At 41.4% G+C, this 70,334-nt stretch overlaps 3 protein-coding genes across 5 annotated transcripts in view; 2 read left to right on the plus strand and 1 right to left on the minus strand.

The window, feature by feature from the left end:
• Positions 1–1,853, plus strand: part of timeless (timeless circadian clock) — a 33,097-nt gene extending 31,244 nt beyond the window's left edge. For both annotated transcript variants that reach the window (XM_053674125.1, XM_017451097.2), the window contains one exon: positions 1,123–1,853. In XM_053674125.1, coding sequence (XP_053530100.1) covers positions 1,123–1,250 — 128 coding nt within the window. In that variant the 3' untranslated portion in view covers positions 1,251–1,853. The remainder of the gene's footprint in view (positions 1–1,122) is intronic.
• Positions 1,854–8,151: 6,298 nt separating this feature from the next.
• Positions 8,152–41,949, plus strand: LOC108255238 (transmembrane protein 198). 2 transcript variants are annotated; one of them, XM_017451056.3, is made up of 6 exons: positions 8,152–8,422; positions 29,260–29,477; positions 31,528–31,802; positions 35,619–35,922; positions 36,351–36,431; positions 38,656–41,949. In XM_017451056.3, exons 2-6 carry the CDS (start codon positions 29,324–29,326, stop codon positions 38,751–38,753), a joined length of 912 nt encoding a protein of 303 aa, XP_017306545.1. In that variant the 5' UTR covers positions 8,152–8,422; positions 29,260–29,323; the 3' UTR covers positions 38,754–41,949. The 2 variants fall into 2 exon arrangements, with proteins under 2 accessions (XP_017306545.1, XP_017306543.1); XM_017451054.3 differs by having other exon boundaries at positions 8,158–8,422; positions 36,351–36,499.
• A 1,448-nt stretch (positions 41,950–43,397) lies between these two features.
• mmp19 (matrix metallopeptidase 19) lies at positions 43,398–54,790 on the minus strand. The gene is made up of 9 exons (XM_017451052.3): positions 54,569–54,790; positions 54,334–54,425; positions 53,946–54,079; positions 53,368–53,577; positions 50,778–51,023; positions 50,385–50,510; positions 50,128–50,292; positions 46,050–46,177; positions 43,398–45,407 (listed from the first exon to the last, which is right to left on the minus strand). Exons 1-9 carry the CDS (start codon positions 54,662–54,664, stop codon positions 45,171–45,173), a joined length of 1,434 nt encoding a protein of 477 aa, XP_017306541.1. The 5' UTR covers positions 54,665–54,790; the 3' UTR covers positions 43,398–45,170.
• Between the last annotated feature and the right edge of the window lie 15,544 nt (positions 54,791–70,334).

Raw genomic sequence — 70,334 nt, forward strand, 5'->3', positions numbered from 1 at the left:
TGTGACGTTGAGACACTCTTGTAAGAATTACCCAAATGCTCCGCTTTACCTAACTTGATCTTGCCATGAAAATATCCAGTGTTGCTGGCATGGCATTAAAAGATCAATAAATGAATAATAAATTGAGACACTGTTGTTGGCATGAAGGCCTAATTTGCAATAGGATTTCGAATCATCCCGAACATGTTCGCTGGGGTTGAGGTCAGGGTTCTGTGCAGGCCACTGGAGTTCCTCCACACCAGACTCATCAAACCATGTCTTTATGGTCCTTGATTTGTGCACATGGGTATTGTCATGCTGGAACAGGAAAGGGCCTTCCCCAAACTGTTGCCACAAAGTTGGAAGCATACAGTCTAAAATGTCTGTGTATTCTGTAGTATTAACCTTACCCTTCACTGGAACTAAGGGGCCTAGACCAAACCCTGCAAAACAGCCCCAGAGCATTATCCCTCCTCCACAAACCTTTACTGTTGGCACTATGCATTCCGCTAGGTGGAGTTCTCCTGGTATCTGTCAAACCCAGCTAGTGAAGCATGATTCATCACTCCAGAGAACGTTTCCACTGCTACAGAGTCCAGTGGTGGCGGGCTTTACACCACTCCAGCTGAGGCTTGGCATTGCAGATCGTAATCTTAGGCCTGTGTGCAGCTGCTTGTCCATGGAACACGTTTCTTGAAGCTCTCAACATACATTTCTCGTGTTAATGCTGCTTCCAGGGTCAGTTTGTAACTCTGATGCAGCAGAGGAAAATCTATTTTTATGCGCTAGGTGTTTCGGCACTCAGCGGCCCAGCTCTGAGTTCGCGTGGTCTACTGCTTCGTGACTGACCTGTCGTCGTTCCTGCACAATAATAGCACTTCCAGTTGAAGCGCTTACAAGTTTAGTCACTGAACTCTTTTCAGTATGACCCAGTCTACTGCCACTGTTTGTCTATGGAGCTTGCATGTCTGTGCTTGATTTTATGCACCTGTTAGCAATGGGTGTGGCTGAAGCACCTTTACTCAGTAATTAGGAGGGGAGGGCACATACTTTTGGCCATATAGTGTACCAAAAGCAAGAAATCATCCTGAATTGTGAAAGTTGCCCTGGTCATATAACTGCTATTCTTTTGTTGTTTTGCAGGTGAGGCCTCTCCTTCTAGAATGAACGTTGAAACTGAGGGAGGCAATCACTCGGACGAGGAAACTCGCTCTGCTCCTGCCAAGCGAAGGCGCCACAGGGTGCTGAGTGATGATGAGGATGATGACTAGAAGCTGCGAATTTGGACCAACCACTCCCCTAACCTCCATCCCCCAACACACACATGCGCGCGTGCGCACACACCCACACATACTGCTCCTTGAAAGAAAGACGTTGTCTGAAGGAAACATCCTGTAAGGATTTTTTTGCTTGGCTGAGAATATCTGCAAGCTGTTTGGAAGTGCAGGTTTTGTACATTTAAAATTGTTTCTAGAATATAGAATACTATAATAATTTAGGATTCTTGATGGTGTCTTAATTTCAGAATTTTGAAATGTTTGTGGCCCACATTTGAGCTCCACGCTCTAGCCTTAGCACATGCACATGTCCTATCTGGACTTCCATAAGCGTTAAAATTTAATACATTAATGTCATCCGAATAGCACTATTCTACATCCTTGGCTTGATTGCACATCCTCAATAATTATCACTCTGAGTGATAGTTTCATTGATGCAATAAATACCTGTCCCTGGTTTGGTGTTGGCTATAAAAATGGTTATAGTGTTGGAGATCTTATCTTTAGTACTTGTGTTCAGATTGTGTTCAGTCACTGTGGGATAGATTATGCTAAGGTCTGTACCTATTGAATAAAGTTTGATTTAAGTAAATATTACACCACAGCGCTGCAGAATTCTCGATTCCGATTGGCTGACAGACGTTCTGAGGTCCAGTCAGGTCTTGACCGCTTTACAGTTCGCTAAGTTAGCAGAAATAATGAAGAAAAAAAAAGTTATACTACTATCCACCACAGCACACACATTTAACAACAAACAAAATGACAGAGTTTAAGTTTTGCAAGAGGAATTTTCCCCCATTTATCCATTATATATTTCTTCAGCTGCACAACTGTACTGCCTTCATTGCCTTATTTTGCGCTTCATAATGTGCCACACATTCTTAATCAGAGACAGGCCAGGACTGCAGGCAGGTCATGCTAGCACCCACCGTTTTGCGCTCAAGTCTCCATCAGTGAACAGTGGAGAAGTTCAACAAAACAGACTTTATGTAAACTGTAATGAATTTTCCTGGTTGCACAGTTGCAGTATTTGACTATGTAGCATTAGCACGTTTAGAGAAGGGATTTATTTTTAATCACACTATCTGGTGTCACCCAGATGAGGATGTGTAACCTTTTGAGTCTGGTTCCTTTCCAGGTTTCTTCCTCATAGCATCTCACGGAGCCTTTCCTTGCCACCATCACCTCTGGCCTGCTCGTTAGGGATAAATTCATACATTTAAAATCTATATCCTGAATTTGTTTCTGTAAAGCTACTTTGGGACGATATCCGTTGTTAAAAGCGCTATACAAATTAAACTGAATTGAATTGTATTCTGCTTTGCATAGTAAAGCCTTAACTAGCATCTGTGGATGCAGCGGCGAATGGTGTCATCTGACAAAAGGTTTATCAAAGTATTCCCGAGCCCATGTCAGGATCTCCGTTACAGACTCGTGACGGTTTTTAAGACAGTGACGTCTGAGGGATCGGAGATCACACGCATTCAGAAGTGGTTTTCGGCCTCGCCCTTTACGCACCGAGATTTGACCGGATTCCTTGAATCTTATAATTATATTGTGCACAGTAGAAGGTGGAACGCCCAAAATCCTACTGATTTGTCTTTGAGGAAAGTTCTTCTCAAAGTGTTGGCAGATCGGCGAGCCTCGACCCGTCCTTGCTCCTGAAGGACTAGGCCTTTTTGGAGGCTCCTTATATACTAAGATTAGACGATTGCCTCACCAGTTTCACATCACCTTCTTATTTCAACTTCTCACATCGCTATTAGTCCTAAACTGCTCCTGTCCCAACTTTTTTGGAACGTATTGCATGCATCAATTTCAAAATAAACGTTTATCTTCAAAAAACTATGTAGTTGATGAGGTAAAACATCTTTATACGTTTTTCTGTTTAAACACAAGTCAAAATACATTTACAAATCACTCTTTTATTAGCATTTTCCATACGGTCCCAAACTTTTTTCGGAATTGGGGTTGTACACTGTTAACTTCATAACTAGGTATTTCAACTTGTTATTTTGACTTACTAGTTCAAAATATTCTTATTATTTTAATGCATAATTAAAATACCCCGCAATAAGACGGTTCAGGGTGTCCACAAAATTGTACCCATCGGTTCCAGCGAAGGACGCATGGCCTCTCAGACTTCCGAAGGTTAACACGTTTTAAGTAAAGTCAAAGATTTACATCATATTGTTAAAATGATGAAAGTGAGCAGATGCATTTGCCCTTGGCCTGTTCTCAAGTTCACACTACAGCAAAGCATTGTGTAAATGCAGAATAGCAGAGAGAGGGGAAAGGGAGCTCTATTTCTAATCAAAGGCGAAGGTCTCCTGCTGACTCCACAGCTGTGGTGGGCTGAGTCTCCTTCTCCACATCTGGATCCAGTTAAGCACTTCTTAGAAAACGCGCATCCGGTCAGACTTTCATCCCACAGTTGTGCTGTGGAGCATCCACGAGTGGGTGTGTGAAGTGCCAGAGAGTGAAACACATGTCTGAGTGGCACTGTGAGGGAGCCCCAAGTGCTGGGAGTTACTTTCACTGCGTTGTTTAGGCTGTTGCTATGTGCACAGGAAAAAAACTGAGGACGCCGAGGCTTTTCGAAGACATACCACAATCATGACGCATCTAGATCTGAGTAACTTGGCTCTTGTACGCTGCTTTTTTTTTTGTACTACTCTGTACACCAAGTGTGCTCGATGTGTTGTCAGGCTACTGTAAATAACAAGTAATCCAAACTGTTTTTGTTTTTGTAAATACATGCTCAGATTTTCACAATTGCTTTAAATCGTTAAGCTGCATCTCTTTTTGAAGGTCTGATTCTGGCACAAAAGGAAGTATTTCATTTTTGTCGCCTGGCTTTCTGGTGTAACGCTGTGAACATGTCGCTGCATTAACTCTAAACTTGCACTTTGAAAACAATGTACATACAGTGCCATCCAGAACATCCGAACACACAGGGATATTATATCACTTTATTTAAATGATATTCTAAAATAAGAAGTGCTGTACATTTTGTCCCCTACAAAACACTGTTTTCAAAATTCTCAGCCTCCTTGCGATTCACATTTTGTGATGCCTGCTGTGGAAAGCAGTGGCAGCTGGTGGTTTTTTCAAATAGGGAAAGCACATGTGTCTGTTATTAAAGTTTGTATCTGTGTCCGTATGTTCTGTTTCATCTGCTGGTCTGGCATCCTGTTTAACTCGCAGTCTCTCCAGTCAGAGGCTTTTCCAAAATCAGATCGACAAAAAGTGTATTGTTTGCCAACTAAGTCTCTCTATCTATCTATCTATCTATCTATCTATCTATCTATCTATCTATCTCTATATATCTATCCCTCTATCTATTAAAAAATTTAAATTAATACATTGATCTGGCTTTTCTAAAAGTTCAAGTCGTTTTTCAGGTTTATTTTCCGAAATCAACAATCTGTAGACTCCTAAAAAAAAAAAAGCCAGTCACAGAAGTGGATAAGATAAACAGGCTTGGTTATGCTTGATCTTGGAGCTGAAAGTTTTTACAGTATGTAGTGTGTATGGGTTACATCATTCTGACACGTTTACCTTTGAGACACGGGGGAGAGGCAGGGTTTGAGAAAGTTGATGAGATTCAAGAGGGAGGAGAATTCTCTTTGAGCTTAGTCACTGTTGCCTGATTGAGCAAATATCCTCCTCATTGGGCTGTATTTACTTTGCACTGATGAGTTTTGGGTAAGCGTCCTGACTCCCGTCTGCTCACTGGGGTTTTCAACTGGAAGTTTGATGAAGAATAGTTTGTTGCTATAGCATATACATTTAACAGTTTTCATAATATGATTCAGTTATGTGATTCGAGACTTTAGAATATTACTTACTTAGAATATTAATTGCATACAACAACAACAACAATAATAATAATAATAATAATAATAATAATATATGGCCAAAGGTTTGTGGACATCTATATGTGTGCCTTCCCCGAAGCACAGTATTGTATAATCTTTGTATGCTGTAGCATTTAAAATGTCTTCACTGCAACTAAAGGGGCCTGTGCACAAAGTGAGATCTATGAAGAAATGGTTTTCCAAGGCTGGAGTGGAAGAACTCAAGTGGCCCACACAGAGCTCTGAACTCAACCCCACTAGACACCTTTGAGATGAACTGGAGCGCTGACTGTGCACTACGCCTCCTCACCCAACATCAGTGTCCAACCTCACTAATGCTCTTGGGGCTGAATAAGCACTAATCCCCACGGCTGCGCTAAAAAATCTAGTGGAAACCCTTCTCAGAAGCTTGGAGGATATTATCACAGCAAAGGAGGACTAAATCTGGAATGGGATGTTCAAAAAGCACATATGGATGTTATAGTCAGGTGTCCACAAACTTTTGGACATTGAGTGTACCTTTATTCTTTTTGTAAAGTGTTTTTAAATCACTACAACATTTATTTTATTAGCCGTAGCCCAAAAATCTGCAACAGAATCCATTAGAATGCAGTAGATTTGCATTTCATCATTTTGGCCACCAGATGGTACTAGCGTGCACTCTACTGGAAAGCTTCGAATAATAAACCTTTTTACATTTGCTCCTGTGGCTGACGCATTTATCCAAAACGACCTACTAAAACAAGATACAACTGAGGGTTAAGTGTCTTGTGTAAGGACGCACCTGGTAGTTTGGTCCAGGGATTTGAATTTACATCGGTTACCCTCATGTCGTTCCAAACCCATTTCGTTCATCTTCGGAACACAAATACAGACATTTTTAATGTAACCTGGGAGGTTTCTGTCCCTCCGTTTTCAGTCCATGTAACCAAAAGGTTCAAGCTCCAAAAAGTTCATAAAAGTAATCCATGTGACTCCAGTGGTTTAATCCCAATCTTATGAAGCGATACGAATGCTTTGTGTGTGCAAAAAAAAACTCAAATGAGGAATATCTTCACTTCCACATAGATGTCCGACATGCTTTCATGAGAGAACCATGGCACATGTGCGTTGTCTTGTGGATGTTCTTTTGTCGCCCTTGCGTTCTCGCAATACAACCGGACCCGGAAGCGCTGCACTCTTTCATTAAAAATACCTTCATTTGTGTTCCAAAGATGAACGAAAGTCTTATCGGTTTGGAACGGCATGAGGTTGAGTAACTGATGACGGAATTTACATTTTTGGGCGAAATACCCCTTTAACCACTGAGTCACCATGTCTCCTTTTTAAGAGAAATTTAGAAGGAAATCTTCATTGTTTTAGAAAACCTCATTTTTGCCATCACTAGTGTCTAGCTTAAAGCTTTCCAGAAGCATGGTCACATGATGAATCTGTTCACCATGTGCTGCCATACGATTGATCTCTCTCTCTCTCCCTCCCTCCCTCCCTCCCTCCTCGCTGCTCATGTCTGTTTCTCTGATATTTACATAGATTTGGTTATTAAAATGAAAAGCCTTCCCCTTCATGAAAGCTTACCTGGCTAGCTTAACACCATGGCTGCACTCATTTGTGTTCATTTGAACATACCACACCCAAAAACAGACGTCCATCATCCAGCCCACCATACAACTTAGCTAACATTATCATTACTTAGTCACTATTTAGCTATTTGCATTAAATATGGTTATATTGAAATAAATGTGATGTGATTATGGTTAGCATTCCATTTTTGTTCTTCCCATGAGAATTTATGCACTGTGCTGATGTCACAGTGGGACACGGTTGTTCGCACAGTTACGATAGCATTTAGTAAAAGAAAACAATTTAATACATAAGCTATGATTATTTCATGGTTTTCATAATTAATGAAAACGATTTCACGATGATTTTAATATTGGTTAAATTAGAAAGACACGTGGAGGCATTATGGATAATGTGTGTACTTGATCTTATTTTCAACAACCGGAGAATCCTTGATCCTGAATCTTGGGTAAGTATGAAATGTTGAAATCTATTATGTTTACAAACTCTGTGTCTTGGACAAGAAGTGATTAAAAACTGAATGTGCTGACTGGACTCATACACTCCATACTGCTGTATTAACTCTGACACTAAACCTCATTGTCTCTAGGCGCATACCTTTGGGTTGAATGTATATAAACAGTTTATTCTGACTGTGCAATCAGAATGAATTGATTCGGAAGGCATAATAAGCACCGCCAGTGTTAGCACACCTCACATCAGATTGCACCATGGTCAATAAACCGAATGGTGTCTGAAGATGAAACATGATTGGCTCGTCCTTTTGTCCCCCTGCAAAATATGTTTGGACCTTACAGTTTCTGTGACACAGTGAAACCCAAGTTTGGTTCCTGCTGTCCATCATGCTGTCCATCATTTTCACCCTTTCCAATTGACCAAGGATGCCGTAACTCTGTTCTGGACTGTTCCAAGACACTTGAACCCAGGTGTACCTCATTCTGATATGCAAATGATCACGACGAGTCCAATGAATATGCAAATTAGCTGATGAAACATGATTGGCTCTTCTTTTTCCCTGTGAAACATGAGTAACATGAAACATGAGTCAGTTTAAGAGATTTGTATAAACGATGTGAATTACTATTTCTGTGACAATTGACCAGAAGTTTGGTTTCTGCTGTCCATCATGGCACAGGTATGCCAAAGAAAGTGCCGGAACACCATCCTGTATGCTCCCAACTCACTTTAACCCGTGTGTAACATGTTTTGATAAGCAAATAATCAGGCCGTGACGTCATGTGGTGATTTCTAGCGACTTTTTAAGCACGCTAGCTACCTTCCCCTGAAAAGTTATTTTTTTTATTTTTTTTAAAAAATATTTTATTTTTTAGTTTGTGACTTAAATATGCTGAACTAAACGATGCCTTATCCAAATCCATTTTCCGACGATATTTAATATATGATATTTTTGGTAGTGTTTCTGACTTCTGGGTCAAATTGAAAACATTTCTTGTGGCCGTAGGTGTAAAGTCCAATCTGGCAACCCTGTTTGTGATTAGCTTAGCTGAGGCGCTGCATCCTTTCAAACCCGGAGTGGAGACGCCGAGTGCGAGTCTGTCAAACTTTTCCCACAGCAGACGTGGAGAAGAAACTAAAAACTAACTATGTTGCTTTTTAAAGCGCTCCAGTCTCTCCTTGTGCTGTTTTAATGGTGTTTTACGACTTTTAGCACTCCATTTCGGGCTCTTCCTCCTCTGGTTTATCGATTACAGGAGCTCCACGTCGGTAAGTTTACGCTGCAGCCGTTAAAGTCTCTGAAATGAATTCTGGACCTCATACAAACAACTTTACCATGTTTAAATAGATCATTTGAAACTAATTAATGGTTACAAATATTTGCTTTGAAAACTCATGTGTTCGCCTATTGTGTTTTAATTGTTATTCTATGGCGTTACAGCTGTGTGATTTAATCATACAGTAAATATAACCGGTATCTAGATTAGTCATATTTCTGAGCTTCGATATGTTTACATCCATTCATATGAATGTCATTTGGCTATTTTCTATAGTGCCCAGCTTTGGTTTTCAGCCACACACACACACACACACACACACACTCTTTACTCCAAAGTGCAGCTCATGACTTCATACAAGTGGTTTTCATGACGTCATCCAAATGTTGTTGCCAGCAGGACTGTTTTTATTTATTTATTTATTTATTTATTTATTTTTAAAATAACGGTTATTTTCATATTATTTGTCTCTGCAACGCCGAAATGCGAGAATTCACTCCCTAACCAATCTCCCTACACTCCCGGCTGTGTTTTAGATGAATCGTGACATTCACGGGATTCAACACGTGTAAATAATTTTGCCGAAAGTAAGGCCAGTCTTAAACCATGTGGCATCAAGTCTTCACCCATGGTTGTAATATCGTCGCGATGTGGGTGTCTCGGTCATTCATGTTCACCCAAATGTGTGTCAGGATACCCCTGTTTTGGTGCTACAGAGATCATTCAGGGTTTTGTGGTCAAGTCACATTGCATCTCCAATTACACCCCCCCCCCCCCCCCCCCCTTACACACACACACACACACACATACACACATATATATATATGCAGCTTCCAGCAGTTGGCTTGGAGCAGATGGTCCTCACTGGAGGATCATAGGAGAAACGTAGACAGTCCGGCCCTAGCCTGAGAAAGGAGGAGAGGTCAACGAGGACTTGTAGTCGAAAGCAGATGTTGCCGTCGTCCTCTTGGACCTTTTTAGTTTTAGATCGTTTTACTTAGTAACGATCCTTTAAACTTTGATATGAAGGACCCGCTCGTGTATAATTCAAATTTGCACCCATTTTCCGCTTATCTCCGGTCAGCCCGTGCGTATTTCCTGTCCAGATCCTTTCGTTCTACACTGTTGTGTTGCTGAAATTGCGCACACACTCTCCCCAATCAAATGTGAGATTTGATCTGCTAAGTAATATAATGTTACTTTATTGAAACAGCAGTTTTAGGTCTATATATGTATTTATTTATTTATTTAAATATAAGGGTTTTCAGGTGTAAAATGACAGCCCAGTTAAGTTTACAGCTCTGTGGTGTCTTTTTTTTTTTTTTTTTTTTTTTTTATCCATTGTTATAGCGTACATAAGCGTGTATTACAGCGTCGGAAGCCGTATCGGCGGTCTGTTTGAGAACCTGAATAACTTTGAGGTGAACGTGAGTTTGACGTTAGCGTCTTAATCCCAGAGCAGAACTAATACAGCGTTTTACACGGTAGGATTAATGTTTTGGTTTTGCTGTCGTCTTAAAATGGTCGTTCGGTCGTGAGTCGAGATCGGTGGCTTTAAAACCAGGGTGAAAATTGTGTTTGGGGGGGTTGACCCTCTAAATAAGGCTTGATCCCCCTCCTGGAGGACATCAAAACAAGATGTCGGGGGTGTCTTGAGAATTTCACGCACTAAGTTTTAATAGTGAATAATAGTTCACATTGCTTGCTCTGCCTGAAAAGAAAACGTCAGTATAAGTTTGTCCAGCGCTAAAATGGGTCATACTATTGTCCGTGCATGAGTGTGCCCACTAGGCTAAGTGCTGGAAATACCACGCCATCATGCGCTCAGTTGGCCGAATGCAGTGGAGATCGCATGGGAGATACCGTAAGTGTTGGAAAGACACTTTTTTTTTTTCTTCCTTGGAAAAGAAATGTCATCATATAAAAATTGTTGTATTTCAAGCATAAATTTCCCACGCAGTTCATCAAAGTGAAATGTTTATGATGAAATAATTAAGACGACGTATACCTGTTGTCTTGAGTGATTGAAGCAAGCTGATAAAATGCTGTTTTTGAATAGCATGTGATTCTGTGGATTTGAACAAATAATTTACAACCTCCAAAATGTCAGTTAGACTTTACACGTTACAGAGCGTGTATTTCAGCTGGCGCCAACGCTCGTTCATGGAAGTTATGTCCTTCACTATAGTAACAGTAAGCTATGTGTGCGCGTTCATTCAGCGGTTAAGGGTCACTTCAATATAATTTTGACATGCCGACATGGTGTATCATACGAAAACTGTGGTGTTGCCAATACTATACCATTCTGCAAGATGTTGTTAGATCGTGTAAGAATGTTTTCTAAACTTGTTTCACTGAAGCACGCATCTGTATTACACAAACTTGTTAATCCTGTATACATAGACAAACTGTATAATTCGCCACTGCTTAGAACACATACTGTCAAGCGATCACTGCTGGTCAATTGGGTGCCCTTGCGAACAAAGAGTGTAGAAGAATAAATGCTGGCAGTCTGAGGTATTCTTTATTCAAATCTGAACGTGATCGCTGATGTGACGTTTGCTTAAAAGCCACCAACTGGAACATGGTGTAGGATTACGCCAAATTCATGAGACCGCTATAGATACAGTACCGGCAATGGCAAAACCACGACTACAGTGCTGTGAAATAGTATTTGCTAATATTTTCCTTATTTCGTCTGTTTTTTCATACTAAATTGTTTCAGAAATTAAAACAAAATCGAAGATAAAAGTAAAGGCAACCTAAAGAAACACCAAATGCAGTTTTTAAATGATAAAGTTATTTATTGAAGCAAAAAAAAAAAAGTTATCCAATACCCACTGGGCCTGTGTGGAAAGTTACTAATTCCTTAAATCTATGAAACTGCATTGATAACGGGGTTCAGCTGGACTAGACACAACCGGGCCTGATTACTGCAAACCCTGTTCAATCACATCAACACTTAAATAGAACTTTTCAACAGCATGACGTTGGTTAAAAGGTCTTACCCTGTAACACACTATGCCAAAGTTGAAAGAAATTCCGAAATGATGAGGAAGAAGGTGATTGAAATACATCAGTCTGGGAAGGGTTACAAAGCAATTTCAAAGGCTCTCGGACTCCAAAGAACCACAGCGAGAGCCGTTATCTCCAAATGGAAAAACTGTGCACAGAAGTGGCCGACCTTCCAGAATTCCTCCAAGAGCACAGCGACGACTCATCCAAGAAGTCACAAAAGAGACAAAGACAACATCAAAGGACCTACAGGATTCTCTTGCATCATCAAAGGTCACTGTTCATGACTCCACTATCAGAAAGACACTGGGGGGAAAAATGGCATCCATGGAAGAGAGGCGAGGAGAAAACCACTGATAACAAAGAAAAACATTTAAGGCTCGTTTTGCCAAAACACACTTTACTGATTCTCAAACATTTTGGGAGAATGTTCTGTGAGTTGAAAGTGGAACCATTTGGAAGACAGGGGTCTGGTTACATTTGGCATAAACCAAATACAGAATTTCACAAAAAGAACATCATATCTACGGTCAAGCATGGTGGAGGAAGTGAGATGGTGTGGGGATGCTTTGCTGCTTCGGGGCCTGGGCAACTTGTAATAATTGAGGGAAACATTAAGTCTGCTCTCTACGAGAAAATCCTAAAGGAGAATGTCTGGTCTTCAGTCAGTAAGTTGAAACTCAAGCGCAGTGTAAAAGCAGCTTCAGGCTAAATCGGGAAACCAAACCGGTTTTGAACGAATGACTTCATATAAGGTGACTCAGACTCCATATTGGGTCTTCACAAAAGCTGAATTCAGTGGAAATGATACCCATGACGTTTTATGAGCTTGACCTTTTTGTATCTTCCTCATTGGCCAGTATTCGAAGTGTAAGTGAACTTTGCAGCTTTTCATTCAGGAGTAACTTTAAGGTACATGATCACTTAAAGACTTTTATTTCACAAACGTTTCAAGCAGCTTCTAAGAAAAATACAATTCTTTAATTCGAGACTACCGTCAACCGGTTAGTCCGATTCAGTTCTCACACGGGAGACGAAGACGATCTGTAGCGCAGGTTCTTCTCTTTTAAGTGTACGGCTCAAGTAAATATGGTGTTATGCAAGACCATATCCACTTTGCATACGCACGTCGCGTCACTTTTCTTGCGGTTTTGGCTTTTCAGGTCTCGTCTTGGACCGCTTGGCTTGGCTGCTATATCTTTGCCGCCGTCATTCAGAGTTTGTCTTTGGCATATGTGACTTACTCCATGGTGCTAATGAGTTATTGCATTATTATGAGCGGGAGCGAGATAACGGCAGGACCAGACATTCCATCAATGAAGACATTCCTACAAAAGGGGCGCACGGTGGCGTACTGGTTAGCACGTTCTCCTCACACCTCCAGGGTCGGGGCTTCGATTCCCACCGTGGTCCTGTGTGTGTGTGTGGAGTTTGCATGTTCTCCCCGTGCTGCGGGGGTTTCCTCCAGGTACTCCGGTTTCCTCCCCCAGAACAGCTAAGAACCCTAAGAACAGCTGTGCCAAATGAGCTGATGTTCTTAATATCCAATTAAGCGTTCCATATAAATCAATCCACGTTAATTATTTCATTTGGGGAAACTGTCATTTACGCCAGTATATCACCCACCACTAGCAAAAGGTCTGGCCCAAACTGCATACTTGTGTTCTATTCGAGACAATTTTTACTGAACACATTTGTCAGTCACTTTAAACGAACGAATTACTTTAGTGAGCTCGTTAAAATTAGCATAATTGTTGCCGTCTGTAGCTCTCTCTCTTGCTTCATCACTCCCTTGCTGTTGAAGTAAGTGTGTAGTTATTTATACGTCCACACCCGAGAGCACACGGAAAGCTCTAACGGAGAAGTTAAAACCATATGCTGTGTTTTCTTCGAGTTATGTCTCAAGGTCTGAAGGACTTTTCTCTCCGATCCAATGCTTTGCTGCTTTCTAAAACGGAGTCTAATGTTGTTCTCTATGCTATCTTTGTGACCGGATGGACCGAGGCAAATGTAAATAGCTTGCAAGCTAAATCTACATCACACAGCTAACACGACTTTGTCGGAAAAGCCCTTCCGTCCGCGGGTAACTGCGTCCTGCGACTTGCACGGTTAGTGAATTCCACACGAATTTGCAGTTTTTAAAAATCCTTTAAGGGAAAAATTCATGCCGTATGTTCGATAAAATATTAGAGTAGCCCCTCATTGTTTGAAAGCTTGTAGGATCTTTTTTAAATCGGTCTGATTTTTCTTAAAATGTCATGCTTTCGCATCCTAAAACATTTTATTCAAATATAAAAGTCTTTTGTTCAGAGTTCTCCTTCAGTATGCCGTGCAGGGTTTATCCGTCACAGTTAAACGCGTGCTACACAATGAACAGATAACGTGAACAAGAGCCCCCGATATGGCCGATCAGTCCCACAATGCAACACCGTGTGACGCCCGTTCCCAAGCCCTACGTCAATAAATTGCGATCCGTGTCTCCCAATAGATCGACGTTATCCCCCTGGCTGAACAGTGTGGTCTAACAGTAGGGCTCTTCTCTCACTGCAGACCTGCTGCTTACTGCATGTTTTTTGTTTCTCGCACCACTCGGTGTAGACCCTAGACGCCCTCGAAAATCCCCGGAGATCAGCAGTTTCTGAAATGCATCCGACACCAACAGCCACCATTCAGTCAAAGTCACAGAGATGATTTTTTATTTATTTTTTTCCCCCCTCATTTTGGTGTTTGATGTGAACATTAACTGAATTTCGTGCATTATGCTGCTACCACATGATTTGAGTAATTGCATGAGTGTAGCTGGACAGGTTCCACAGTGGGTTGGGTGTACGAGTGTATTTATGTAGTGATATATATATATATATAACTCTTCAGATGTGATTATACAAAGAGTTCCGCCCTTAACTAAACCAAAGGTTTCTGCATAGTAAACGCCGTGTATCAGGTTATAGCGTGTAACTTGTAAAACAAATGACTTGCTCCTTCTTATGTTTGTTGCTTACTTGAGTCCAGATATCGGAGTCTGAATTGAAGTTTCTCCTTTCTTCCTGTTAGTTTTATTCCAGCTGCGTTGATTTAGAACGGTGTGTATCGGACGTGGTTAACTAAGTGGATCTGGGTGATCTGCGCGCTCGAGTTTGTTATTTTAAACGTGGACGCGCGGCAAGCGTGCTCGTATAGAGAGAGGCGCCATCGCGACACTCGTGCGGTTTTTCCGAGACCGACAAGGCCCGGTTTTTCAGAATACCGCAAGTGCACTGCAGGTCATGTGACAAGAACCAACAAATCCACGTCAGACTTTACGGAAACGACGTTGGGAGCTCAGCCGAGGAGGAACCGCTGATCATAGCTGTACGATTTGTCAAGCGCCTGTTCTTCAGGCGGAACACTTGCTGAAATCAGTCGGTGAAATTCTCTGTATTTTCTACGTGCTTGAAGGATGGGGTGCACTCAAGCGGGTTTTTTGTTTCTGTCCGTTTCCTCTTCCCCCTTCTCCATAAATAAATCTAATGTCAGAGCTACTGCACGGGAATTGCGGTGCCGTAAAACCCATCCTGTGCCAACTTCCTCATCGTCATGGAGAGCGCAGCTCATGGTTGCTGAGCGACGGACGCACACCACGGGACACCGGACACCACTAGCGCTTCAGAAAGAAGGTGGAAGCGGCGCGGCCACATCTTCCACGTGGTATGAAGGTGTGGTCTGTGTCCTTCCTGGTGAAGGAGGTGTGGCCTATGACCCTGTTTAATCCCAGTGAAGTAGGTGAGGCGTCTCACTGTGTCGGTCACGGTGAAAGTCCAAGAGTTATTGAAAGCTCTGACCCCTGATAATTATGAATGTAATCTCGACGCTGTTTCACAGTATTGATATCATGACTTCATATTACCCAGCCCTACCACATGACCAGGTGAGATTTGGATGGTTAGACCATCCTCAACACTGAAGTCTGGCGGGAATTTTGTGTGCATAGCTTCATTGGAAATATATATTTACTGGAAAAAACAAAATGTTGACGCGTTCAATAATTATTTCCCCCACTGTATATATTTAAGTGCTTCTACACCACATAGCTCACCACATCTCGAGGACTATCCATGTTCTGACCCAAGGGAGTGTGTTTCCTATCCTGTAACACCGCCTAGGTCTGCAGCATCGCATGGTGATGATCACAGAGCCTTTATCACAGTCTAATATCCCAGTATTGTAATAAAATGAACTCGCGTTGTAATTATAACCGCGATGGTAGTTCTGCCGCATGTTTTTCCAAATATTCATGTTCACGCTCCACTGGGGAAAAAGAATGATAGGACTGTATTCTCTGAGAAGGTGCACATGATTTAACAAATTAATAACCTTAGAAGATATCTTGGGTAGGGATGTCATGAGAACCGATACTTGGGTACCAACATTCTTAAAACGTGACGGTACTCGTTTTTCTGCGGTCGCTTAAGTACCGAGGTTGTAACCCTTCCGGAACTGAAGGGGGCAGCAAATAAAGCGCAAGTGTTTTAGTCGGTCCACAGGTGGTGAAGAAGAACGCCTACAAGCACACGGGGGGGGGAACTACAGAAGATTAGCTTAGCTTAACAAGTTTAGCTCCGCCCCGACTCGTTGAGAGGAAAGTTAGCGTTGCTGCAACCGCTGCTATCGTTCATTTCAAGCAAAGCGAGGAAACGCCTGGGAATTTGGCGAAGCACCTGAAAGACGGTCCTATGTTATGTTTGTTTGAGACAGCTGGCACTGTTGCCGTGAAACCACCTAACGTTATGCTCCATGTAATGTTAGCGATAGCCTGTTATTTGTTAACGACGCTAACATATTGTGATAGTTTATAACATCACGCATCGCCGTTCAGCCCGTGTCCTGTCAGCTAAATGTAGCCTAACGTCTCTAATTATTATTCACATGTTCATGCTTTTAGTAAATCTTTGTCCTGCCAGCACATCAGTGAATTTAAACTAATGCGTGCATTCAGGTTATAAGGTGTGTATGCGTGAGTGCTTAGGAGTGCACCTTAGCACTTGTTATTAGTCATTGTCAGTGTTTGATAACTAAAATCATCTGGTTTTTTTTTTTGTTTTGTTTTTTTTTTTTTTTTTGTGCCAGTATCAGCCAGAGGAGGTGGTATCGGTATCGGCGACTACATTTTTGGTATCGTGACATCCCTGACTTGGGCTTTTGGGAGCATAGCCCCAAAGTGACCCCTAAATAGCCTAATCCTGACTGAGATGATAAGGGTAATGTTGTGGAGTGTGGGGTCACTTCCCTTGCTAAGCTCTTTCACCCCGATGTCATGGACTCTAGGGTGTGGATGCCATCAGGCAAGACCACCAAAACAGTATTACAAAAAAAATATTGTTTTAAATATTCCTGTACATCCTACATGCCTAGCATATATGGGTTTGTAGTTTGTAACTGTGCATACGGCATTGGGTTTCATGGGTTCTTTGCCTCCTCTTTAGTGAATTATTTGAATGGATTCATTTCAGCTGTACTTCACGCAAGGCTCGTAAAGGTGTGTCAAAGACTTCTATATACCTATGAGCACATCAGTGCGTCTGTTGAGCTTTAATTTCCCCAGGACTGCTGCAACTCGGTCACATGTTCATGCTTCAGCATGTCCACTCACTCGCAGGTGTGTTTCAGACCGCTGAGCTTTTATACCTGGAAGTACAACTGAACTCTGAATTCTGCTCGTGTGTTGAACATGTGAGTAAAGGACAAAGCACCCTTTATAGTGTGACGCGTTTTGTTTCCTCTCATTCACAGTAAGAAGCTCTCCGGTCTCCTCAAAGGCCGCTATTGTTCGCCGCTTTAGCCGCTGAGAGATTCGGGGAGCGTGCGTGCTGCGGGGGGATCGGGGGCGGCAACGCGTCCGGTCGGATTCGGTGCCCTTTACAGTGTATGGCTCATTTGCATAATCGTTGTACAGTAAATACAATGAGGATTTTTGGACTAAATACAAATACTTGTTAAATATGTCGGGGTCGTTTCATTCGACACCTGCGTAGGCCACAGGAATTTCGCCAAAAGGAAAGTCATTACATTTTTTTTTTCTCTCTGAAATACAGTGGTACGATCAAAAGAATACGGACATGTGCGAGTAATCCCTCGTCCAGTGCGCTGAGAGTCACGATATTTTAATAATGGTCCAGGGTGAACACCGTTTCTGTGGTGGATGTTTGGAGCAGTGTGAGGAAAGAGAGCTGTCTCATTCGGATCAGCACAAGAGCAGCTACCTTCTAAGCTTCCCCTGCCGCTTCCTGTCTTCCTATTCTCTTCCCTTTTCTAAAACAGCTTCAGTGTCATCAGATCACATTCCCAGTAGTGGAGCCCTCTCTCTCGCTCTCTCTGTCCTCCTCTCTCTCGCTCTCTCTGTCCTCCTCTCTCTCGCTCTCTCTGTCCTCCTCTCTCTCGCTCTCTCTGTCCTCCTCTCTCTCGCTCTCTCTGTCCTCCTCTCTCTCGCTCTCTCTGTCCTCCTCTCTCGCTCTCTCTGTCCTCCTCTCTCGCTCTCTCTGTCCTCCTCTCTCTCTCTCTCTGTCCTCCTCTCTCTCTCTCTCTGTCCTCCTCTCTCGCTCTCTCTGTCCTCCTCTCTCGCTCTCTCTGTCCTCCTCTCTCGCTCTCTCTGTCCTCCTCTCTCTCTCTCTCTGTCCTCCTCTCTCGCTCTCTCTGTCCTCCTCTCTCTCTCTCTCTGTCCTCCTCTCTCGCTCTCTCTGTCCTCCTCTCTCTCTCTCTCTCTGTCCTCCTCTCTCTCTCTCTCTGTCCTCCTCTCTCTCTCTCTCTGTCCTCCTCTCTCGCTCTCTCTGTCCTCCTCTCTCTCTCTCTCTGTCCTCCTCTCTCGCTCTCTCTGTCCTCCTCTCTCGCTCTCTCTGTCCTCCTCTCTCGCTCTCTCTGTCCTCCTCTCTCGCTCTCTCTGTCCTCCTCTCTCTCGCTCTCTCTGTCCTCCTCTCTCTCGCTCTCTCTGTCCTCCTCTCTCTCGCTCTCTCTGTCCTCCTCTCTCTCGCTCTCTCTGTCCTCCCCTCTCTCGCTCTCTCTGTCCTCCCCTCTCTCGCTCTCTCTGTCCTCCCCTCTCTCGCTCTCTCTGTCCTCCCCTCTCTCGCTCTCTCTGTCCTCCCCTCTCTCGCTCTCTCTGTCCTCCCCTCTCTCGCTCTCTCTGTCCTCCTCTCTCGCTCTCTCTGTCCTCCTCTCTCGCTCTCTCTGTCCTCCTCTCTCGCTCTCTCTGTCCTCCTCTCTCGCTCTCTCTGTCCTCCTCTCTCGCTCTCTCTGTCCTCCTCTCTCTCGCTCTCTCTGTCCTCCTCTCTCTCGCTCTCTCTGTCCTCCCCTCTCTCGCTCTCTCTGTCCTCCCCTCTCTCGCTCTCTCTGTCCTCCTCTCTCTCTCGCTCTCTCTGTCCTCCTCTCTCGCTCTCTCTGTCCTCCTCTCTCGCTCTCTCTGTCCTCCTCTCTCGCTCTCTCTGTCCTCCTCTCTCGCTCTCTCTGTCCTCCCCTCTCTCGCTCTCTCTGTCCTCCTCTCTCGCTCTCTCTGTCCTCCCCTCTCTCGCTCTCTCTGTCCTCCTCTCTCGCTCTCTCTGTCCTCCTCTCTCGCTCTCTCTGTCCTTCTCTCTGTCCTCCTCTCTCGCTCTCTCTGTCCTCCTCTCTCTCGCTCTCTCTGTCCTCCTCTCTCGCTCTCTCTGTCCTCCTCTCTCGCTCTCTCTGTCCTCCCCTCTCTCGCTCTCTCTGTCCTCCTCTCTCGCTCTCTCTGTCCTCCCCTCTCTCGCTCTCTCTGTCCTCCTCTCTCGCTCTCTCTGTCCTCCTCTCTCGCTCTCTCTGTCCTCCTCTCTCGCTCTCTCTGTCCTCCTCTCTCTCTCTCTCTCTGTCCTCCTCTCTCGCTCTCTCTGTCCTCCCCTCTCTCGCTCTCTCTGTCCTCCTCTCTCGCTCTCTCTGTCCTCCTCTCTCGCTCTCTCTGTCCTCCCCTCTCTCGCTCTCTCTGTCCTCCTCTCTCGCTCTCTCTGTCCTCCCCTCTCTCGCTCTCTCTGTCCTCCTCTCTCGCTCTCTCTGTCCTCCTCTCTCGCTCTCTCTGTCCTTCTCTCTGTCCTCCTCTCTCGCTCTCTCTGTCCTCCTCTCTCTCGCTCTCTCTGTCCTCCTCTCTCGCTCTCTCTGTCCTCCTCTCTCGCTCTCTCTGTCCTCCTCTCTCGCTCTCTCTGTCCTCCCCTCTCTCGCTCTCTCTGTCCTCCTCTCTCGCTCTCTCTGTCCTCCTCTCTCGCTCTCTCTGTCCTCCTCTCTCGCTCTCTCTGTCCTCCTCTCTCGCTCTCTCTGTCCTCCTCTCTCTCGCTCTCTCTGTCCTCCTCTCTCTCGCTCTCTCTGTCCTCCCCTCTCTCGCTCTCTCTGTCCTCCCCTCTCTCGCTCTCTCTGTCCTCCTCTCTCTCTCGCTCTCTCTGTCCTCCTCTCTCGCTCTCTCTGTCCTCCTCTCTCGCTCTCTCTGTCCTCCCCTCTCTCGCTCTCTCTGTCCTCCTCTCTCGCTCTCTCTGTCCTCCTCTCTCGCTCTCTCTGTCCTCCCCTCTCTCGCTCTCTCTGTCCTCCTCTCTCGCTCTCTCTGTCCTCCCCTCTCTCGCTCTCTCTGTCCTCCTCTCTCGCTCTCTCTGTCCTCCTCTCTCGCTCTCTCTGTCCTTCTCTCTGTCCTCCTCTCTCGCTCTCTCTGTCCTCCTCTCTCTCGCTCTCTCTGTCCTCCTCTCTCGCTCTCTCTGTCCTCCTCTCTCGCTCTCTCTGTCCTCCCCTCTCTCGCTCTCTCTGTCCTCCTCTCTCGCTCTCTCTGTCCTCCCCTCTCTCGCTCTCTCTGTCCTCCTCTCTCGCTCTCTCTGTCCTCCTCTCTCGCTCTCTCTGTCCTCCTCTCTCGCTCTCTCTGTCCTCCTCTCTCTCTCTCTCTCTGTCCTCCTCTCTCGCTCTCTCTGTCCTCCTCTCTCTCGCGCTCTCTGTCCTCCTCTCTCGCTCTCTCTGTCCTCCTCTCTCGCTCTCTCTGTCCTCCCCTCTCTCGCTCTCTCTGTCCTCCTCTCTCGCTCTCTCTGTCCTCCCCTCTCTCGCTCTCTCTGTCCTCCTCTCTCGCTCTCTGTCCTCCTCTCTCGCTCTCTCTGTCCTCCTCTCTCGCTCTCTCTGTCCTCCTCTCTCGCTCTCTCTGTCCTCCTCTCTCTCGCTCTCTCTGTCCTCCTCTCTCTCGCTCTCTCTGTCCTCCTCTCTCTCGCTCTCTCTGTCCTCCTCTCTCTCGCTCTCTCTGTCCTCCTCTCTCTCGCTCTCTCTGTCCTCCTCTCTCTCGCTCTCTCTGTCCTCCTCTCTCTCGCTCTCTCTGTCCTCCTCTCTCTCGCTCTCTGTGTGTCGTCCTCTCTCTCGCTCTCTGTGTGTCGTCCTCTCTCTCGCTCTCTGTGTGTCGTCCTCTCTCGCTCTCTGTGTCCTCCTTTCTCTCGCTCTGTCTTCTGTCTCTCTTTCTGTCCTCTCTGTGTCTCTCTTGCTCTCTCTGTCCTCCTCTCTCTCTGTCCTCTCTGTCTCTCTCTCTCTCTCTCTCTCTCTCTCTCTCTCTCTCTCTCTCTGTGTCCTCCTCTCTCTCTCTGTCCTCTCTCTGTCTCTCTCTCTCTCTCTCTGTCCTCTCTGTGTGTCTCTCTCTCTCGCTCTCTCTGTCCTCCTCTCTCTCTGTCTCTCTCTCTCTTTCTCTCTCTGTGTCTTCCTCTCTCTCTCTGTTCTGTCTCTCTCTCTCTCTCTCTCTCTGTCTCTCTCGCTCTGTCCTCTCTGTGTGTCTCTTTCTCTCTGTCCTCTCTGTCTCTCTCTCTCTTTCTCTCTCTGTGTCTTCCTCTCTCTCTCTCTGTTCTCTGTCTCTCTCTCTCTCTCTCTCTCTCTCTGTCTCTCTCTCTCTCTCTCTCTGTCTCTCTCTCTCTCTCTCTCTGTCTCTCTCTCTCTCTCTCTGTCTCTCTCTCTCTCTCTGTCCTCTCTGTGTCTCTCTCTCTGTCCTCTCTGTGTGTCTCTCTCTCTCTCTGTCCTTCGCTCTGTCCCTCTTTCTGTGTGTGTCTCTCTCGCTGTCTCTCTCTCTCTCCCTCTCTGTCTGTCCTTCTGTCTCTCTCTGTCCCTCTCTGTCTCTCTCTCTGTCCCTCTCGCTGTCTCTCTCTCTCTCGCTGTCTCTCTCTCTCTCTGTGTGTGTCTCTCTCTCGCTGTCTCTCTCTCTCTCTCTCTCTCTGTCTCTCTGTGTCTCTCTCCCTGTCCCTCTCTGTGTGTCTCTCTCTCTCTCTCTCTCTCTCTCTCTCTCTCTCTCTCTCTCTCTCTCTCTCTGTCTGTATGTTTGTGAACGAGTGATGGAAGAGGCGGTTGGAGTGTGTGCCAGCTCCTCAGTAGGTTTTCTGTATTCACCCTGTGAGGAACAATGGTGGCGATTCAGCGTTTCCTCCAGTCCGTAATAAATGCAGCAGACAGCACAACTCATGAGGACACACTCAAAAATGTCTCCACTTAACCCCATGGTCCAAATCCAGGACGCACCGAAGTTCATTGTGATCTCACCGAGTATGCGTTCACTAGCCCAATCCCACAGCGCGGCTGGCCGGAACCCTGTACAGATAAAGTAATGTAGTATGGTGAGCTAGTTTTCTAGGTTAAGATTTCATCTGGTATATCGGTGTGTAAAGTAGTAGAACACTACACGATTGACACCAACCTCTTCTTGCTGTCATTTTATTTCAACAAATTGTGCATACAGCTCCGTGTAGTCACAGATCTTTCGAACCCTATAGAACTTTCTGCGTTAACGTAATATAGCTACTTCTGTATTGTTAAATGCAGTGGATTTAAAAAGTCGACATATCTCTTGTTAAAATGGAAGGTTTCTGTGATGTCCAAGCCTTTTCTACCTTTTCATTGTGAAATTGCGCAATCCTTTTAAAGGGGAAAAAGTAGGAAACCTGGTCGTATAAGTGTGCACACCCCTAAGCTAATACTCGGTTGACGCCCCTTTAGATTTTATCACAGCGTTCCATCTTTTTGAGTCTTGACTTAGCAAAAATTTCCCTTTTGTCTTTGCAAAAGCTTTCCGATTCTGTCAAATTGGCGGGGATCTCCTGTGCTCAGCCCTCGTCACGTCACCCCACAGATACTCGAACGGATTTAGGTATGGACTCTCGCAGCCCCAAAGCGTGACGCTACCGCCGCCATGTTTCACAATGGGAATGGTGTTGTTCTGGTGACGTTTTATTCCGTCTCTTGTATATAAGGCCAAACAGTTCGGCCTCTTCACATCATTCCACGTGGTTGGAAGTCTTGCCACCCTACCCCATAGCCCAGGCGTGTGTCGAATTCGGGAGATTGTTGTGAAATGTAGGGAACAACCAGCACTCGCCATAAATGGCTGCAATTCTTTTAATGTTGCTGTAGGCCTCTTGGCAGCCTGCGTGAACATTCTTCTCCTGATCTTCTCATCAGGTTTTAGAGGGGTGTCCTGCTCTGAGCCATGTCACTGTCATGCCATATTTTCTCCACTTGTTGATTGTCTTTAGTGTTCCATGGTAATACAATACCTTGGAAAAAAAATTTGTAACCACCTCCCGATTGATATTTTTCAACAATGAGATCCCGTGCCATGGGTCCGACATGGTTTATCTTAAACCCCCCCCAAAATCCCAAAAACATGCCGTTTTAAGACTTCTATATCCACTCTAACTGGCTTCTTTTGTGGGAAATGTTGCTGTGAGCGCTTATCAGAAGCAGTGTGTGAGTGATTTCAGGGTATGAAGTTTTCCCTTGCATGTTCCTCTCTTTCTGTTTAACTTCCTGTGTCTGAGGGGAAAGGTTAAGCAGAACTGACCTGCTTCCTGCTTAGTGCATCCTGGCATCAGGAGAAGGAGGGTCAGGGGTCATAATCAAAGTCACCTTCCTGATTAAATTCCGGAGGGGGTTAACAGAAACGTTCGTTAATTATATGACATTTTCGACATCTTCCCCCCCTGGTTGCCACGTCACATGACGTAGTATTAACATCCTTATTCTTGCGAAGCTGTTCATTAAAACCAGCATTTTGATCAGAATGAGGTATAGTGACGTCACGATCATGTTTGTGATTGGAAGTTAAAGGCTGAAGGTATTATAGCTTTGTTTTCTCATACTCCCAGCATTCCTTGCGATCTTGAGATATTTAGTTGCAAAAATTCGAACGTCAGCATTAGGCATTCGTATAGCTACCGTGCGGACCGCAGTGAACCACCTTCTGCAAAAACAGAATAGCGACGTAAACTCAAATGTGCTGGCGCATAACGCATCTACGAACGCAAGTCAGTCTATCCGGATAAACATCGGGCTTTCTGATCACTGATGGGGAAAGGGCACGGAAATATTATTTACAACCGGGATTTCCTTGAATACCCCCGTGCAGTGTCGGATCTATTTCGAAGGCTTGTGGTACTGCTATATGGTCCTTCTATTCCATGCTAGGTTCATCGCGGGATAAAAAGAGTTTCCGGAAACGAGCCATAACGGTTTTAAATGAAAGCCTACGGAGATGAAACGACTAAAAACGACATGTGGCTGCACTCAGCTGCTCCCCTACGGCCTCCACAGGCGCAAAACAAGCTTCACAGAAGACAGGAAATCTGTCAGCCAGCTGTTACTCTGATCCCGATTCTCAGGTGATTGTGTGCATTTCCTTTAGACCCCTTGCAATACACAAACATCTCCACATCTATAAAAAGCTTGCACCAAAATGTCTGTTCACTATTATAATAATGAATATGGGGCAAGTGGGCTCTGCTCGTTTTTGAACAGACTTTCAGTTTTATTAAGTTCGATCAGTCCGTTGTGTCCGAGTCTCTGCTGGGAAACTCGAGATGGATATAAAAATCCAGTTCGGGGTCAAAAGTCCGATCGGTTTTAAAATGTTTGGGATATATTCCTGAAACGGGCCAGACGCTTCAATATGTGAATCCGTACCCCTGCACTGTTTCTTTGGGGGCCTCGGGTAGCAGATGGCACTATCCCGGCATCAGAGAATTTCCAGTTTTAAAGCAATGCTCTACAAAAAAAAAACATGCTCTTAATGAGCTCATGTGCAGATGGAACATCTGATAAGCCAGGAAGAGCCAGATCTCCAACCGGCAGAACGAGACGTGCAAAGGATCGAGTTGCATGTAAACACTGTGAGCAACGGTGGTGGTGGTGGTGGTGGGGGGGGTTAAACAGGGCTCCCTCTCTCTTTTCATAGGGCTTGATGATCTCATCCTGTCATGATCCGATTACAATAAATTCATGTTTTCCCTCGAAGAATGAACGGCCAACGCCTGGCTTTAATCTCTTTTATTTCTCTCAGTCCCTCTTTCAGTCCCCTCCTTTAGTGTTCACTCTCTTCGTGATTTGTATAAGAATGAGGGCCGAGTGGAAAACTGAGAGCCTTTTTCTGGAAATGGAGCCGAGCTCCGAGTCAGGCTCTGCTGTCTTCGAGTCTCGACTATTCCCGAGGACCCAACCACCATCTGGTTTTCATCCTTTGCTAGCAAAGGTGCCTCCATGACGCTAGTACTAAACAATCGGGTATTTCTCACTGGCAGAGAGTTTTCACAAAGTGTTCAGAGCTTTCACATAAGCCAGATCGGTTAGTATGAGCTTTGACTCCATCAGCGCCTGTATGTCTGGATGCGAAGTCTAAACGTTGATGAGATTTAACACGATTTGATAAAACGGTGTAATGTGGAGAGCACACATACACCCCTGGACAAGTTCCTACTCCCTGGCTTTGCCTTACAAAGCAAGCCGTGTGTGTGTGTGTGTGTGTGTGTGTGTGTGTGTGTATCTCTCGCTCTCTCTCTTTCGCTCGCTCGCTCTCTCTCTCTCTATATGTGGAGGAGAATGAAGCCATTATAGGGTGATACAAAGGCTTTGAGCGCCGCCCATGACCCCGTCAGTTCGTTAAGCTGAACGCCTGCTGAGAAAGTGTGAGGCACGGTTACGATTGGACAAGTGCACAGTGTTCAAAAAATGCCCGCCTCGCCTACTTCCTGATTGGCTGAAAGACATAATTCACTCTTCTTTGAATTGGAAAATGTGCACGCGTTCCTAAATGGGTTGATTCAGTGGAGCAACGGTTTCATCTTTTGATTTCTTTGCAGACAGTGCAGTTATCGGAGAACACCCACCAAGTGTCAGAAAATAGCGACCCATACGCTGCGGTTATGTGTTAGTTGCTATGGTTACATCTCTAAAGGCATTCTCACTCTGCTCTTATTTCTCTTTATTCGCTTCACATTTCCATACACCGTGTTTTATAAACCGTTCCTTCATGTGTTGCATTGACTTCACTCGTTTTTATTTTTCCTTGGCGTGTGACGTTAGTAGGAAGAGTGTAGAAATTGACTCGCCGTGAACTGTTTCTTGGGATAGTGACCAGGGGTTTTGATTTAGAGCCGGGGTTGAATGTAGTCGTGTGTGGGGAAATAACGGCGCAAGAACACAAGGATCAGAAACGAGACGTTTTTGGGCGGTGGTTTTTGCTCGGACGTTTACTTTCTTGCTGGTATTTTATTGGCAAGCCCCAAATATCACGATGCGTACTGTATATGTTGAAAATACCATAGTGCCAAGTGCCATTAACATTCTCTAACCACTTCAATAAAATGAGATGGTTACAGCAGATTCGTAATAAACCGTGATTAGGATCAGGACTGCTCAGGCTGGAGGTCATGTTGTGGCATCAAGGTCAGTTGGTCCAGTTGACACGACTTAAGATTAGTAGTGGGTATCGTGGGAGTTTTCCTAGCGTTTAAAGCCGGATTCACGCGGTACGATTTTGGCCATCTGAGAGCGATTTTGAGAATCCTAAAAGATTCCTATAATCCTAGGACAAAATCTGTAGTCTTTGATCGCCGGCTTGACGCGTTCCCTGGCAGACGATTAATAGCCATTGAAATAATTTTTTCCCTCGGATTAAATTCTGTCAGTGTCGGAAGATTGTATGCACGGTCCTGTACGGAGTAGGAGAAGCCACACTACGAGTCTTCTCACGTGAGTGTTGTCTGTACGGTCCGAGATTAACGACTACCGAGATCCTACAGTGTGAAGTGGCTTACAGCGGGGATCGTGTTCGTACAGTCTGACGAGCAACAGTCGCAAAGGACTATTAAAAATCTCAGTGTGCACCCGGCTTAATCCAGTCGGACGTGAATATCTCCTGTTTAAAATATTCCGAAATGGACAACGTTATGCGGTTAAAACTTTACAGTACGAACTGTATTAAAGGGTATTGTGCAGTTTAAAATATCAGTCAAAGCAGTTAATCTTTGACGCGTTACAAATCCACCCCCTTTTCCTGTTTCCTCGCAGATGTTCTGTGTTCTTCCTGCTTCGTTTTCTTAGAAAGTCCATTTTTTTCCGCACAATTTGTACACCTGACAATTCCCAAGAGTCAGCTCTTCCCTAATCATGACGGCTACCAACCAGGCAGGGGGAAGACTAACGTGCGTTTCCTCTTAGGGGGTGTTCGCACTAGAAGTTTAGTCCGAAACAGGCGCCGCGGTACCGGACCCTGTAGGATCACCTGTAGGAGGTGGTCGGAGTTCGGTCGCGCTGGAACTGTACCGCGATTCCTGTGAACGTACTCGGGACCGCACTTGCTCAGGACGTAAGGTAACCCGCACGTGTGTTTTAGCCGACGCCGCCGCCGTCATCAGTTTCCACAACGTGCGGATTTTTATTAAAAGATAAATAAATGACTCGAAGAATTCCTTGCAACCAGCTGTCTCGTCAAAAAACCGCGCGCGAGCCGCAGAAAGCCGCTTTCTCTCGGACATCTGATGAACGATGCCGTGCAGCTCACATAGACGAAAGTGTCGTTCACTTTGCTGCACGCGACAGCACCCAAATACAGTATCTTTTTAAAAATGTTGAATCTTGTGTTCTCTATGCACGTCTGTGACGACGTAAGACGAACACAAATAGAAAATAGGGTTCAATAGAAACACGGCGGGGGCGCCGGGAGCAAACGCACTCGGATCCGGACCGCGGCAAACGTGGCCAGCGTGAAAACTTTGGGACTGCTGGTCATGCTGTGCCACAGGGTGGCGTAACACCTGGAGGACAGCACCGTCTGCCCTCATTGGCATGAGCCGGTGGACTTTGATTGCCTAGTGTTGCTCTAATTTGACCGGAGAAAGACAGTATGCCATCCATCCTGATCTATACCAGTAGGTCCTTAAATCATCACTGGCATGAGAACATAATTGGATGGTGTGGGAGATGGGAGTGCATTATTCCATCTTGTGGAGCAAAGTAGCTTTTGTGTATGGTGTGTTTTTATTTTTATTTTTGGTTTCAAAGCAGTTCATAGTTCTAATCTATTTCCTAATTCCCAGCCTGTATATTCCCTTGAAAAATGTTCAAGTCGTAAAGAGCATGTTATTACTGAAGGACGACTCCGCTCATAAGCAACGGCTGGCAGACGAGTCAAAAGAGTGAGAGTGTGAGTGTGAGTGTGTTGAGTACAACTGGGAGAGCTCAAGAATGGGATCCTGTGGGACCCAACCAAAAAAAAGCTGCAGGAGAGGCAGTTGATATTTGAACCTATTGCATAAAACACAGGAGGTGACCACCTTAGGCAATGAACGGCATTCACATGAAGACATTATAACCATAAACTTTAATGTTTGTTTATTTTTTAAGTTTCAGGGTTTCGCAACCGAATTTGAATTGTGTTTCCGATTATACACAGTAAATGCATTTGAAAATACATGCTTGAATTAGCAGTTGCAGTTCTAATTAGCGTTTGAGTTTGAGTAATTCGTTGCGGTAGGTTTCTCGTCTCTGATAGAACTAGATATCGAGGGCTTTGTAAATGAAGGTAGCCCGGTCGCGTATGATGGCATTTGTGGTGCGTGTCGGGTAATCTGTGTCTGGATGTAGGAGAGAAATATGTTATCAGGCGCCGTTGTTTAGAGTCGAGTCCTTCTGACTCATCAGATAAGTGTAGCTTGAAAGGATGCAGAGTCAGCAAGTGTGTCCTGAGATTGCTTGTGGTAGAATGATGCCCGGTCCTGCAGACCACCACTGTTTTGTTTCTACAACAACATCTGAAGAGTTTACAAGCTGGAGTTTTTCAGGTGTTCTGGACTTAAAGGGTCACGAAAGCTCAGTCTTTCAGGTCAAGTCTACCTCTCAATGTTTTTGGAAAATGCAGCTTGAATGGGTGTGGATGGCTGTGCGAAGAAGGGAGGGGGAGTGGGTGTGGCAGGGAAAGGCAGTGGAGGAAGGGGGGGGGGGGGTGAGCCTTCTGAATACTCACAATAAAGATGGGTAGTGACAAATTTTGCAGTGGCAGCAATATGCAGGGCTCTGATGAGGCAGAGGATTTCTCTCCTCCTCCTCACCGTGGTTATTGACTCGGGGATCGAGTATCGTGTACTTTTGGTGGTATCGGTACCGACTACTAGATTTTCGGTATCGTGACATCCCTAGTGCAACACGAATGCCTCTCAGGAAATTAGAAGTGGTTTAGTGTTTCATGATGCTTTAAGACTTGAGGAAAAACCTTTATCATTTTAAATTGATGTAACTTACTAGTTGTGCTAATCTTGGGACTTCCCAGTGATTTACATGCTAGCAAGCTGGAAAAATCATGGTAATTGTTCTGGCCTTGTGACAAGTCCTTATACCGTCTCCTACTGATCCCCTCTTCCTCCATCAGCCAATAAGGGTTTGGTGAAACATTTGAAAAATGTGTTTCTTTCGACTGGTGTAGTATTTGAATAGCAACATTCCTGTAGACGTGTGTGTACACAAGCCAGACTAACACAACCTCTTTTTTTTTTTTTTTCTTTTTTTTTGGGTCTTCAGTTCCAATGACTTCAGGACCATAACCGATCTCCTGCTTCATTTTGGACCCCCTTCTCCTGTGAAAATGGCCGACATTGCCGGGTTTGTCTCTGAAGAACCAGCGAAAGGCCCAGGAGAGCTGGATCCGTGTCTGCTGGAAATTGACAGGACGTATGAAATCGTCCCCGCTGTTATCTCCTCCACATGCTGCCTCTTTGGAATTATCTACTGCTTCTTTGGTAAGTTGAGATGGAAATCATTTTGAAGTCACTTTCACAGTTTTTGAAAGTGCTATTGAAATCTGTTCAAGGTTCACCGTTAGAGGTGTCCTGATGGTAGTATCCAGAATGTACTGTATGAGCAATCAACACTGTTTTATCTGGGACGAGGTTCTCTCGCTAGTCAGCGTTTTTAGACCGTATTTGGGCCGCACTCTTGGAAAAAGCGACATAAGGGCAGCTGTCTTCTAAAGTCCCTTATTTTGGGCAAACCTGCATTAAATTGCTTTCTTTGAGAAGGATATTTAGTCCGCTTTGACCACTAAGCTATCGTTTTTAAATGGCTAATGTGATATATATAAAAGAATTTAATCAGCTCATGTCATGCAAAAATATGTATCTGGCTGGTTAGCATTAGTAACATAGCTTAAAACCACCTGTTAGGAAAATGTTTGCTACGCAGGCAGCTGTTTTCTGCCTTTCACATGGGCATAACTGTGACGCGTAAAAACCGAAGAACACGTTCAGTCCGTGTGTGTACGGAGGGCTGAGGGTACCGGTATGAAATAAATTATATGAATAGTTAGGGTTCGATGTGAATTCTTTTCTTTTGTGAATAATGAATAAAATTTTTAAACAAAGGAATAAATATCTTCCAGCATTTTAATGATTTACTGGTTGTTGTTTTTTTTTTCATGCTGAGGCCTCGGTGTACGCCAGGGAATAATTCGGTCTGTCAACATGATCCGTCACAGATAATTCAAAGGCCTAAAGCCATAGTATTACAGTATTATATCAGACTCTCTCACTTCCGATTTGCTTTGTTTACTCTCCCGCTTACTTATTCACTCTTGGTCCTGTGAATGGCTGCTGGCTTAAAATAGTTGGCCTTTTGTTGTGCCTGAAGTTGAGTTGTTGTATAAATAAATTTTAATATTCAGATATGCAAATAAGTTCATCTTCGGTGGATATTAGCTACCAGAAGAGGGGAAAAGAAGGGAAAAGGGTCTTGGCATAATGATTTTTTCCATTGTGTGTGAATTTTCCTCATGTCGATGGAAGCACATGTGCAATATAATGAAATAATGAACGCATTTAATGAGTCAGTGCGTTTACACGGACAACAATAATCCGATATTAAGACGATACTCTGATTAAGAGACTAGCATGTAAACAGAGATTATTGATGAGATTATTGATGACCTTAATCTGACTAAAGTCACACTCGAAGTAAACGCAGATGGAATTAAGACGTGTGGAGTCTTCCCGTTTTAGTCGCGTTATCGACGTGCGTTACAGACATGCACGCCCGCGTGACCGTAAAAGCAGCACACTTGGAAGACTTAGGGTTAGGGTCACGCCATGTTAGGGTCGCTTTCTTTTATGTTTATCCATGTGGATTTAGGGCATAAGGTATACCCAAATAATGCGGTATAATCATTCAATACTGAACTAATTCAATAAAAGATTTTACTTTATTCCATTTAATGTTTTAAAATACGTACACATTTTAACTAATGCGCATAATCCGTATAACTTTTCACGTTGACATCTCCCAGCTCTGTGTGTGTGTGTGTGTGTGTGTGTGTGTGTGTGTGGGGTGGGGGGGGGCAGCTTACAGTTTTTGTGCTTTATGGGAACTAGTGCTGTTATTTCATAGCAGTCACTTTTGTTTGACCTCAACCACTCCCTTTCATTTCAGTCAAATGGATGCGGTGTTAAACTCTCATGCAACTGGGGAACGTCAAACCATGAACCATCAAACCAAAACTCAACTTTAGTTATTTAAAGTTGAGACTTGGAGATGTTATTTTACGGTTATGATGCAGTGCTTTTGTTCAGGTTTGCCTTTTCAGCCTTTGAGCTACAGAATTCTGCTGTAGCTTCAAGGAATAATCCATACTGTTATTAATATAACACTCGTGTTAATATACCAAACGTACAGAATACACAGGAACCGGACTTGGCAATGCGGCTAATGTAAATATAGCATACGGTGTAAAATGTGCTTGTATGACGACTGAGCCTAAACTGTATTATTTCAGCCACTGATATTAAATCTCTCTTGCAGGTTACCGCTGCTTCAAAGCCATCATGTTCTTGTCGGGTTTGTTGTTTGGCTCGGTGATTATCTTCCTGCTGTGCTATAAGGAGCGAGTGTTAGACACACAACTGAGCATAGAGGCAAGCGCTGGAATAGGCCTGGGCATCGGGCTTCTGTGTGGCCTCGTCACTATGCTAGTGCGCAGCGTCGGCCTCTTCATGACGGGTATCCTGCTCGGCCTGCTCCTTGCCATCGGTGGCCTTTTGCTCGCACACCAGCTGTACACACCCAGCACCTTGTGGGTAAGCACACAATACACCTCCAGAAATATGCCAGCACACTCTATACACTATTTTCAACGAAGAACACACCTTTTAAAGAGAATTTTTATCAGCCTGCACGCCAGCACTCTGTGGCAGTGGGCACACTGTGCTTCCTGACTTGCGCCAAGGATCGACGATTTAGTTTCAAAATTCATGCCGAGCGTCTAGCTAGCTATAGCTCGCTTTCTATTTTTTGCCCTATAAATGACACTCAACGCTACACACCCAGCACTTTGTGGGTATGTATACACAATATACTTCCTAAAATAGGCAGTCCCCTCTGAAAGTATTGGAACAGCAAGCTAATGCAGGATTTTTCTTTTTCTTTCTCCTCTATACAGCGAGTAAATTCGGGTGTGAGATCAGATTAATTGATCAGAATTTCAGTTTTCATTTACCGATATTTACATGTAGATGTGTTAAACAACTTTTGAGCATGGTTCCTTGTTTGGCAGACCACCCTTCTTTTTATTTTTTTTGGCAAGCAAAAGTAATGGATCAGATAGTCTTAAAGCTAATTAGAGTAAATAGCACTTAATATTTGGTTGCATATCCCTTGTGTGCAATAACTGCATCAAGCAGGTGACCCACTGACATCACCACCCTGTTGTGTTGGGTTTCTCCCTTCAGTCTGCTCTTCAGGAGGTGAAATGCATGCTCAAGTGGGTTATGGTCTGGTGATTGACTTGGCCAGTCTAAAACCTTCCACTTGCTCCCCCTGATGAAGTCTTTTGTTGTGTCGGCAGTGTGCTTTTCTGTAAATTGGCAGACAGTGTTTCTCTAGACTTTTGAATTCATTCTGCTGCTACCATCATGAGTTACACCATCCATAAAATTTAGTGAGTCCGTTCCAGAAGCAGCCATGCAAGCCCAAGCCATGACACTACCGCCATTGTGCATGACTAATGAGCTTGTATGTTTTGGATCATGAGCAGATCCTTTCTTTCTCCACACTTTGGTCTTTCCATCTCTTTGGTAGAGGTTCATCTTGGTTCCAGGACTTTTATGGCTCATCACTGTATTTCTTTGGGAATTCCAATTGGGCTTCCAGATTCTTACTGCTGATGACTGGTTTGCATCTTGTGGTATGGCTTCTATATTTGTGCACTTCAAGTCTTCTTCGGATCGTGATCCCCTCACCCCTGCCCCGTGAAGGTTGTTTTCACTGACTGACTGTCTTTGTGTTTCTTTTCACAGCTCTCACATCGTTTGCCATCGATTGCTGCTGTTTTTCTTGGCCGACCTGGTCACAGTCGCTTGGCCAACCACACCAGTGGTTTCTTTCCTTTTCAGGGAATTCCAAATTGTTGTATTGGCTATGCCCAATGCTTGTGCAATGGCTGATAGATTTCCCCTCTCTTCTTAGCTTCAATATGGCATGATTTCTCCCATAGATACCAGCTCTCTGGTCTTTATGTTGGTTTATCCTTTTTAACAACAAATGCCTTTCACAGGTGAAACTGAAGGCTCAAACCAAGAGTAGCCGTTCAGAGCTATTCATTCTTTAAACAGTTGATTTAACAGGGCACACCTGGGCAGCAAGAAACACTCATCAGTCACATGTTTCAATATTTTTGATCTTGAAAAATTGAGAGGGTGCAAACAAAAGGGTTAACACCTCTAGATGTAAATATGAGGGAATGAAAGCTGAAATTATGATCCAGTCATCTCAAACCCAGCTGACATCAATGTATAGCAAAACAATAGAATTGGCCTTGCCGTTCCAATACTTTCGAAGGGGACTGTATTAACTTAAACTTTTTTTTTTGTTTGTTTGTTTTCTTTATTAATTTGCTGCAAACACAGCTTTCAGTTGAAAGTATAGATCATTTTCTTATTTACATAGAACTGAAAATTTTAATTCAGTTTATTGGTCTGCATGCACCATTTCAGACACGTATTACCCTTGAGTAAAAATCAGCCGCTCTATACAACAAGCACTATGCACTCCCTGAAATATGTGACTGTTATTTTCAAGAAAAAGGTGTTGCGCATGTGATTTTTGAGCTAAACATAAAGGTGTGTATATGTGTGTTAAGTATGCCAACATAATTTCTGTAGATACATTTACTATTGAACAGAATGAACTGCATGCACTCTTCAGTTATGAATCCACTTTTAAATCAATCTCAGCAGCTCAACACACCCATCACCCTGTGGGAACAGACACAATACACTTCCTGAAATGGGAACATGCCCTGAAAGTACTGCAGATCATGTTTTTAGCTAAAATTACACTCTGGATGGGATGCCAAACCATCACGGGGTGCGCACACGTTCATGCGCTCAGTCACACTAACGGGCAATTTAGACGCCTACCAGCATGTTTTGGAAGGTGGGAGGGAACCTGCACGGACACGGGGATAACATGAAACTCCGCGTAGACCGTAAACTGAGCTCAGGTTTGAACCCTAGAGCTGGTAACACTACCTTTCTGTAAGTGTATGTACTTGATAGGAAATCCTTCAAGATTCAGTTTTAACTGTGTGTTCCTCTGTGTTTCCATGTGGCTTAAAAAGCCAAGCTGCATATTAATGTAATTGCACTTTATTGGTGCTGACTAAAAACTAAGTTAGTGTTTTAGTTAGCGTCCTGCAAATGTCTTCCAGTATGGAGATATAAATTCCTGAAATATTCTGATGTCTCTGTTGTTTTCTATTTTAAGCAGCAAATGTGTATGGAGACAGTTGGCATATTCTGAGCAGCAGTTCAAAAGGATTTTGGGGATACACTTGACACATCTTGGAGGCATGCTTTATCCCTTATTTTCCTTCGTTATTAATTGCTAAATTGGCCTTGCATTGGGAAAATGGGTAAATATATACATCTACTATACCCGGGTGATTGTGGACACCAAGCACATTACACAAGGAAACCACTGTTTGGGAAAAGCAGGAAGGCATGCGAGTGTCATAGGAAGCCTGATGACTGCACGCTTGGGACACATGGTATATGACTCATTGTAGCTTGAGAAATACCAGATCGGTCAGTTAGTGCTGGCTCTAATAAAGTGTCCAAGTGTTGCACAGCATTAAAAGGAGATGCCATGGAAAATGGAACTGTCCAGCATTCCCTCTTCATTCAATGACTGGTCTTATTTGGCTTAATTTGTGGATGTATATTTTCTTTTTTTTTTTTTTTTTTTTAAATATGTTATATTCCTTAAGTTAATGCCTTCAATAGGAAATGCAGAGGATTCACAAAATGTGTGTAAATAAAATACACGAGTGTTTACATAAGTGCAGTAACCCGTCGCACTGTACGTGATCTGAAGCTGGTCGATCAAGGTTGACATTAGTCGTCGTGTGCATAAATGTATTTTATTTACACACGCACGAGTATACGAGGGTACAAACGTTTTTCTGGATTTTTACATGATTGTGAAAGAGCTCGTGTAAATGCTTGTACGAACAATTTATGAAGAAATCTGTTCATTACCAGCTTGATAAATGAGGCCCATTGACTCCAGACATGTATTCATGTAGATTAAATACTAAACATGTTTCTGTATGCATGCTCGGAAGGATTTGTTGACATTTTCTGGCACCGCACGTTTGTGTGTTTCCAACTCCATCCTATCCTACCCAACCCTTCATGACACATTTTTAGCATTTTGGTTGGTTTAAATGTGAATCCAAATGGCAAATAAACCAAAAAGTGAAGTAATGGGTGAGAGGTTCCAATGCATCATGGTTATATAGGTGAATATGATGTTCCACACCTGATGTTTCTGTGTGTATTTAACATGGTGTGTGTGTGTGTGTGTGTGTGTGTGTGTGTGTAAATGAATGACAGGTGCCCGTAGGTGTCCTCCTTGGCACTGGCATGCTGTGTGCCGTTTTAACGCTTCAGTGGCAGAGGTTTTTCACCATCATCTCCACAGCTGTGTTTGGCGCTGCCATCATGACAGTGTGTGCTGATTACTTTGTGGAATTGCTGATGCTGGTTACACACATCTATAACTGTCTGCGCCTTGTCCCTGCTCCCGCACCGCTCTGCTGGTACAGCTGGGTCATTCTGGGCATCTGGCCTATGCTCAGCATTATGGGAGGATTAGTGCAGTGGAAGCTCACCGCCGAAGGTTTTTCACACACTGAAGGTATTGTATGATACCGCTGAATATAATAGTGTTCGATTATATTACTAAATAGAAATGACTATTATTGTACTATTTACCCCTACAAATATCACAGATCTTTACAAATATATATATATATATATATATATATATATATATATATATATATATATATATATATATATATATATATATATATATTTATATATATTTATATATATATTTTATATATATATATATTTTTTATATATATATATTTTATATATATATATATATATATATATATATATATATATATATATATATATATTTTTTTTTTATATATATATATATTTTTTATATATATATATATATATATATATATATATATATATATTATATTATATATTATATATATATTTTCAGCTCATTCTGTTACCTTATTGTTTTACTCTTCCTCTCTTTCTCAGTGATCATCAGTAGAAGGCAGAAGCGATTGCAGCTGATGAGAATAAGACAGAAAGATGTGAAAAAGCTGCAGCTGTCTGCAGGTCAGGAGGGGACGTATCGCCGTAAACCCACTCCTGTAAAACGCTACGCTGGAGATCTTCTAGCTCCAGTTAGTTTCAGTAGAACCAAACTGACTTGTTTGTTTATTCTCTTAAAAATGAGAATGTGTGGATAGTTTCAAGATGTTGGGCTATAGATGGCCAAACTGGGTGTTCAGTCCTGTGGTTTCCTTTAATCACCATAGCAGTGTTCAGCACTGAAACATCGTCGTTCACGTTTGTTTGACCAGTTACTACGGCTCCGGTAACTTTAATTTCCATACGTCACAAACCCTGCTAGAGGGCAACAAAAATGTTTTTGTTTTGGTGATGCAAAATCTCTTACCCAGACAACATGTCTTGGTATGTTAATCAGGGATTTGGTGGCAAGGGAAGAGATTTGTACACTGGCAATTATTCAGAGGCTCAGGAGGATCAGATCAGTAAAAGGCCCACAACTGGCCAATCAGGAGACTCGTACAGTTAAAGTGATGGCTCAACCAGAAATGAAATGTAGAATCTAGCCCTTTAGCAGTAACGTGGGTGATCATCAAGTAGTTTATGGCTGAGGTTTACTTCTTTAGTTTTGCCCTGGAGCTACCAGGCTAATGAGTCATGTTTACAGCCTCTAGTTTGGCATAGTCCAAACTGGATGTTTAAATCCTCTCTCACTCAGATATTGGTTGACTCATTAGTAGCATTTGTACGTATTCACTCACTGAGCACTTTATAAGGAACGTTATTGGGATCATGCTTACTCATTCATGCAAATGTGATCAGTCATTTTAACAGTGGCATTATTGTTGGTGCCAAATGGGCCGGTTTGAAGATTTCTATAAGCGTTGATCTCAAGGGATTTTCACGCTTAACAGTCTCTAGAATTATGCAGTAAAGAAAAAAACATCCAGTGAGCGGCAGCTCGGCATACAGAAACGCTTGTCGACGAGAGAGGCCGCCAGAGAATCGCCATACTGGTTCGAGCTGACGGAAAGGCTCCTGGAAGCACTCTGTACAATTGTGTTGAGCAGAAAAGCATCTCAGAATGCACAACACGATAAACCTTGAGGCTGATGGGCGACAACAGCAGATGATCATGCCAGGTTCTGCTTCTGTCAGCCAAGAACAGAAAAGCTGAGGCTGCAGTGTGCACAGGCTCACTAAAACTAGACAGTTGAAGACTGGAAAAACGTAGCCTGGTCTGATGAATCTCGATTTCTGCTGAGACACACAGGTGCTGGGGTCAGAATTTGGTGCCAACTGCATGAATCTATGGAACCAACCTGCCTTGTGTCAACAGTCCAGGCTGGTGGAGGTGGTGTAATGGTGTGGGGAATGTTTTCTTGGCACACTTTGGGCTTGTTAATACCAATCAATCGTCACTTGAACGCCACAGCCTATTCGAGTATTGTTGCTGACCATGTGCATCCCTTCATGACCACAGTTTACCCATCTTCTAATGGATATTTCCAGCGTGATAATGCACCATGTCGCACAGCAAAAATAGTCTCAAACTGGTTTCATGAACATGACAACGAGTTCAGTGTTCTCCAGTGGTCTTCCCAGTCACCGCATCTGACTCCAATAGAACACCTTTGGGATGTGGTAGAACGGGAGATTCGCAGCATGAAAGTGCACCTGGAAAATCTGCAGGAATTGCGTGACGTGTTCATGTAAACATGGACCGGACTCTCAAAAAAAAAAAGTTTCCAATATCTTGTGGAATCCATGCCATGAAGAATTGAGGCTGTTCTGAGAGCAAAGGAAGGCCCTACCCAGCGTTAGCATAGTGTTCCTAATAAAGTCTTCTGTGAGTGCACATATTTTCATCTAATAAGGAATATAAATCTTTTTAGGTATTTGGTACTATATTCTCATCCATATCACGACCAATGTACAAGTCCGCCTTTGGGTTAAATCTCTCACCGGAGTCTGTGCAGAATAAAAACAAATTATATGCTGAGGAAGAAAGTGGTTCTGGTGGGGGTTTTTTTTGTTTTGTTTTGTTTTTTTTGTTTTTTTCCCAGTGTGGACAACAGGTCCATGAAAATTCAAAAATTATAATAATTTAAAAAAGCACAGTGGACCAAACGGTCAATCCAACTGAGGGATATATTTATTATTAATGTATTAATTGCTTTTTAGGCAAATATCATCATAATGACTGTCAAGTTGCTTTGTATTTTTTTTGTACCAAGTGTAACTCTGCTTGTCTGCTTTAACCCTGTAGAGTTATCTGCAGAGTCTCCGGGAGCGTCAGATGGGCACCGGCACGTCCCTGAGCAGCCTGAGTACCGCCAACCATACCATGGTGGATATGGATTATGATACTGGATCTACAGTTCCACTCACACACACCACAGCAGCAGCACGCACCTGAATATGAGCTGCATTCGTCAGTGGTTAAAGAACTAACTGTCCGGATAAGGAGAAAACAAGATTGCGTGGTACTTCATAGTAAAGTCAGACGGTATGACTGAGATTTTGGTCAGGTCCGAAAGTCCACTGCCAAGAACTGTTATTTCATCACGTTTAAAACCTTAACACAGCCCTGTCTGATTCAAATTAAGACTCTATCATTCACTAATATTAGGCAGAGAAAGTCTTATTAATTTAAAGCAGTGGGAGTTTGTGTGTGTGTGTGTGTGTGTGTGTGTGATTTATATAAAGTGTGTGAGAACATTACATTTATGTAGATTTAAATTTTACACAGTGAATTTTTCAGACAGCTACACACCGGATCTGTCCCAGTTTTAAATCTGCAGTGTAAAGATTTCTGATCATTGCCATGCAGTGAAATTTGGTTGTAGGTGAATGTATACATCTTTCCAGCCTGAAAATTGGCTCAGCTCACAGCCAGAACAGAACTGCTCAGCTCTCCCCCTTTTTCAGCAGGCATACTGTGTGTGTGTGTGTGTGTGTGTGTGTGTGTGTGTGTGTGTGTGTGTGTGTGTGAGTGAGAGAGAGAGAGAGTCACTTGTGGGAAAGGGTACAGTTGCAATTCACCTTGCGGACTACAGAGGGCTCTAAAACATCAAATGACTGAAGTAAGTGTCTGTTCTGGAATATGTAGGATCCTCGGTGTAAAATTGTGTGACAGTTTTCTATAGCTTATGAGGAAACAATGGTTCTCGATGGACTTAAACTCTGGACCTGACTGTGTGGAGATATAAATCGTCTAATTCAAATCATTAGGACTTCAGTAGATCACTGTATATGGGTGTAAATGGACTTGGTAGGCCTTTAACATTAGTTGGCTTTTCATTTGCCGACTAATAACCAGCAAACAGTATTTATTTTTATAATGGCCTGCCCTGTCTCTTAAGTTCAAAATGTTCACTTTTTAACCTGCCACCACATATCGTCGTCATCTTAGGTTTAGTCAATTCCGGTATTTCCCCGACTATAAGATGCTTTTTTGGATTCCTATAGTAGATGCTGTGATTTTTTTAAAATAAATAAATAAATAAAATAGTTATTTATTTATTTATTTTGCAGTGAAGTGACTGCCTTCACAGATATTTGACCAAATGGTGATCAAATGAAAAACTCCATTCTTTGCGTATGGGTAAGAGATTGTTGAAGTTCTGATTATTATTATTATTATTATTATTATTATTATTATTAGCATGTTCATGTCATTTCAGCAAATACTGGCCTTATTGTTAACTGTGGAAAGTCTTTTCCGTTGCGTTTTTTTTTTTTTAAGTCATATTAGTTTACAAAGTGACCTCACACATTCACGTTTCACAAAAAAAATTGGGCAGTTTTTACAAGTAGGATGGCCCACACTCATAATTATTGAAGATGCATCAACGTGCTTTATACAACTTAGCAACTTGTAGCAATATAGCAGCTTAGGGGGCATCTTATAGTCTGGAAAATACAGTTATACCTTTTAATAAGTTTTTAATGTAGCATAGAGTGTAGTGAACGTGGGAAAAGACAGAGTACATGGACATCCAAGTCCCCCCCCCCTTCTTCGCCCGCCTGTAAGGCCTACCTTATTGGTAAGATTTTACTTTTTTGTTGTCTGAGAGTGATTTGATTTTTTTTTTTTTTTCCTTTTTTTCTTTTCCCCACCTCTATCGAGGCATCTGAGAGAATGTTTAAGGCTCTGCTTCAGACTCGATGAGAGCATTGTGAAATGACTCCAGAAGCATTTTGTGTGCGTGTCTGCATTCGAATCGTTTTAAACTATGGGTTTGTACAGTCGTGTATAATTTGATTTACTCGTGTCTGTATCATTTATCAGATGCATGTGTATAGCTTTCCACAGTAGTGGTTCTGTGAACATGCTGACCGTTTGATCAGCAGTTTTATCCTTCCAGTACCTTTTTTTTTTTTTTTTTTTTTGTATTAAGGGGATTGTCTGGACATGAGTGCAAGTGGAATCTGCAGTACGATTACTCTTATTACTTACTAGAACGTTTGTCAAACTAATTTCTCATTTTCCTTTTTTTATTTTATTTTATTTTCTTTTTATAAACCATAGGATTTCTCCTAGGTAGCTGCAGCTTGTCTCATTCAATATATCTGTTTCTAATATAATGAGTCTTTAAAGACTGTTAGTGGGAGATGTGAGTTCCTGCACTTAAATCTGTCAATCAGTGCCTTAAGGTTAGACGAAGTTAAATGACCAGTCTCTGCGTTTTCTGGTCATCTTGTGTACAAGATGCTTCTGCAACCCCTCTAGAAAGTGACAGTTTGTCACTCCAGGTCTGTGTCTTGTAGGTGGGACCTGTCCAGTATCCCTGAACATGTCATTTTTAAACCATTAAAAATAATCTGTACAAAAGAATCGATTTGTTTGCTATACTGACCAAACAACTAAAGATAATAGAAACCTCTTTAACAGATTTGTCTTGGGTTAGTTAAACACTAGTGTGAATTTCGTATCTCTGTCTTGATTGGTATCGTGATTTGTACGTGTATGTTCATGTGAATCAGTCATTCAAGAGAAGTTCACCTTTTAAAAGTAAGATTTTTTTTGAACGCAGAAAATATCTGGATTATTCTGAAAATCTTATTTCTTATTCTTAAATCTTATTCTGTTAATCTTATTCAGAATGGTAGAAATTGAGACCAGCAACCTATTAAAACCGAGTGTACACAATTTTTATGGACATCAGATATTGGCTCCAGTCAAAACCTACAGTATAAAATTTAGATTAGTCACTATGGGAATAAATTTAGGAAAATACCAGTTTGCTTTTTGCCCAATATCATTGCTTCATGAAGTTTGAAAGAATGGTCTCCTGATGTTTTTCTACTTATTAGTATGATCACACACACTTTACACATTGAACTAGCATTTAGAGTAGCCAATGGTTTGTTGTTTTTTTTTAAACTTGTAAATTCAGACAATCCAAGTTTGTATAAGATTGTTTGTTTTGAGATTATAAACTTCCTACGTGTTGCTGTATCTCACTTTTGGCGACGACTATACGGAGGTAGATATATAGTTTATATAAAATGTTGGTTCACTTAAAGGTTTCTTTTGAATAAAACTGTGTAAAATGAAGACTTTTTAAAAAGGGAAATATCCCTGCCAGACAGACTCTATATATATATATATATATATATATAGATATAGATATATAGAGATATAGAGATATAGAGATATAGAGATATAGAGATATAGAGATAGATATATAGATATATAGATATATAGATATATAGATATATAGATATAGATATATAGATATAGATATATAGATATAGATATATAGATATAGATATATAGATATAGATATATAGATATAGATATATAGATATAGATATATATATATAGATATATAGATATAGATATATAGATATAGATATATAGATATAGATATATAGATATAGATATATAGATATAGATATATAGATATAGATATATAGATATAGATATATAGATATAGATATATAGATATAGATATATAGATATAGATATATAGATATAGATATATAGATATAGATATATAGATATAGATATATAGATATAGATATATAGATATAGATATATAGATATAGATATATAGATATAGATATATAGATATAGATATATAGATATAGATATATAGATATAGATATATAGATATAGATATATAGATATAGATATATAGATATAGATATATAGATATAGATATATAGATATAGATATATAGATATAGATATATAGATATAGATATATAGATATAGATATATAGATATAGATATATAGATATAGATATATAGATATAGAGATATAGATATAGATATATAGATATAGATATATAGATATAGATATATAGATATATAGATATAGATATATAGATATAGATATATAGATATAGATATATAGATATATAGATATATAGATATAGATATATAGATATAGATATATAGATATAGATATATAGATATAGATAGAGAGAGAGAGAGAGAGAGAAGGTCTAAAATCCTCAAACATAGAACTCTCGCTTTTTATCCGCTGTTTCTCATTGGCCATTACAATGACCTCATGCTCTGAATAATTTGTTCGAGTGTGCAGTCAAAGAATGAACGAAAAAACAAAGTTTCAAAAATAATGACATTCATATTAACAATTGCTAGTCGTACTTTCACTATTAACGTAAAAGCTGGACAGGTTCACAAGTGAACCCCTTCCCCTTGCATTAAAAAAAATTCAAATTAATTAATGTAATCAAGTCAAGCTTATTCAGTACTGCGTTGGACATTTATATTAACAATTGCTCATGACCTGTTTAATTAAGCAATATGTACTAGTAGAATGTACCAATTATTACAATATAAAATCTAAATCAAATGGAATAATTTGTGCTCTGATGTTAATTTATTAGAAACACAAATGAAGTTCTTAGAACCATGGTCTGATATCAAATCAGACTTGAAGCAATTCGTTACAAGGCAGAAGTACAAAATTCGTCCTTATAGTCACAAACAATTGTCTGGAAAGTAGCATATTTTTTTCCCCACCTTCAAAAGTGAACATATATGAACTTCTGATATCAAATCAAGCTGAAATGATTTAGTACAGGGCAGAATTACTCATTACTAAATTCCTAAAAGGAAAAAAAAAGATAGAAAAACAAACGAAGCTTCATAGACAACGAAATGAAGAGAACTTACCACCAACAATTTCTTACACTTGTACACAATTTTGGATATGCGACAGATCTACAGATACGTGCGGATCTCGTGCATTTGTGTACGAAATTACAGGTCACAGATTCGTTTAGACTCATCTGCCTTCTTTTTTTTTAAAATTTTTTTTAAAAAATCTGCAGAATACATAGAAACAAGCAAAAAAAAAAAAAAACAGCTTTTTTACTGACGCATCTTATACCTGAGAGAGTATGCACAGCAGGGGTAGTGGCCTCAGTAGCGCCTACTCTGATGCTAATCAAAGTCCTTAATCAGACCGTGCAGGATTCTGTGATTGCAGAAATTGACGCAAAATCAAGGGAACGCCGCGATATTTGCAGCAGCTTGCAATTTTTCTAAATTACACCACGGTCAAAGCCCTCTTCATATTCACGTGTGGCGAATATGAGTGCAGCCGAAAGGTCTCGTTTACCAACAAACATCACTGGGAAAGACGCACTTCCGTGCGATTGCAATTTCACCAATTCAAGTAGTTCTGCAAATAAAAAAATCGTCAAAATCACGTGTGTACTACGTATAGACGGATGTCCGTGTTGGATGCAGATGTGTGTTTCCACGTGACCTCCTGACGCTTGTAAAGCGTACTTGTACATGTTCTCTGTCTCAGTGCCGTGACCGTACAGTACAGTCCCTGCAATTAGCAACAGAGAGACTTCAAACTGAGCGAATAAACCCCTACAACCGAAATGTTCATTAATGATTCCATTCTTAAAAATAAAAAATATAAGCAGGAACACGAGTAGAGGATGTACACACCTCCCGCTCCCCCTAAGCACCAGAACAAACACCAGCCCCATGTATTATAGATGTTAACATTCTTTTGCGGTAATAAAGAGCGACTTTTTACATATATAGTTTTTTATGAGGAGAGAAGAAAGCTGAATAAACGCCTAAGATCAGAGCATGATTGACAGAACCAGCTCTTTATACACTACCTTACTGCAAGAATAAATGGGGAAAGAAAGTTGCTCATTAACATTATAGAGACCGTTTATGAGATACATAGACAAATTAGTCACTCCTGTCTTCCCGGATGATCTGCTACATTTACCACGACTCTCCAGTAGACCTGTGACAATAAACTGTAATCTTCAACACAGTAATGGACTTGGACAACATTGCTAGCACTGACGGTTCAAAACGTGCTCACTATATTTACATTTGATTACGGAGAAGGCCGTCAAGAGTGGTGGGGGGGCATGTTTCCCACTGAAATGACTGACATGGACAAACTATGTTAAATTCTCAAGCAGCTTGTCAATGCAAAAACTGTACACGTTAGATGATTTGCCCTAGAATCTGAAAAATAAAATAACAGTAACTTGTCAAACACGATATTGTGAACTGTAATACTTAGGCAGACTTTCATATCGGCGCATGTCTACTCTCTAGTCTACTCGACAGCCTGCAAGAGAGTGAACGAAAGAGCACGTACACACAAGTGGGGACACATTGTTCCTCTGTGAGCGTACTGAAATAAAATCACGACAGCGTGGCTACACATCACGCGACATGTTTCAACAGGGCTCACATCCCTGACTCCTCTGCACTTTAAAAAGTCCTCTTTAGCGCCTCGTTAAACTCTCCACACTCTCAGTGGGTGCATCTCATCCACCGCTCTCGTGTGCTGAGCGGGTAACCCGAATCCACCATCAGCTTCTCGTTCATGCGCCAGTATTTATCGCCTTTAAAGAAGTACACCTTGCCGTTGGTCCATGTAAAGGCTGCGTCCACGTTCGATGGAATGCCAGTAAAGAGGCGGGAAATGGGTTTGGGGTAAATGCTCAGGTCGTTGTACACCATTTCATCCCACTGCCAAAATCCTGAGCCCTGGAGAGAGAAGTTGTACTGTAATACACATTTACTACAAAAGGACGTAGCGCATAAGCTAGCGCTTAGTCAACAAATAAATGAAAAACTGTACGAATATTACACTAAAACTTAAGAAGAAAAAAAGAAAAGCTTAGTAAGCAGGTGCTTGTATGAGCTTTTTATATGAGCATTAGATCACTATTGTTGGGTCAAAAGTCTAAAATAGTTTGCGTGAATATTACTAGTTAGTAAAAAGGGAATACTGATCGGGTACAGTGATGCGTTACCGAGCACAACAAAAAACTGATTTTGTTTACGTCACTCTAAAAGTAATGAGTGTATACTGAGGTCTGTAGGAAAATACTACGACCATGTCTTAAGTTTTTGGGAAAAGATTATTCAAATATCACACTATTACAGAGAACAGTATCATGAAAAAATCATTAGTGAATTGTATATACAAACACATGGTGGGTCTAGAGCGGAAAATGAGCACTATCTTCACCCTTTAAATATCACCCTGAGTGGAGCTTAGACTCAACCGAGTCCCAAAGCCAGTGACTTTTTTTTTTTTTTTTTTTTTCTCCCTGTAACGTGACTGCCACCATGTGGTCATGGAAGAAACTGAAAGGGCCACATTTGCACACTGCTTCACATTACCTTGAAGAAGAAAATCTTTTTGTTCCTCTCCAAGTACATGGCAGCATCAATGTTAGCTGGGATTCTGGTCAACTGTTTGGGGTAGCCGGCGAGGAGCTGGAAGTTCATGTAGCACCAAACTTTGTCGCCTGCAGAGGAGCAGAGAATAATCAGAAACCCGAGGAGTTGAGAGACAGCTGTGCAATACAGCTCTGAGTATATATCCATTTATCATAACTGTGCAGAACAATGACAAACACGATTCTTTTTTTTTTCATCCAAAAATCTGTAAGTCTGTCTCTGAACGTACTTGCCTGTCTATATCTGTCTTATATCTGTCTCCTTATGCTTTTATTTATCTGTCTTTTTTACTGTCTGTCTGGCTCTATATCTGCCTATACTGTGTATCTATCTGTTTGTTTACTTATCTGTCTGCCTGTCTCTCTCTATATTGGTCTGTTATCTGTCTGTCATCATCATGATCACCTTTCTTTCTGTCTGCTTGCCCATCTGTCTCTATCTATTTGACTGTCTGTGTCTTTCTACAGAGAAATGCAGTGTCTTATTAAGGTGTTGCTTCCCCACAAGCTGGAAGAACAGCATCAATGCATCTTAAGCATAGATTCCTTCAATACATCTGTCTAGCTATTGGTATGTCTTGATCTTTCTATGTCTGCCTTTCTGTGTGTCTGTCTATCTGCATGTTCATTTTTTTTTTTAATCCATCTACTTGTATGGCTGTCTCTGTCTATTTGACTATACAATCTTGTGAAAAAATAAGTACATCCCATAGAAATTGTTGGGTTTTTTTTGTTTGTTTTTTTGTTTTTTTTTACATATTTGGACGAGCAAACATTCGATCATGTTTGAAACAGTGCCGATTAGTAAAGTCGATGTACCTGAACAAAACCATGAGGAAAATTAGCTTTTTCAATCATTCATTCGAGAGAAATATCTATAATGTGACATTCTTTTGTGGAAAAAGTAAGTATACCCTTGTCCTCAGTAGCTAGTATTTTCCCCCTTTAGCAGAAATAACTTCTTGAAGGTGTTTTGCATAATTGACCACTCTTCCATGCGATATTCTTTCAGTTGTGAGATGTTTGAGGGGTTTCTTGCATGTACTGCTCGTTTGACATCCCCCAAAACATCTCAATGGGATTCGAATCCGGAATTTGACTCGGCCATTCCATAACCCTGCATTTCTTCTCTTTGAGCCGTTCCTTGGTGGATTTGCTCGTGTGCTTAGGATCATTATCCTGTTGAAAGATCCACTTTCGGTTCAACGTCAACTTTCAGACAGATGGCCTCACATTATCTTCAAGCACTCTTTGATATGATGCAGAACTCATAGTTGAATCAATGAATGCAAGCTGTCCAGTCCCTGAGGCAGCGAAGCAACCTCAAACCATCACATTTCCACCACCGTGCTTCACAGTAGGTATGAGGTGCTTCTCCTGTCGGTTTGCGCCAAACATGTCTGCTCTTACTGTGGCCAAACAACTCTCTTTGATTCATCTGTCAAGAGCACTTTATTCCAGAAGGCCTGGGCTTTTCCTATATGCTCATTGGCAAACTGTAGTCTTACAAAAGCTTTTTCCCGGCACGTCTCCCATGCAGGTCAAATTTGTGCGATCTCTTCCTGATTGTAGAAGCGTGCACAAACCTGCACTCAACTAAGCAGGTTCTAAAGTGATAAATGTATGGGGTGTACTTACTTTTTCCATGTGACTTTCAATCTGTTTTTTGTTGATTTTAAATTGTGAAAATTACTACATAATGTCAATTTTATGTGCCGTTTGATAGTGTATCACCTTTATTAGGCACTGTTTCAAAGATGGTCAAATGTTTGCTGAAATTATTTCCATGGGGTGTACTTATTTTTTCACATGACTGTATATCTTTTGGTCTGTCTTTTTATCTCTGCCTTTTATCAATTGCTCTATAACACTGTCTATCTGTCAACTAAAAATCTTATCTTTTTACCCTAAACAGATGTTGTCTCTTGGATGGAAATACGTTGTGAGTTTGTAATCCAGCTGTAGGAAGCCTCTGGATCTCGCATTAGGACTGATCACCACTGTCTGAGTGTCCATGTTTATTTATTTTCCCCATATAAATATTTCTGTTGCAATAAATGAGACCTGGCGCACTCCAGTTGTCCATCTCCGGGTATTTAGTCAGTTATGGGTTCCACATTTTCTCTACCAACACATCTGAGTCATTAGAGTTTAGAACCGAGCATCCAGAAACACAGTGACTCACATCTGTTAGTCATTATGCAGCTAAATAATAATCATATGAACTTCCTGAGATGCAAAGTTTGGGGAACACAGCCTGGATACGTTTCCCATGACACAAGAATTATTCACAACATCCTGTTTGATAGTTAAGCCGATGGGAACATTTACTATACAATCCACCTATGGCTAATTTTCTAATAAAATAACAAACATTTCTTTTTAGGGGGGAAACATATGACTGGCAGCATACACTTACCACTAACAGCAATTTTTAAGTACTCACTGTAAAAAGATTTCTGTAATAATGGAACTGATGATATGCCGACCACGTACCATTTTTTGATGAATGGCCAGACAGATGTAACTAGGTTACACAGGTCTAGATCAGAGGTTCTCAACCTTTTGTAACTAAAGACCTCCCAAGCCTCCCCTATCATGTGGCATGCTTAGCTGCTAGATAAAAGGCTGCTAAGCTCCGCCTCTCCCCAACAAATAGAAAATACAGAGGGAGAGGGAATGCGGGGTTTTTCATTTATGCACATTCTATTTGAAGAGAAATAAAATACACGGCGTCCCCGAATGATACCCTGTCTGTCTTTTTTTTCTTTTCTTTTCTTTTTTCTTAAATAATTTGCGCCCCCCTTCCGATCTCTCCCACCTGGTTGAGAACCACTGGTCTAGTCTGTCTCTCTATCCAGTGTATCCAGCTATTTCTATCTGTCTGTCTGTCTACCCATGTATCTATCGAAAGTTCACAGGGATCGAGTGCTCACTGAACGGTTGATGAATTATCAAAATGATGTAAATCATATGCTATGGCCTTCGCAGTCACCAGATCTCCACCAAATTGAACGCCTGTGGGAAATTTTGGAATGGTGTGTTAGTCAGTACCATCATCAATATACCAACTGAGTGAAGATCTTTTAGAAGAACGACAGTTTCAGAGCCTGTCAAGATTGTAGCGGAAGAACTCCGATAGCCTGCACAGAGCCCTGACTTCAACCCCACTGAACAGCTCTGGGATGAACTGTTAAGGCTACAGCAGGGGGAAGAGCTTTCTCTTATAGAGCCCCACAGTTATGGAGCAGTCCTCCTATTAGTGTTCGGGACTCAGACACAGTCTCAGTGTTTAAGTCTAGGCTTAAAATGTATTTGTTTACTCAAGCCTACCCTGACTAGATTCTGTTCTACTACTTCGCAGTCATAATTATCTTTTTTCTCCCTCTCTCCTTTCTCCGAGCCCCACACGAATTTATGGAGATACTAGAGATCCAGATCCTTTCTGCCTCTGGATGGAGCTCAAATCTTCTTTAATTCCAGACTGCTGGGACTACGGCTGCTCCTAACGCCATACAGACTTCATATAAATCCATAATGAACTTTTTCACACTATCTGTTGTTACCCAGATGAGGACGGGTTCCCTTCTGAGTCGGGTTCCTCTCAAGGTTTCTTCCTCTTAAAACATCTTGGGGAGTTTTTCCTCGCCACCGTCGCCACTCAGTGGCTTGCTCAGTTGGGATAAATTCGCACCTTTAATATCTGTATACCATGTTGATATTTCTGTAAAGCTGCTTTGAGACAATGTCTATTGTAAAAAGCGCTATACAAATAAAATTGAATTGAATTGAATTAATGCTGATTATGCCCCAGGACTCCTCGACTGACATCAGCCGTGTCAGTAGAGTGGAAGTTATATAACAGCAAAGGGGGTCTAAATCTGGAATGGGATGCTCAAAAGGCGCACATGGGTGTGATGGTTCCGTGTCCACAAACTTTTGGCCATAGAGTGTCTGTCTGTCTCTAACTACTGTTTGAATGATGCCATATTATAATTGCGTATGTGAGTATGTGTTACCTTTGAAGAAGTAAGTCTTGTTGGTTCTCGGTGAGTACACAGCAGCGTTCAGGTTCCCTGGCAGGCCTTTCCACAGCTGCTTGATCTTTATTGGAGCATTATGCCCCATATCTGTGATCGTCCACATGTAATCCCCACTAAAAGCAAAGGTCTTCCGCCAAGGACCTGACAGAAACCCAAGATAATATTTACCTAGATCAGAATTCTGAATTGTACATTTGAAAACTTCTAGTGTAATTGAGGGTTCCGTTTCCTACCTAGCATTATGGCATCAAGTTTTGCATCACATGGATCTGGAACATCAACTTGTGGGAAAGGTGAAACGGTTGTTGGACCCAAGGTAAGAATGTCCTTGTCCGTGGTGGTACTGGAGATTCTTTTACCTTAATGGACAAAATGGAATTTAATCAGATTGGCCATAAAATTTCAAACCTACTAAATGATAAAGATGCTGTGTAAATGTTTGGGATTATTGTAGAACCTGTCAATGTGTGATAAAATTGTGAGATCACAGACAAGATCTTCCCTTAATCCCTGTTTGCATAAATATGTGGTTGTAGATAATAATTGAGATGGCAGTATGGATCTGAAGGATTGAATTAATTAAATTTGTATTTATACATGACAAAACCCTTCAACATTAACCTTACCATATAATGCCTGGATGCCCCTGATGTCATCAGGGTGCAGTCTGAAGTTGACCTTATAGCCAGAGTAGAATGAAGCCATGAGCGCATCTCTGTATTGAGAGTGACCCAAACCCAGCGCATGGCCGATCTCATGAGCTGCCACGATTCGCAGGTTAGAGCCGTAGTATTTTCCTTCAGTCCAGAACTCGTCCTCGTCAAAATGTATGATCCCTGATGGAGGGGCTTCGGCATGAGCGAGTACATTTCCTACAGACAGGATGAGATTAAACTGTTTAACCTTGGGTTCAGGCAATTTTACTGGGGTTCTCTCATACAGTGTAGCAAGTAATAATCTGGAAAGACCTTTGTAATATTACAGTCTGAAACTGGATTTAAAGAGAAGCACATGAAAATGTATCACTTGAATATGAATCTCATGAATATGAATCACATGAAAATGAATCATACATAAATGAATCACATGAAAATGTATCACTTGAATATGAATCTCATGAATATGAATCACATGAAAATGAATCATACTTAATGAATCACATGAAAATGTATCACTTGAATATGAATCACATGTAAATGAATCATACGTAAATGAATCACATGTGAATGAATCACATGTATATGAACCATATGAAAATGAATAAATAAAGACAAAAAAAAAAAACATTCATCTAAAAACCTTGGGTTATTGTTAGGATAAAACGGTGATTGTCAGAATGAGCGGTTTCATTAAATTATCAGCCTTTGGTGTTTTAGTTATATGGTGTATATCGTAGTCAAATTCATTAAACAGGACGTAAATGCTTCGTGGATGTTTCCCACACATCTACCAGTTTAAGAGCTCAACTAATGTGGGAGCTCACTAATACACAGACAAAATTTCTGAAGTCTGACTTATGTCTCACAGTGCAAAGACATCTCAATAGAAAACAACTATGTGCAAGATGACAGATACACGTTTACTGCTTTTAGCTAGTCATTCTGTCGTGCCACAGACATTTTGTAATTCTGGTCCTAGAACCGTACCTTATTTGCCATGTGAGAAATGAGTCCACTGTGGTGTAAATGACCACCTTGTTGGTGGATCAATGTTAAATCAACAATAATAATACACTGGGAGTGTTGGGTCACAGCTCTTGCCTACAGTATGTACCAGTTCTAGTCAATGTCCTGGTGAATCGAGCAAATCAAAGCGGTCCACTTCAAAATGGATTTGCTTGAAAGAACTGAATCAATCAAAAATTGAGTCACTGAATCAATGACTCGCAGGACTGAAAAATACTTAAGTAACTGTACTTCGTTACTTTACTTAAGTATGAGTTTGGCGTATTTGAGTGTCGTTGAAATGGAATACTTGCACTCTTATTGAATTTCAAAAAAAAAAAAAAAAAAACTTTTTTCTCCTTACATTTATTTAGACTTTTAAAGTATTCATTACAAATCATGAAAAGTAAGATTTTGACACATTATCTATACTTTCACAAGTATAACCGCTCAGTATTTTCCCACCTCTGATGAATCATGAAGCTCATCACTCAGGACTTTTGAGGCTCCATTTCCACTGGAATTGTTCATATTAACCATCACTGAGATTAAAAAAACAAACTTTAATGCTGCAGTTGTATTGCAAGAACTGTAGAAATGGGGCTGACAATTGCCAAGTAGTGAATTAGATGAATTTAGACTATTAGCCCTGTCGAGACGTTTGTGGCTAAAGGCCTTAAACAAGTGACTTGTTCCCTCAGGCGAGTTAATAGTACCCTTGTATGAAATGGCTTTGCTCTGTTATCCCTGGTCCTTTAATAGAGATTCTCGGAGGTTAGCCACTGGCACTAGCTTACTGTCTGAGCTCATCGTTTAAGAAACATTGGTTTTGTGGAAAGCAGCTAACTCCGGTGCTTTTCCAACCGAGTCGTCTGACCGTCTCCGAAATAATATAGTGCTACTTCTCTAAATCATTCTCCGAATGGTTTTGTAAAATAAACCCATTTTAGACACTTGTAAAACAACACCCTGTACCATTAAATTATGTTTAATTCCCTTACCAGTGTGACATTTTTATTCAGTCCCTAAAAAAAGAAGAGTTATATAAGCTCCACCAAAAACATACGCGAGTCTCAGCATGTACTGCTGAGTACTGCATGTCTGGAACAACTTTGATGTTTTAATATATAGCATAAATGCACGTTCTGAAGACCACGTGAAAACTGTCATGAAAAATACAAATGAAAACGCTCACAATATTTCCCTAACAAAAAATATAGCCGATCAGCCAAAACATGTTTGGTGTTTGAAGTTTGCTAATGTAACTTAAAAGTAAGGGACGCTACCGGTAACGATGTGTAAACTGCAGGTCTGAATCATCATATACTGTAATTAGTCTGCTATTTTATTAATTGTTAATGTGCGAATAGTATTACTGAGTCAGCCTGTGTCTTTTGATTCAAGTGTGTAACAATTTTGTGAATCATGCTAAAAAATGCTATACTTGTCTACATTAGCGTCACGCCTCGAGTGCAAAAGTAAATAAGTAAACTTTGCATTCAAAACATTCTGTGGAGGATCAATTTCAGTTGGGTTATATTATATGACGTACCTGGTCCATCGAAAGGTGATAGGCAGCCATTCCTGGCGTGGAACGAGATCCTAATATCTGCACGCCCATATTCGATCTCCTTAAAGCTTAATGGAGTGACGTCACTCCAGTACTTAAATGCCAATCTAATGGCCCTCTGGGTCGCAGCCTTCCCCAAATCAGGCGTGTAGTTATAGATACGATATGTCAGACTCCTTTTCCTCCAAATTCCTGAAAAAATTCAAACCGACATTATGGAAAAGCTCCTGAAACTGTGTCCTCTTATTTAAAACTATCTTTTAAAAAAAATTATCATAATTTTTAATTTAATTTTTTTTTAAAGAGTGGTCAGCGGCCATTCGACTCCCACCACCTTACTTGTCCAGGGTTTCTTCTTTCATTATGATTGCTCATAACAAGCATTCTGTGTAGACACCCCGAATAGGACATTTTTACAGAACATTCCAGAGTCAAGCTTAAAAAAATCCAATCTATGTAAGAAACTTCCAACTAGGTGGCCTTTTTTTGTTTTGTAATTGGCTTGGGCCAATTATAAAGAGGACCAACTAGTTACATAAACTAAGGAAGATCATGCTTACCACCAAATCGCCTGTATTTATTGGATTTGTGATTGAAAGGATCCTCAACCCCACAGCGTGGCTGCCTCATTTTCAACACTGTCGCTTCGTCAACCTTTCCAGTCACTAGCAATCCTGACACTCTCTGAAAAAGACTGGCATGAACATAATAAGAGTTTAGATCATTACCGACATCTGATACAATAAAAGCAAATTTTACGACTGGGTGATTTGTCAAATACAGGCTTTATTCGTTATTTCTTTTTGTATTATAATATCTTAACAAAATGCTCGGTGTAAATACTATAATGATGTTTCATTATTCGTCAATAATTCTTACTGCTTCAATGCTAATTACCGTTCTATTTATTAACCTCCCTGGGAAATTCATGCATGTTTGGTGTGTTACCTCAGAGCTTCTTTTATAGCCTCCTCGGTAATGTCTACCTGTGACTCCTCGTCCAGTGGAGTGTCGAGGTAGCCAAACCGCCTCAGGTAAGTCTAGATAGTACAAACACACGTGAGATTCTTATCCATGTCATTCTAAGCGTACCTGCTTGCACAAGTCATCCTCCAACACTCTGAAAATCAAGTAAGGCAGTAGTGATATCCAAAATATTACATCTCTAAAACGATGTTCTCACCATTGCCTCAGCAAACTCCATCCGTCTCTGCAGTACAGACGAGGAAACTGCATAGAACACGGTAAAAAGCAATGCCACTAAATGGAAGTTTTTCATTTTTTCAATACTCCGAAGTTGAACGATGCTCCAAAGTTTTTGCGGGTGAACACACACACACAGCCTGTGAGAACGTGCAGCCCCAAGAAGTGAGCGGTTCCTCCAGAGGTTTATATGTTAAAGAATGCAGTGAGTCATCACCAATCTGCTGAGCTGCAGTGATGCATTTCCTATGACTACAAGCGTTTATGCACTCCAAGACATGAACAGCTGCAAAATGTTACTCTCTCCTCTGTTCACTCCTCCACGTGTCGTGTGCAGGCCAGTTGGAGAGAGCAGAAGTAAAATGTTTTCCTGCAACACTTACCGAAACCCAGAACAGCCACACCAAGTTACACACAGACTCTCTATGCATAATGCTGGATTTGCACTGATTTACGCAAACGGTCCATTTCTCTTTGACGGAAACTTCGTGAATGAGGTCCGGGAAACGTGAGCCAATGTTTTTATCTGGCACAGAAAAGACAGGAAGATTAAAGAGCCAGAGAGCTCTGAGAGAGATTTACTAGGGATTGTGTCCACGTGTTAGGACTTGCAGAAACGTGGAATGATTGTCTGTTGCCAACTGAAGAACTTATTTCCACACATTAAGTTCAGTCCACTGTGACTTCAGCTGAAGTGTTCAGCCTTCGTGTTGCTTGTTTGATTTGGTCTTCGAAGCTGTCATTTCCATGAAGCGCAGCTCCCGCCTCCACCATGGAATCGACAAGAAAGCCCATACTTAAACAAACTGAACTACCCAGGCGTCATTGTTAAATGGGTTCCATATGTGACTTGTGCTATTATTTAAACCTCCCTGTATGTACAGACCTGCAGAATAGCCACAGTAAAACCATAGCTGGGTTTGATCCACCTGTTCAACCCCAAAAAAATCTGTGCTACTGCTCTGACGGAGAATAAACAGAAGCTTCTAGTCTTCTGATTCTAGCTTATAGAAGCTCCTTCTTCTTCTCTTCTGTTTTCCCAGTACCGTTCCTTTAGGCCTCATGCAGTGAATGTTTTACTACTTGAAATACACTGGACTTAACTCCTCAACAAGCCATGTTTGAAAGTGTTAGTGTGAGGTAAAGCAAGAAAACGCTAGAATGTACCGAGAGACTAGATGAGCAAAATCATCTGAACACCTGTTTGAACTTCATGAAAGGTATGTTACAATTACCCCGAACTAGTTCTGAAGACCATAAACACTTCATTATATGATGAATGATGTCATTATGTAAAGTGGGATCGAACCATTTAGATTTACACCACATCAAAAACTAAATACAGATTTTATTTAGCAAATAATGGAAATGCCACCAACCCTACACTCGTTCCTATGGTATCGTTGGTACTTTGGAGACTAATAGGCCATTATAGCTCATGATGCAATAGCACACACATGCACTCGCCACTCGCGCTGTGCTTTGGTTGACCCATATCTTTCCCAGCTCCTATTAACCTGTCTCTGTGTCTCCTCCTCTCTCTTCCCCAGGGTGCCACAGTCGATCCCCAAAGAGATGGAAGAGGGCCCAGGCAGGTTTGTGGGGGCACTTCCAGGCCAACTGACCCTAAATGGAGGTGGATTATGTTCTCTGGGTCTCTATAGTCCATGGCTCTCCCCAGCATGCCAGCAAAAAATACAGAGTGCCGGTCAGTACTCAATGAGGTATGTGGTGATTAGCTCGCTCGGAATATATGGGCCTTTTAAAAAGGTGGCAATTAGCTGTAATTGCTGGATGGGGCCGATAGAGGAGTCACACAGTGACTGAACAGCACTATTGTGCTTGTGCCCAAGCCAGATGGGCTGATTTGTTTCTGTGTGGATTCCCACGAGGTGAATGCGGTTTCTAAATCTGATGCCTCTACAACACCTCATATTAACAGGCTCTTGGATCAGCCGGAGGAAGTTTGTATATTTGACCACAGCCTATTGGCAGATTCTCTTGCGCCAAAGACTGAGGGAAAAATGGCTTTCTCCACAACATCACTCTTTTGTCCAGGGTGCTGGCTATGTTACCAGCTGCCCATCTGCATCTTAAGAAATTCTCGAAATGAATCACTGCTCCTAAATTTGCCAGCCTCAGCATCCATTTCTCCTCAAACCCTTTGAGTCCACTTTGCTACCGTCACACAATGAATCTAACAGGAAACTCGTCTGACTCACAGGGATGAACGCAATGAACACAAATAAGTCATTTTAAACCACATATGAAACATCTTTATTGTGCATTAACAGAAGTGTTTGAGAGCTTGATTTATTCCTGCTGATTTAAGTACATGGGGTGCATGAGTCACAAAGTGTGAAACTTCAGCTCTCTGCCTGTGCTAATGGTGGTGACCACAAACAGGCAAGAAAAATTAATGATGTCAAAAATGACCGTTCCGGGACAGCATGCACCTACATTCCACCCGTAATGCCGCTACATTCTATTAGATCATCAGATTCAACCTGGATCAGACCAACATGATGATGGCACTGAGGATAGAACTGTTATTCTGTTACAAATCCAAAACCTTTAGGAAAACACATTACAATTATATCATATTCTTAGCATTGTAATGCCAAATAAACACTTGTTCCAGATGCTTATTTGGTGATACGATGACTTTTTAGTACAAATTTTGTAATAGATGTTTATTTTATGACTTCTGCGTTATTGAGTCGGTACAAAAACATGTTTTATTTCCGAACGTCATTATTCCAACAAAAAATATATAAAGTTACAGGAAAATATTTGGAAACATTTAAAGATTGCAACATATTACATAACAGACCATCTTTCAGACAACAATATAATGACGTCTGCTGGGTTTTGTATTCCAAAAAAAAGAAGCAAGTGCAACGGTCAGAGACTCCAGATCAACTTTGGCAGGTTCTCCAAGATGCCCAGTGAAGTTTACCAGCCAATTTCCTATATATATACTGTGTGTGTATGTATGTATGTATGTATGTATGTATGTGTGTGCATATATATATATATATATATATATATATATATATATATATATATATATATATATATATATATATATATATATATAATTTAAAAAGCAAAGGCTTGTTACACCAAATATTAATGACTTTTTATTACTCTTTATTTTTTCATGTAGAAGCATTTCACTTCATGATTTTTTTATTGCATCTTTGCTTTACAGCATTACTTTGCAAGACTTTAGCACAGTACAGTTATTCTTTTTTACAGATGTTCTAGGGCCTTCATCTTAATGAATAATGAAGCACCTAGCTTCACATTTAGCTATAATATCAGTGCAGTGCCATTGTTCTTTAGTATATTATAAATAATAAACATTTTCCATGGTCTTAAAAATACTCATCTACCCATCTGTCTGCAATCCTGGTCAAATGAAATGGCTCTTAAACATATTATGAATAATGTGCTGTGAGTTTTCCATGAACGTCGTCAACTTGGTAACCACCAACAAAGCAATCTGGCTATGAAACTGTTTCTGAAGTGTTTTATTTTTTTGGCACAGGCAACCCTTTTCTAATTCTGCACTCTTAAGAGTGGTTGCTTTACAGCCATTCTTGCAGAAATACCCGGTAGCATGAGCACATAAGGAACAAACAAATTTGTGCACAGTACATATAGTCCCCTCCGAAAGTTTTGGAACAACAAGGCCAATTCTTTTTTTCTTTCTTTCTTTTTTTTTCTTCTGTAGACTGAACACATTTTGATCGAAAGGTGAATATGAGACGAGAGTTTAGAATGTCTGCTTTTATTTACTGGAGTTTATATGTAGATGTGTTGAATAGACATAGAAGATAAGATAAGTTAAAATGTACCTTTATTGATCCCCCATGGGGGAAATTCAGTTGACACAACAGCACGGTAGGAGGAGTAACAAAGAAAAGAATTCTATAAATACCTATACTTTAGAAATAGTAGAAATAATCAAATAAATCTGTGTATGTACATATGCTAGAGTTCTATTTGTATATGTACATGTGCAATATCCTTGGCATTTATATCTGTGGAATGGCAATTAACGTGTGTGTGTGTGTGTGTGTGTGTGTGTTTGTGAGACTCAGTCAGTGGAGTAGGAGGTACTCGGTATTGTGGCTAGATGAATATGTGGCTAAACAAGCTCCCGTGCTTCCTCAGCTGAGCATACAGAGGATGAGAAGGGTTGTCCATGATAGCTTTCAGCTACACTCCCATCCTCTTCTTAGTCACTTTGTCCACACTGTCCAGTTCCATCCCCATCACAGAACTGGCCTTGCTCACCGGCTTGCTCAGTTTGTTGGCACCACGAATCCAAATGCCACCTCCCCACCACACCACAAGCAAAGAAGATAACACTGGCCACCACAGACCTGGTAAAACATCCGTAGTAGCCTGATGAACACATTAAAGGACCTGAGCCTCCTCAGAAAGAACATCCTGCTCTGTCCTTTCCTATAGAGGGCCTCGGTGTTGTCTGACCAGTCCAGTTTGTTGTGGAGTTGCACCCCTAGGAACTTGTAGTTGTCCACTATCTCCACTCCCTCTCCCCTTATGATGATGCAATGGGGGGCCTTTTGCTATGCTGGACATCCACCACCAGCTCCTTGGTTTTCCCGATGCTGGGCTGAACATAGCACATTTTGTATCGGACCACCTAATCAAAAATATTGGAACGTGACTGACGGGTGTTTATTGTTACCCATGTGTGTCCTGTTAAATTGATTGTTTAAACAATAAATAGCTCTGAACATCTACTCTTGCTTTTAGCCTTCAGTTTCATCCGTGAAGACTGCATTTGTTGTTAAAAAGTATAAGCCAACATGAAGATCGGAGAGCTGTCTATGGGAGAAGAGCAAGCCATTTTTAAGCTGAGAAAAGAGGGAAAATCAATCAGAGGCATTGCACAAACATTGGGCATAACCAATAAAACAATTTGGAATGTGCTGAAAAAGAAAGAAATCACTGGTGTACTGAGCAAGAGACACCTAATGGGTCAACCAAGGAAAACAACAGCAGCTGATGACAGAATCATTGTGCGATCTGCGAAGAAAAACCCAGAAACAACAGTTAACGACGTCACCACCAACCTCCACAAGGCAGGGGCGAAGTTATCATCATCCATCATTCGAACAAGACTTTGCGAGCAGAAATATAGAGCCATACCACAAGATACACACCACTCATCAGCAGTAAGAATGGGAAAACCAGAATTCGCAAAGAAATACAGAGATGAGTCACAAAAGTTGTGGAACCAAGAAGAAAGTGTGGAGAAAGGAACGATCTGCTCATGATCCAAAACATACAAGCTGATCTGTGAAACATGGTGGAGGTAGAGTCATGGCTTGGGCTTGCATAGCTGCTTCTGGAACAGGCTCGCTAATCTTTATCGATGATGTAAATCATGACTGTAGCAGCAGAATGAATTCAGAAGTTTACAGGAACATTTTCTCTGCCAATGTACAGAGAAATGTATACAAATTAATCAGGAGGAACTTCATCATGCAGCAAGACAATGACCCAAGACACACTACCAACACAACAAAAGTCTTCATCGGGTGTTTTGGGATGGAAGGTTTAAGACTGGTCAAGTCAATCACCAGACCTTAACCCAGTTGAGCATATATTTCACCTCCAGAAGAGGAGACTGAGTGGAGAAACCCTCCAAAACAAACAACAACTGAAAGAGTCCACAGTAAAAAACCTGGAAAAGCATCACAAAAGAAGAAACCGACAATCAGATGATGTCAGTGAGTCGCAGGCTTGATGCAGTTATGGCAAGCAAGGGATATGCAACCAAATATTGAATGTCATTTACTTCAAATTTACTTCAAGACTTATCTGTTCCTATACTTTTGTCCACCTAAAAAAAAATTGTATGGTCTGATACAAAAGGTTCTATGTTTTATGTTGCTCTAGATGTAAATAGCAGAAACTGAAAGCTGAAATCCTAAACTCTCGTCTCATCTCCATCTTTCAATCTGAAGCCTGAATGTCTTTGGTGTATAGCACAAGCAAATGAATTAGCCTTGCCATTCCAATAGTTTTGGAGGGGACTGTATTTATATTTAGTATGGACTTGCATGTGTAGAATAGTTGGCAGCATGTACTTACATTCCACATCTTACATTTGCAAATAGAGATTATACAGATGAAGGGAAAAAAAACTGTGTACAAGCATTAAGTAAATAGCCCCTATTCTTATTTGATCTGAGAAGACGAGGCACAGATACAGTCGAAAACTTTGCCAGCTACTACTGAACTTTGTTCCCATCAAATTCTAATGCGAAATACAGTCGATCTGCAATGTACAGTAAATGGTCAAATAGCTCATCATATACAGTGCCCTCCACTAATATTGGCACCCTTGGTACTAAATATGAGCAAAGAAGCCTGTGAAAAATTGTCTTTATTATTGAACCTTTTGATCTTGGGGTTCAACAAATTCACAGAAATATTCTGCTCTCATGGATATCAAATAATTTCAAACAAAACACAGGTTTTTATATATATAAAAAAATCTTCATTAAATATAGATGTGCAACATTTATTGGCACCCTTTGAATCAATACCAAGGGTGCCAATATTAGTGGAGTGTATTGTAGTTGATGGTGATGGATCCTCTTTCTAAGAAATATGTTCAGATCAGTTGAATAATGCTTACTGTTTTCTTTCTATTTCTGTATATGTACTAAAATAACATGTAAGTTTGTTGCTGAGTGTATTGTTTTGTTATATTTGGGTATGCGGAACATGTGTGGTAACTACCATCCGGTTCAGACTCAGGAAATGTTGAAATTTTGGAAAAGCTGTTGTGGTTTTGTATCAATGGCTTTGGATGTGGAAAAGAAAAGAAGGAATACAGAAGTGGAAGTAGCCATTATCACACCAGTCATACCAGTGAGTTATTAAAAACTCATATAGGAAGTAATAAGAGTTGGAAAATGATCTCACTAATGCTCTTGTGGTTGAATGAGCAAAAATTCCCTACAGCCACGTTACAAAATCTATTGCAAAGCCTTCCCAGAAGAGGATTTATAACAGCTCACTCAGCATTGATGCCCATTATTTTGGAATGGGCACATACGAGTGTCCACATACTTTTGGTCATATAGTGTATAATGCAAATTTTGTTCCCAACATCAGCTTTGAAGGGTTTTACTGGAAACGAGGTTCTTCGGTAATGGGCATGAGACCAAGACAACACCAAGAAATGAAATACCTTTTGGTTGGAGAAAAAAAGAAGTGGAAATAGCCACTGTCACACCAGTCATGCTGAACATTTTTGTTTCGCCTATGCAGAATGAATGAATGTTCATTTTACGTAAGTACTAGTCAAATCTGTGCCTTCTCTTGGTACTTAGTTATCCTCTCAACACTATGTCATAGTGAGATTCCGTGCTGTAGCTTAGTTTTTTAATAATTAGGTTGATGCTAATTTATGGAAGCGCATACACACGAGAAAAAAAATCCTCACCAGCATCTTCTTATTTCAAGAGAAGCATCTTGTCATTATGAGGATAAGAATATGCTATAAAAACAATGTTTCGTAAGCAGTGTACACTTTGTCATTAGTGTATATACACATTACAAACAATTCTCAAACCCCAGCATTTATACTGTTTATGCCCAGAGACTTTATTGTTAGGGTCCATCAGAAGAGTTGTGTTTTCTTTAATGGTGTTTTTGTGTGGGGTTTTTTTTCTTCTGTCTTTCTCTCTCTGTTTCTCCTTTGGCTCCTCCTACTCAGTGTGTCTGCCCCTAGCTGTACCTGCTTGCCAGTCAAGAGTGAGCCAGCATAAAATCAGAGACGAACCGGACAGATTTTGAGAACGGTTCTCCCCAAGAGTGTTCTCCAGAGTGCTGGCTTTGGTCTGCAGGTTACAGTCTTGCTGTTGAGCATGATGACTGCTTAATTTTCTTTTCTGTGGTATTGTAGTAATAGTTATTTATTTATTTATTAACTGTTGTGAGGGGCGCACGGTGGCTTAGTGATTAGCCCGTTCGCCTCACACCTCCAGGGTCCGGGGTTTCCCGCTGGGGCCCTGTGTGTGCAGAGTTTGCATGTTCTCCCCGTGCTGCGGGGGTTTCCTCCGGGGACTCCGGTTTCCTCCCCCAGTCCAAAGACATGCATGGTAGGCTGATTGGCGTGTCTAAAGTGTCCGTAGTGTATGAATGGGTGTGTGAGTGTGTATGTGATTGTGCCCTGCGATGGACTGGCCCCCTGTCCAGGGTGTACCCCGCCTTGTGCCCCATGCTCCCTGGGATAGACTCCAGGATCCCCGTGACCCTGAAGAAGGAGTAAGCGGTAGAAGATGGATGGATGACTGTTGTGAGTATCTCCGACATCTTAAACTTGCGTACACTGTATGTTCTACCACAATCTGCTGGTCTGCTTTAACACAAGTCTAACAAACGTCAATCCAAGCATTAGAAAAGTTTGTGTTTTTTGCACAGAGAAGACCATGGACTATTAGGATGTTGAGAGACTCCTCACTAATCCTGAATATTGTGACTCACTTTATGTGAACCGAACTGAGATGAATCATTTGATTGACCTCCCAAAAACATGCCAGTAGGTGGATGGTCTATGCTAAATTCCCCCAAGATTTGACTGTGTGTGCATGGTGCCCTGTGGACTGGTGTCCCATTCAGAGTGTGTCCTCACAGTTTAATCCACCACAACATTGACCAGGATAAAATGCTTACTGAAGATGAATGAAGAGTCAAAAGTAAAGATTTGTTCTCAAGATATTCATCACCACTGATTTAAAATATCTTACCAATTCCCATCTACTAGCTACTACCACTGGGATTTGGCAACAACTAACACAGGAGGGTGAAGGCTAACACATGATTCCTCTGAGACACGTGAGGGCAGGACTCTTTTTACTGCTGCTTATGCGGTGTCCCTGGCAGCGTAACACACTCAGAGGAAAGTTCTATCTGTCCTGTTCTGTATACATGAGTTCACAGATGCCCATGAATGGCTAGTATCACTGTTACTGACAGGGGAGAGAGATTATGGCCAGATTTGCACAATGCAATATTGCAGATGGCTATGGCATCGTTGGGGATTAAATCTTGCGATCTCCCTACAACATTAAGTGAACACTTGAGTTGCACAACTCAGGAGCTAGCTCGAGTTAAATATTTTCAATCTCAATAAATCTAAAGGTGACTGACGTGTGCAGCATTCAATGTGTGTGTGTGTGTGTGTGTGTGTGTGTGTGTGTGTATATATATATATATATATATATATATATATATATATATATATATATATCTCATGGAATGAGGAACATCTTGAGTTTGAATATGTGGTGGTGCTGTATAGGTTTTTTCAAACAAACTTTTTAGTACAGTTTATTACGACAAATTACTAGTGTTGGGTCCGAGTCCACCTTTGTCAAGTTCGAGTCGAGACCAAGTCCTTAACTAATCGAGTCCGAGACCGAAAGGGGCCGAGTTGGACTCAAATCTGAGTCCTTAATGTCTGAGTCAGAGTAGAGTTTAAGTTATTAATTTGAAAAAAGATTTGAAATTGCTATTGTAAACTCAACACTGAGCTGTTAAATTAATATTTTAACCTTCACAAACCAATGGCAACATAAATGTAACAAGAAATACCACTATTACATCTTGCCATTGCCATTAAATATTTTATTCCATATCATCAGCACCTCAACTAGTTTCCTATAATAATAATAATTTTTAAAAAATGGTTTCAAAGAAAAACAGGGATGTAGAGGTATGTAGAGATATATGAGAATTTTATATATTGCAAGTGTATGAAAATACAAATGAACCCATTTTGTCATTGTATCACACTATATTGTGTCCTCCAGTCCTCCATTTCAGTGATTTGATGAATCTCCCCCACAGTTATATAGACTGACAGAGAGAGTACAGAGTAGAGTTACATTGAGCAGCAGGTCATAACAACAAGCTTCATGTTTTATTACGGCTTTTAATCTGAATATGAATGACAATAAACTCATCTCTGAACACAGCTCTGTTATTGTAACTTCTACATTTTCTACAGCTAGTAGAATACTGTATTCTGCCCTACAAAGGCAAACCTCAGTAAATGCACTGACTGAAACTGGCTACAAATTTTTTTTTTTTTTTTTTTTTTTTTTTTTGAGTGTCCTGCCACAAAAACTGTGCATGTTTAAACCTGGTCACAAAGACAATCCTGGTGCTTTACAGTCATAATTTCTTGTCCATTCATAACAATTTTCTTGTTACGTTATTGTTGTTGTTGCCAGTTCTAGCTGGATTACTCTGCTGTTTCTGTCTGCCCGTGTTTTGACTTTCGAGTTGGATTCATTTTTACGATGTACATCAGTTCAAGTCAAATTTATTTGTATAGCGCTTTTAACAATTTAAATTGTCCCAAAGCAGCTTTACGGAAATACGTAAATTCAGGATATAGATTTTAATTGTATGAATTTATCCTTAATGAGCAAGCCAGGGGCGACGGTAGCAAGGTAGACAAAACTCCCTGAAATGATATGAGGAAGAAACCTTGATGTGTTCTGCTTTTCCCCAACCGCATTACGCCTTTGTAGGGTGGTGTAAAAGTCTCCCCCACTGTTAGAGTGTATTGCACATATTTGGTTATTGTTGCTAATGTTTATAATAATTTGGATGACCTGTGTTTGAACTGTGACACAAATGCTCATGTAGTTAAGGACTGTATGAAATCATGGGTAGGGGACTTGATGACTTTGCACAGGAAATTATACTGGGATATTGAAGACTAATGAAATTCACATGATCTGTGTTTCACTGTCATTTTAAACTCCAGTCTTTCTCTATGCTTTCAACTGGATGGTAAACGTTTGACCCCGAACCTAATGCGATAAGATGTATTTAAAAATCTACATTTGCATATTATTTTTATTTGCATATTTGCTCTGTACAGGTTTTCTTCAGGTTCTACAGTTTCCTCCCACCACCAGAAGACATGCAGTTAGGTGGATTGGCTACACTAAACTCCCGTCAGTGTGAATGAGTTGGCATACCATTCAGGGTGTGTGCTCAGCTCGCGTCTAGTGTTTGCAGGATAGGCCCCAGATCCACCATGATTCTGAAGAGAATAAAAAGCTTACTGAAGATGAACAAATGAATGAATTATATTTCCATGTAAAAATGCATGTTCGGTCTGATGCATCTGCTTTCATCAAAAATATTTTAGACATGTCAACTGGTCGACTTGAGGTCACATGATGTATATGAGGCATTTCAAGGGTGTGTGAACTCACATGCTGTTTGGATAGCTGTGTGTGTGAGGGAGAGAGAGCGAGCAAGCGAGAGCGCACATGAGAGTGTGTGTGGGGTTGATCAGGTGCTTTACAGGGTGAATGGAAAGGGCAAGACAAACTGTCCTGATCGGCACATGAACAGTCACATGTGCAGCTAATGACTCTGAAGTGTGTCCTTTCCTTTGTTAATTATAATTTCATTCATTATTATCAATGTCTCTCTGTGGATTCAAATATATGTCATTATTACTTAATGCGATGCGAATTAATACCAGATATGATTATAATTATATATAGTGACCATGGATACATTTTTATTTGCAAATTTTCATAGAATTACTCAAACAGATTTGCTTTGGAATGTGTGAATATGCCATACAGACGACATCCTTCAAATCGGTATTTACCAAACACCGGTTCAAAACATCATTTATCTACAAAGACTGCTAAATTAAAGCAACACTCTCTAGTATTTTTCAACCTATCCTCTAGCGACGAAAGCTTTACGATTCCTAGAGATGTTCCTGTACTGAAAAAAAAAGACCTGTTTTGGTATTACCAATATAAAAGAGCATCATCACTGAATAAGGAGTGTACAAGATTATTGCGAAGCTTTGTTCAAGATTATTCGCGCACTAAATCAGGCCAAGAATGAACAGTGTTTCAGATGTATAATAAAAGATTTCATTTAAAAAAGAGATAATTAATAGTAAATGCAGTCATAGGTAAAACAGGGATCATTAAAAAAAAAACCTATACAGATTTATTTATTTATTTATTTATTTATTTACATTCATAATACCTACAACACGACGTCACAGATCCATAAAGTTCATGTAAGTAAGTTGTACATTTGGGTAATATATGTAAAATACACATTATGTATCTATGAATCTTTAAGCTAAACTATATCTAGGTAGGAAGTGTATGCATTATGTCATGCATTGGCTTTCCCCAAACTGTTGCCCCTGAAGCACACAGTTTTAGAGAATGTCTTTGTATGATGTAGCTTAAAGAATTCCCCTTTAGTGGAACAAAGAGGCCCAAACCTGTGCCAGCATGACAGTACCCCTTACACAAAGCAAGGTCTATGAAGACATGGTTCACCAAGGTTGGAGTAGAAGAACGCTGAACTCAATCCCACTGAACCTCTTTGGGAGGAACTGAAATGCTGAGTTCACACCAGGCGTCCTCATCAAACATCAGTGCCTGGCCTCACTAATGCTCTTGTGGCTGAATGGGAATAAATCAACATAACCATGCTCCAAAATCTAGTGGGAAGCCTTCCCAGAAAAGTGGAGGTTACTATAACATCAAAGGGGGACTAAATCTATAATGAGATATTAAACGAGCACATATGGTTGTAATGGTCAGGTGTCCACATACTTTTGGCCATGTTGTGTAGGTATGTGAGATATGGTATCGGAATCTCAATATTCAAAACACTGTATGTTCCAGTATGATGGTTGTTATGTGTATATCACATTATAGGATGTGAACTATCATTATGTAATAAATAAAAAAATGAAAGGAAAGTGACGCATGAGAAAAATGTGAAATATGAAAATGACACCGAGTAAAATGTGAAATAATGAAAGCAGATCATTGATGGACCTCCACACAGTCTCATCTCGTGACCTGCATCAATTCAGCCTCAAGGGTTTTACATCAAGCCCGGTCAAAGCAGCATGACTCCGACATGTACTCCACATTCCTTACTCTCTTTAAAGGCTTCCTTCATTTCTAAACCGCACAGACGCAGTGAGCCGTTATCATCACAGCTCTCTAACATACAGTGTTCAGTTTGTTTAATATGAACAAGATATGTTTCTCTCACTCTCTTTCTCTCTCACAAACACACACTCTCTCTATCTCTGTGTGTGTGTGTGTGTGTGTGTGTGTGTGTGTTGGTATAATATACGTTGTTACATGTCTATGTTATAGTACATAGGGTAACAGGGTAAATAAAAATACTATATGAGGTATGTGTTACTGAACTTTATTCTCCTAGTTAGGTTATGAGAAGACATAATCAGTAGACAACGTAATAAGTAAGATGTATAGAACACAAAGCCTTCACTGTATTTATCACATATACATTACAGCACAGTGAAATTGTTTTCATATCCTAGCTCGTTAGGAAGCAGGGGTCAGAGCACAGGGTCAGCCATGATACAGCACCCATGGAGCAGAGAGGGTGAACGGCTCAAGGGCCCAACAGTGGCGGCTTGAACCCCCGACCTTCTGATCCGTAACCCAGAACTTTAACCACTGAGTAATAGTGAGTAATAATTTTATTCTATATACTATGAGTTTTAACCTCAACCAATCACACTTTTTTGCAATCTCTGCTGAATTTATAAACTATAGGGCCACACGTTTTTTTAGACGTATGGCCTTCACAGCCATATGTGCTTACTGAACGCCCCATTCCATTCCAGAGTTAATCCCCTCTGTTATAATAACCTCCGCTCTTCTGGAAGGCTTTCCACTAGATTTTGGAGCATGACTGTAGGAATTTGCCCATTCAGCCACAAGAGCGTTAGTGAGGTCAGGCACCGATGTTGGCGAGGAGGCCTAGTGCGCCTTCATCCCAAAGGGGTTCAGTGGGGTTGAGGATAAGGTCCTCAAGTTCTTCCACTCCAACCTTGGCAAACAATGTCTTCACAGACCTCACTTTGTGCACATGGGAAATTTGATGCTGGAACATGATAAGACAATTGTGCTTCCAAGTTTGTGGCAACTGTTTATGGAAGACCCACATGTGGGTGTGCTGGTCAGGTGTCCACAAACTATAGTGTGGCATATAGTCTATTGTATATGACCAAATGTGTTTGTTAATTTACAAACCTTTTGCCATATAAGCAAGAAAACAAACACTAACACTCAAACACTGTTGGACTATTTGAAGCCATGTAAGTGAAACCCTTACTTCAATCCAGGAGTCAAAGTTAAGGCCAAAGATAAATATCATAAGATAAAATAGTCTGCATGTTTATTTACATTCATAAGTCCTTGTCCAGTCATAACAATTTCAATGTTTTGTCTTCGTTCCTAGTTTACCCTAGTTACCCCTCTGTGACTTTGATTTATCCTGATATAGACTTTCTGAAGGTGCACTTGCGCTTTTTTCACACACACATTAGACTTTGTAAGGCGGTGTAAAAGTCTCCCCACTGTTTCAGTATACTACACATAATTGCTTGTTGTTACTGTTGTTTATAGTCATTTGGATGACCTGTGGTTAAACTGTAATAAACATATTACTTATGCAGTTAAGGACTGTATGAAATCATCCATGAGAACTTTCTAATTCCTAACTGGAATTTGAGCAATGGTTTTCATTAAACACTATTCCGTCAAGAACTCTTTATTTATTCAGCTACGGCATATATTCAGCGTGCTATTACAGCATTCGATTTTTTACAATTTCTAACAAGAATTCATACTCTTAAAACTCTTGAAACACATCTCAAAAGGAAATATTTTATCAAAACACTTATGTGCTTTCTGCAGCAAGACCTGTTGGCCTGGTGGCAACAGGCACTGAGGTTTCAGTGAGCACAGTAAGGCGTGTACTAAACGCAGAAGGTTTCCATGCCAGAACACCAAGACGTTCACCGCTACTGACCCAAAAGAACCAGAAATGTCTCTCAAAATCATATAAATAAACCACAGAAGTTTTGGGATTCTGTTCTGTGGAGCGATGAAACAAAACTGGAACTTTTTGGCACGATGGATCAGTGGTGTGTCTGGAGGAAGAAGAATGAAGAAAGAACACTCTGTCCACAGTCGAGCATGGTGGAGGCTCGGTGATGCTCTGGGGCTGCTTTGCATCCTCTGGCCCTGAAAACCTGCAGCGTGTGGAAGGTGAGATGGATTCATTGAAGTATCAGGAAATCCTAGGAGAAAAGGTCATGCCGTCTGTGAGGAAGCTGAAGCTTGAGCGTCATTGGACCTTCCAATAGAACGATACCAAGCATACCTCAAATTCCACCAAGGCTTGGTTAGAGAAAGTCCTGGAAGATTCTACAGGGCCATCACAGTCACCTGACTTGAACCCCATAGAAAATCTCCGGTGGGATTTGAAGAAGGCGGTTGCAGCATGCAAACCCAAGAATATTACTGACCTGGAGGCCATTGATCATGAGGAACGGGTAAAGATTCCTCAGGAACGCTGCCTGAAGCTGGTGTCCAGCTATGCATCTTGTTTGCAGGAGGTCATAACAGCAAAAGAGTGCTCTACTAAGTACTAAAGATGCTTGCCATGAAGGGGTTGAATAATTTTGAGACTGGAGAAGTCATTATACGTTGCATTTTCATGCTTGGCTCTTCTGTATTACCTTTCTCAGCTAAGAGACTATGTCCTCTATCCAAATATGTATCCATTAGAAAAAGGATACATCAACGGATGTCTCTGTTTGGTGTGTGTCTTAGTGTGCTGTGTATAATTTA

The sequence above is a fragment of the Ictalurus punctatus genome, chromosome 21 (assembly GCF_001660625.3).
Source record: "Ictalurus punctatus breed USDA103 chromosome 21, Coco_2.0, whole genome shotgun sequence".
NCBI classification, from domain to species: domain Eukaryota; kingdom Metazoa; phylum Chordata; class Actinopteri; order Siluriformes; family Ictaluridae; genus Ictalurus; species Ictalurus punctatus.

What these genes read in the sequence shown, in the direction of transcription:
- mmp19 (XM_017451052.3), bottom strand. Translation starts at nt 54,664, where the DNA reads ATGAAAAACTTCCATTTAGTGGCATTGCTTTTTACCGTGTTCTATGCA. An exon ending in GCTATAAAAGAAGCTCTGAG is followed by an intron (nt 54,080 to 54,333) that starts GTAACACACCAA and finishes TGTTCATGCCAG; the next exon opens with TCTTTTTCAGAGAGTGTCAG. An exon ending in CAAGACTTACTTCTTCAAAG is followed by an intron (nt 46,178 to 50,127) that starts GTAACACATACT and finishes GCTCCTCTGCAG; the next exon opens with GCGACAAAGTTTGGTGCTAC.
- LOC108255238 (XM_017451054.3), top strand. Translation starts at nt 29,324, where the DNA reads ATGGCCGACATTGCCGGGTTTGTCTCTGAAGAACCAGCGAAAGGCCCA. An exon ending in AATTATCTACTGCTTCTTTG is followed by an intron (nt 29,478 to 31,527) that starts GTAAGTTGAGAT and finishes TCTCTCTTGCAG; the next exon opens with GTTACCGCTGCTTCAAAGCC. An exon ending in AGGTTTTTCACACACTGAAG is followed by an intron (nt 35,923 to 36,350) that starts GTATTGTATGAT and finishes TCTCTTTCTCAG; the next exon opens with TGATCATCAGTAGAAGGCAG.